Below are 72,089 nucleotides of genomic sequence, written 5' to 3' on the forward strand. Positions count from 1 at the left end.
GACTGCACACGAAATATGTGGACTACAGCTGCCTACATAATAATAATGCTCTTTAGATATTTAACTGCACATCCTGTGTTCCCAGCATCGCTTCTCACACTACATTACAACTATGCAGCATTATACATTTATGGTGCTGGATATTCCTACACATGAAAAATTCAGCTAACATGGCACACAGTGTTAATGCAGGACACTGTTATGTATAACAAAACCTGAGCAAAAGCATCTGGTAATCTAAGGCAGTGAAATATTCTATAGTGAGAAATGAAAACATGGGCAGAATAGGCAAATACATGCAAAAGATAAAAAAGCAGAGGTGACATTTTCTGAAGTAGGTTGCTCCTCAGATGCATTTATTGAAAATACTATTGATGAACATGATCTGTGCTATCTGCTGCACACGTTTAAACAGGCCTCGATCAGTGTTTTAATGCACTTTAAGACAAATCCCACTGAACCACTTCTTCAAGTTATTAGAAGAAGCCTTGTAGTTTTCTGGACGGACAAAGTACCACAGACTAAAGGTTAAGTTACTAGACGAGCATGCTGCTGACACTTTAGAACCACGAGGCTGTGGACTCAAATGAGGGGGAGAACAAGGACTCAGTTGCAGAAATGTATATGTAAAGGAAATTGATCTTACAGACAGGTGTAATTTCTCCTGCATAAAGCCGGCCTCTGGTTTCCATGACATCATCGGCCTGCATGAATTCAAAGGTTCACACAGTCGTGGTGTGTAGATGTTAATCTAGGGTTTGGAGAGAGGGGGAGGAGTGGGGTGAACATCAACGCCTCTCCTCACCTTTCCCTTTCCTCCAGCAGCACAGCACCTCCTTCTCCCCCCAGCACAGCACAATTTCATGCCAAGTAGCTTGGAAAGTTAACTATTAACTCTGAGGCTACAATTAAAGCATTTCATCAGATAGTGTTTCCTTTACCAGATGAAGTGCAGGCGTATACCACTGCAGACTGTGGCAGCTGGAAACAGCTTTCGGTCGGGTGTTTATTGTGCCAGAGCACACAAAGACCTGCTTCATGTATGGAACCTATGGTACAATCAGGGTTTATGGACCGGCCATAGAGTTCTGAAATATGTGCCAAGTCTTCAATGGAAAGAAGCTGCATCTATTGCCATATCAAGCCAAAATGTACAGCTCATCTTTAAATGTCAGTCGCACAAAACAATCCAAAAAGTAATTTACTGGTATTTTTATAATAAATGTGTAAGAATTTCATGCTACTTTTCATATGTTGCAGATCTTTAGGATAGGATGCATCATATTATAGAGGGAAACTCAGATAATACATACAAAGGCCTAACTGTCTCATTTCATTATTTTTTTCATCAAGATTAAAGTTAAATCCTGGATCTGCCCCTTAATCTGGATCCACAGCAAAGTTTAATGGGTTCTTCCTTGAGCCATAACACATCTTTTCAACATGTTTCCTGGTGATCCCTACAATTGTTTTTTGCGTAATCCAGACAATCACAGACAAACCACCTCTCCTCCTATGGGGAGGTTTTGGTTTTATACTGTGTACATATATATATATATATACTGATTAATAGCGAGCCAGCAAGCACGTCTTCTTAATATATACTTCATGCGTGTGGTTTGGAAATGGTCTAAATGTACTGTCTCTACATGTATGTTTATGAACTGTTAAATGTATTCATTGGCAGTGAGAGAAAAATGTTATACTAAGTTCCAAGTTCCTAAAAGCCTGAAACATTCCTGCTCTGGAACATCCCAGCATTTCCCAGCACTGACAACACAGACTGGCTACAAGTCCAGGTACAGAAAATCTGGTCAGAATGGACGCTCACAGATATGTATAAACTAGTACATATAAACAAGTAAAAAAAATCAAAAAGTCTCTCTCTGTTAATGTGATCATTCCTGATGTGTCCGTATTTCCAGCCTATTGAGGACGGTCAGGTTTGAGTTAACTGTCCTATGCAATATAGTCTTTGTAAATCATTAAAGTAAATATTTAACACAAATGAGTTGCTTTGGTTTTTACTGGTACATCACTGTAGTAAAATGGAAACACAATATACTCAACACTGCATGAAATGGGCACTGTTGACTATTTGTCAGTCTGATGTACTTTGCCTCCCTCAAGTGGTCAAAAGGGTGAACAAGCATCATTGATCACTGCAGTGAGTGGATCTGATGACAAACAGAACACATGGACCTTCTTTTTTTTTTTTTTTTTTACAGCAGACACACTGTTAAGACACAGCAGGAAAACAGAAGTGTAACTGAATACTTTAATTATGGCTGCATTCCATTCAGGTGAGACAGGCCATGCTGGTTCAATGAGGGGGCCCTTAGATCCTGTGGAGCCATCATCACTGTTATTAAATACATATGTGCTTTTCCAACATTGGTTTGAAATGTCTGCTGCAAAAAGGTTACTTAGTGCCTGCAAGTAAATTAGTGTGGAGGGGTCATTTAAAAAAAAAAAAAGCCACAGATGCCAAATTCAAACAGCAGAGTTTACTTTATTTAGGGAATATGTGGTATTTGGTTTCATCAAAAATAAAAATAAAAGACAAGCCTTTGTTTAAATTATAAATCTGATATTGGCAAAAGATGTATACAGAAATGTAAATTTAGCGATAAAAAACCCTGCTTTTAGTTTTTAAATCCTGTTGAGAAATTGGGGAAAGTACTTTCTAACTCAGCTAACTAAAAAGGCTGTCAAAACATTTAATCTCTTTATGTTTTGAATATTTGTACTTAATGTAGCATACCCCCTGGCCTTTTCCATTTCCTTTACTGCTGTATTTGTATTCTTCCTTCTGTATACTTATACTGTTGGACAGATCTGGTTACACTCCCATCACTAGGACAACTTTTGAGACGCCATTTCTCGCCAACTGTGAGTTCACAAGTCTCTTGAACATAAATTGGTCATCAGGTCTTTATGTTCCATTGCTAATAAAGTTATGACATGACAAAGATCAGCACCTGTCCAAAAAGGTGACGTTTGCGATAAGGATTTTGCGAAAACTGAAAACTTAGAGGTGTTGATGGTGGGTTAGATGTGTCTCTAAAAAGAAACTCTAAACTTCTCCAACTGCACTAAAAACAAGTTTGCAGTCTACAATGTTGTATAACTGGTATGAGTGTTGTTGTCTTTAATGTGACAGTATTATGTGAATAAGACAATCTGATGATCCAATTTATCAGTGGAACCAGTTGTAGCCCGTTGAGGACCACTGGTTTACGAGATCAAAATATCATTTAGCAATTTTGTATATTAATCATATATTTGAAGTACTAAGCTGACTAAACCAGTGTCAAGGTTAAAGGTACTTCACTGTAACTTAGATTTTATTGGTTAGGCAAGCATAGCCTGTTCTGCTTTACAGGATTAAATTTCACCACAGAGACACTGGGAGAGGCCTAACAATCAACACATATTAGGTAACACTTGTGACAAAGGAAAGGGTGGAGTGTGAGAAAAACAGCAGCAATGACTTAGACAACAAACTGTGAGTGCATTTATTGAGTGCACAAATTCTAACCGACTCTTAGCACTACAGACATCTAAGTTTCCCAAAGAGAGATTCAACCAAATGTGAATGCTGGTAAAGTCCAAAAAGCTGCAAGTCAACACATTAAAGAGGAACAGCCATGAAAACAGAAATTAAAACAAAACCGTCTGGTGTGTTTTAGGCTGACCGAGTATGTATCAAGTATATGTGACAATATGAATGAAGACCTTTCACCTTATAAATGAGGGGTTTATAATAATGAACAGCAGTAATGTTGACTGGGTCTCATGCAAGAACAAGTTCTTCTACATTTGTTTGTAAGGAGATTTTGTACAAACATGAGAAGTCAGATTCAACAAACGCCTCTAAATGTAAATGGTTTACATATAGAAGATGAATGTACCTGTGCATAGATGAGGACAGCAAATAAGCATGACTAACACCCCCCCAAAGTAGTAACATACGAGGCTACACTTCCTGTCCCATATGTCCGAAGTGTTCGTTCACGAAAATGACATCAAAGAGTAAAGAGAAGAACTTGATGATTTGGGGAATTTGAAGATTCAGAGATCTAATAAATGAAGTCTTGACTTTTTAGCAGCCTCAGCAGTGGAATGAAGAGACTGACTAAAACAGAGGTGTTGATGATGAGTCCCCTGTGAGTTGCACTGTCACTGAAATGAAGAACAAATGTTTCTCTATGAATATTGCTTTAAAAAGATGACTGCAGCAGGAGGACGTCAAGTCTCCATCACTGATACAGATGAAAAAACAGCCTAGTATTCATTAATAGGTGATACTGCACTGACTTATTTTCTGCTGACACATGATTTGAAAGGCTGTCTCTGAGTCACCAGCTGTTTTCAGGTTCACCCACCTGACCATAACAGCAACAGTGCACTACAATTGATCCACCCGTGGCCACTCACACTTCTACTATTAATATTTCACTAAAAACATGTTCACAGTTTCTAGTTCATGTGCAAGGTTGAAATCAAAACCCGGAACCTTCAGTCTGACCACAGGGTTGGTCCTCTTTCCTGAAATGATGCTGCCCAGACACTGCATTAAATCTTTGTCCAGTTTTTCAGGATGTTCTCTGCTGCGTCCAGAGTGCTGTCTTGCTGTTGATAGAAAGACAGGTGAAAGTTATGATGCTTTTTCACTCCAGAAAAGAAGAAAGTGCACTTCATCCAACATCTCTACTAGATGATCCTTTTGGTTTTCAACCATCACACAGTTTTTGGATTTACCTTAATGAAGCAAAGGCGAATATATTTCTCAAACTGCTTCTTTGACTCATCCCCAACAAACGCTGTGACTGGAATGGCTGCCAGTTTCTATAAATTAAATATTTTTTTAAGGACAGCAATAAAAGAATAAAACATAATGTGAGTGATGTATATTATAGGGAGCAAAGTGAAATTACCTTTTCTTTTATCATCCACTTCACAAACTTGTAGTCATAGGCGTCATCATCACCCATATGTGACAGGTCCTGATCTACAACGAACACAGAACAGACAGTAAGGTTGGAGTCCACAGTCGCTCTGCTGATATGGTGAAATACCAGGATGATGTTTCAAAATGTATCAACATTTTCTTCTCCTTCTATAAAAATACATTTCCAATAGTCACTTATTTACTTTCCAATTTTGCACAATACACTATAAGCTGTTCAGACACAAGCATGTTTGACAAAAATAGATTTTCTTGTGTTTGTCCAGGAGTAAGACCTCAGGCAAAAGTTTTGAAGCAGAATGAAGATCCGTCAAGGAGTTACACTGTTAAATAATCACTTATTAATTTGCCATGACAGCATAGGTGGTATTGTTTTCAGCTTGTGGGTCTATATGTGTGTATCGTCATGTCAAAACGTGGTCCTGGAGACACAGAAATCTAACAACTGCTTAGCTCAGAGCAAAATCTAGGCAGAGATTGAATATGGGTGTGGTTCATCCCGTGATAAGTAAGTACTCACGTAGTGAGGACTTAAAAGTACTCATGTAATCATCTAATGGTAACATGTTGATGGGCGTCTGGCAGGTGTGATGCTTGTGCAAGATGGTCTCTAGATAAAAGTTTTTGGTAATTCAACAATTGTGTCACTGCACTGAAACTTCAAACCTTAAATTGATGCAAGTTCAGATGCAAATAAACTTTTGGATTCATAACTGCACACCATCTTTTTTTGCATAAACTGATCTATGTTGTTGGACAGATCTGGTTACACTCCCATCACTAGGACAACTTTGAGACGCCATTTCTCGCCCACTGTGAGTTCACAAGTCTCTTGAACATAAATTGGTTATCAGGTCTTTAATTCACTTCTGTGAAGCACATTACTTTAACTTGAAAAGGGAAAACTAGAGTCAATTACATTTGGAATGAGCCACCAAGTGGTAAAGGTTGACACTATTTTCAAAGTGGTGTAAAAGTGTTGTTTAAATGTAGAGAAACTCACTGAGAGATGTGACATCCACTAGCATGAAGTATCCTCCCTCTGGAATGACAGGAGTCATGCCGACCTCCAGCAGGATAGAAGCCAGGCGGTCCCTCTTGCCTTCAAGTTCTTCTGCCAGTGAGGAGAAGTAGCACTCAGGCTGACCCATCAGCTCACAGTTCAGGAGCAAACCTTGTGCCACAGCCTCCTGCAGAGTAACAGACAGGCTTCAAAATAACAGTGGATTTTGTTATTCTTTGCCTTTCCTTGAAGGAACATTGTGGACTTGCCTGTAAAGGTGTCGGACAGGTGTAGAGAGTATTCTGCATGATGGTCTGAAGGTGCTTTATCAGGTGCTCGGGTCCTATAGACCAACCAAGCTGGAAGACACAAAGTTCAACTGTATTCCATCATGTGCAAGAACTGATGGTTGACTAACGCAGTGTTTAAAATCCAGATTTCTCACCTTCCAGCCAGTGACACTAAATGTTTTCCCTGCACTGCTGACAGTAATTGTTCTATCCCACATTCCAGGCAGAGTCGCTAAAGAGTAAGACGACAACATGTAGGAAATTTTATTTTATGGCAAACATTTTTTAAGTAGAACAACATTTTTATGACAAGCATTTTCTCAGTTTCCTTATCAATTTTAATCCATGTCCATGGATTTGGATTAGACTTGCAGAATGGTTGCAGATTGCTCGAATAATAGCTTGTCTTCTGTAAACAGTTGTATCATTGTAAAATGTGGAATTTAACTGCACAATAGTTGGTAGCAAATATTACAAGATGAGCATTGTAATTGATTATCAATGTTGTGTTCTACAGTGGTAGCTGAGGCTCATCTGGTTGTTTTCTTCCTTGTGATAAAAGTCTACAACATCATTTCCAAATTTCTCAGTTTCTGCCATTCCCATCTAAAACATGACCCCTGCATTACTAGGGTAGCGCTTTTTTAGATTAAGACTTAAAAATGTAAATGTAACCTCAGCTGAGTGTAAAACTCAGACACACCATAACTAGCTCAGTCATCAAACAGTGTCTTAGAGGACACAACTCCCTGTAGCTGAGCGTGAAAAATGGATGTGCTTCTATTGCCAAAATTGGCTCTCATATAGTTTTTGGTTTTAAAAGTATGATGAGCTGAAAACGTACCGATTTTAATGTGTTGGTGGCCCCTGTAGACGAGCCACTCATAAACCTCATCGCTGAAGCACAGAGTGTCATGTTTGATACAAAGGTCAGCGATCATCTGCAGCTCATCTCTGGTGAAAACCTACAGGAAAGAACAAACTATTGAAACCCCTGAGTTCCCTGTCATGTCAAGACATCAAGAGTTCACATTTCTCAAACATTAGGGGTGACTGATGTGTACTTACCTTCCCTATAGGATTGTTGGGATTATTGATGATGATGGCCTTTGTCTTAGGGTTGAATTTACTGGAAAGCTCATGTGGGTCAAGAACCCAGTCCGCACTTGTGATGTCCTTCTTCTCACCAGACTTCTAAAAAATTGGCAGGAGATATTGTGTCACGACCCTCAAAGAGTGCTAGGGAAAGTAAATACGGTAAATATGAAACATTTATACTAAACAGAAGTGGTTTAACTTACAAGGCGTAACGGTATCATCACAGGCTTTGCCCCGGCCATTCGTACCATAGGTACATAGCAGTCGAAAAAAGGTTCTATTATGATGACCTAAAAAATGAAGCGTTACACAAAATATACAGCAAATACAGGGAGCATGATTATGAACATTTGAATACAAACACCACTGTTTGAGGGAGAGGAAAGTCTTTACCTCGTCTCCCTCTTCCACCAGTGCTTGCATGGTGCTGAATAAGGAACCATAACCTCCGACTGTGACCAGGATTTCTTTGAATGGGTCAATCTGACGTCCATAGACCTTTCCATAAACTTGAGAAAGGGCCTTCACCAGAGATGGGTGACCCTTTAAATTAAACAGATGATGTATATCAGTAAAAAAACAAAAAAAAAACACAATATGCAGTAAACTTTTATATGGCTGCTGCTATTTTAACACTGAAGACTGCAGATGGTCATACAGCACAACACACTCACCGTAACCGTCAAACCGTATTAAATAACTGACACATTACTGTTTAACAGTACATTTTACCACATCATCCTGGTTCAATTGTGGATGCATTATAGAGCATCTCAACTCATGAACGCACCTGCAGACTGCGCAATAACAAGGTTTATTTCTGCTGTCTTTACATAGGACAAGAGACCGTCACTGTCCAAATACGTCAAACAATACATCCACTAGAGGGCAGCCCAGCGTGGTGAGCCTCTGACAACAACAAATACAGAGCAAGAGGAGGAGGTTGTGATAATGTTCTTCTTGCGAAAACAGACAAAAGCAGCTGCATTGTAAACAATGGTGGTTTAACTCACAAAGTCTCTCCTTGAAAAGTTCAACCACTGCTGAAATGTTTTAGTTTTTAGCAACTTTAAACTAATGGCTACACGGCCCACTTCAATTTGTCCGTAAGCTTTCAGAGGCAAAAATATGAATGAAATGAGTCCTGGCAGAAGGCTCCGTCCATTTCCGTATACATATCTGTACGATATTAATTAAATTTGGTATCGAAAGGGAATTTTCTTTTGTAGTCATCTGCTATGGCATCACAGTCAATGATCTTACAAAGCCTCTGGTGTACTGGTTCATCTTGTCCACGGATGCAGCCTGAGCTAGAGCCTCCTTGACATAAGAAGGTGGAGGGATGTCTGGGTAGCCTTGGCCGAGGTTAACAATAGATGGGTCTGCTGCCACTGAGGTAAATGCCACCCTGAAATTACAAAGAAATAAACCAAGCATTTTCAGAGCTGATTCACAAAGACTCAGATCGGACTGTCGTAACTAATACAACACAACAACAGGGCACTGACTTGACCTGTGGTTTTATTTCTAGTCACTCTTGTGTTCACATAAGCTGTTCTGTTAAGTGTCAATGCCTCTAACTTGATTATAGTGTTTTACTTTTGACTTTTACTTAATTTACATATGTGTTTGTGTCTCCTAATCTGTTTCTCACATTTGGTTTTACATATTATATGTGTTTAATTATGATGCACTGTAAGTTGTCCTTGGATGTTTAGAAAGAAAAAAGATATCTATATATTTATATATTATTGTTATTATTATGAAAACACCATCATACTTTCCTCTCTCACCCTAACCGGTTACCATGGCGTGATATCAACTTCCACCAACAGCTATTTTTGCTGTATCACTTTATTACTCTGTATTATTCTTTGTAGTGTGTTTTCTGTTTTAACATTTGTAAGGTGTAACATTATCAAGCACTTTGTGACCCGTCTGTGAAAAGTGCAATACAAATAAACCCTATGGTTCAAAATACTTCCAACTATTCAAACTAAAACAAGCTGGGTCAGTCACCATTTTATTCATCCATCTAAGTCATCTTGTATAAAGACTAAAGACAAACGCCGTTATTGGGTCCCTTCAACCTTTCCTGCAGTCTGTCTGACAGCTGAGCTTATATTTAACCATGACTAGAAGCCTGCTTAGACTCTCAAGGATTATAACTGAAAGGTGATGAGGTATGCATCACAACTCCTCATCTACAGTATCATGAACTTTTCATTCTGTCACTTACCAGACATTTTTGTCCAGTCCCTCAATTCTTTTTGCATGAGTGTGCCGTGATGATGTCATGATACACTGCAAGACAAACCCAAAACACATTACATCAAACTGAACATCTTATCAAATGATCAGTTACATTTGGTTGAACTAAATACGTGGATATCCTTAACAACTGCCAAGAGCGAAGTGTGAGTGAAACACAGGATACACTGATCCAGCAAGAGGTTTGGTAGTTAAATAGTCATCAACCATTCAAGGTTTTTGATGTACATCAACATTCCATAGCAAATGTGGTTGCAAAGTAATTCTTCAACACTGCTGACACTGCACTGGTGTTGGTAGAGGTTTTAAAGTTTGTCTTGTTAAACCTAAGCACATACAACCTTTTCAACAGCGATTTATTAATAGGAAAAACCCTTAATTCAAAACCAAAAATCATTGAGCAGAGAACTGAAGTGAACTTGCCTGTGAAGTACAAAACCGTCTGATGTTTGCAGAATGACGTGCAAACCTGGAGCAGTTGAGGGCTTGTCGTGCAACGTTCATGCTGCACACGAAGAGAACGATGAAAAATGCTGTTAAATGTTAACCTCAGGCTCTTCTGTTAACTTCTGTCTCACTCTTTGAACATATACACACAGTGACACTGCGGTTGCGCTCTTCAGGACACAAATCTCTCCGAAAGATCTCCCCGCTTCGAACGTGTTTTTTAGAAAAGCACAGCATATATATCATGAAAAACAGGAATTGCACAAATGTGGATGGAAGCATTTGGTCAGGTTGAACAATATAGACAATAATAGACATGGCGTCAACTATAGTAGTTAGTAAATCTGGCAATGTAATGCTGACGATGAAAAGGAGAGAGCTTAAAAACTGTCAGACAGAAATTAAATAAATGTGAAACCAATAATCCAGACTATTAAAAATACTGCTAAAAAATGCATTAACCTTTCATATTTGTTATGGTTTGGACAAATCCCATTGCTTCATGCTTGATTACTTTAATAGAAAATAGAAAATTAAACCAACAAATCACTTTAGTTATTTATAAAAGCATAAATGCCACATGTGTACACTTATATACAGCTTTTCTGTATAGATCTCTACATGGTGTGTGATCTGTGGGCTGTGTACTGTTTTCTCTCCTGATCTCTACTGTAACAATCATTAACTCAACAGTATTTCTCTTGAGGGTCAGGGGAGAGAACAGACACTACCCTACAGGACAGAAGGTGGCGCTCGTGTGCATGAGCAGAGTCGTGGACCAGCTATAAGTTCATGATCTTGAGGAGCCCGTGTCAATAATATTATGGAGCGCTGGTTGATGGAGAACCAGGGGACACGGTCAGGGAACGCCATGACAAATGCGTGTTGTCAGTAAGCAGAGCGCTAATGTGAGTGTTAGCTACAGACCACAGACTGCGTATAAAGAGCTACAGACCCACACACACACTGGTGGGAACACGTTAGCTACCGCTAGCTCGCATCCTCCGCCTAGCCTCAGCTAACAGTGGCAACACGTACCCGGCTGCGCCGTTAGCTTGAATGCTAAGAGGTACAGAGAGGTGTCCTCTGACAGAAACACGTACCATGTGGTTAGAGAGGAGTCACACCGTCAGCAGCTCATTCAGCTCTACTTACTTATCTCCACAGTGAGCCTCCTCTTTATATACACAGTCTACGGCCTCCTCTCAGAGTAAAGTGCGGTGAGGAGGAGCAGGAGGAGGTGCTGCTGCCTTCACTGTCGTCGGGAATGGGCCATGTTTGCATGTAGGTCATGTGAACTGGACACAATAACAGAAAGAGGGAGGCGACGCAGTTTGTTTTTTGTGATTCCCAGACTCAGTTTATTTACTAAAACGATTTGACAACTTTTTTTACAACAATTTAATTTCCAAATGTACAAGGAACTTATAAGAAACAGTTTCCCTCCTTTTGCCTTTTATTTTCTCTCCTTAATATTTATGTTAGATAGGATATATGGACTAAATTGCATATTTATGTCTTCTTATTATATACATTTCTAATTAATATCTGTTCATCTACATGACTGTTTTTAACGATACTTTCACACTTAGGTTGGATATCGTAAGTTAGGACTATAACTATGGATCTATGAGACATGACCATATGAACAATGACCATCACCACGGAATTTACCTTGAATGATGCCCTCCTCTCCCCATCCTCGAGACCATACATCAACAAAGTCATGTGACTGACCATAAAAGCAGAGGTCCTCTTCTTATAAATATAGATATAGGTATTTGTGTGTGTATTGAATTATTATTAATTATTAATAAATACATTTGTTATTAACAATTAGTTGTTAAACTAGTCGCTGGTCTCAGCTCATATAATTTGCATTGAAATTAATGCATATGAAAGTCTTTAAGGCTATTGTTGTGTACAAGCCTTCCTCATATTTGAGCCTCCACACAGAGAGCTCTGCAGGCACATCGAGTCATGGTAGGTCACCTTATTTATACATGTGTTCCTCCCATAGACTGTATATGGTTCCTCCTGGCTGACATCATCCATCATCCAAAATGTTTCTTGATCTTCTCAAAAAAGATGATCAATAGAAATTGGAGGTACCTGAGCTAAACTTTGAATTTCATGACAAAGTGTCTGTATACTTGTGTCAATATTCTCTTTTTCATTTTAATACAATTACAAAACAAATCCTAAAGTTCTGTTCAATCATTGTGTAGTATTGAGTGTAGATTGAGGGAAATATGGAGTCGGAATATTTCTGAAAGGCATACGGAGTCAGAAAGTATATTGGCTTCCAAAAATCCATTTACACAATAACAACCCAGAGTATTTCTATCTTTTCTGGGAAAGTATTCTCTAACATGTGGTAGGTTAAACTGCATCAGGAGTACATGCTTTGTGTTACATTACTTTCTTGAATGAGAGCTCTCTGAGTGAAGACTAGCAATTCTTGTATATAGCTCAAAGTAAATACCATGAAGCTGAGCTGTCACACACCTACTTCCACTATCTATGCTTGCCCTGTGGATTCAAGTGTGAGTAATGTGTAAAAATTCACTTCATTAATGAGATAAACACAGAGAAACACTCCACAATACAACGCACTAACAGTGAACAGCTGCAACACCACAATTACGTTGTATCAACATCTCTGTGAACTAATATCAACATGTATGAATTATATTGCAGAAGTGTTGTATTAGAGTCCATCAGTCTCAGCAAAGTGTATCTAATAAACCGACAACTGGGTGGCCGAATACACGAAAGAATACACATATACTTTTGATATTTTACAGGTGTATGCTTAGGATCTGGATTTTGTTGCTCAGCATCTGTTCTCAACTCGACAGATTCTGTTTTTGAGAGGTGATGTGGTGAGTTTTTACAAATGGAAACATTTTATTTAAAAAAAGTCGAGTAAACCCAGTCTTTGTAACAGCTGTTTTTGTTATTGTCAGCACCAAACAGCTGTGAAAAAAAAAGAAGACATTGCTCAAAACAGATTTAAAGCCTGCCTGCAGAGGGCGACAAAAGTGGAGGAGTCAGTAATTCCCAAATTATTATCAATATTATTTAGGGGATGGAAATATTAGACTTTATTCCAAACAATTAATAAATAAACAGTGATTCACAACCTATTTAGTTATAGTTTATTCAACAGTGGTTACTATACTTTTCTGATAAATAAAAAACCTACGGAGGTTATGAAATATAAAATAGAATGTTTTGCTCAAGGTCATACACGCAACAGTATATGGGATTAAACACATTCAATGTCAACCAATTGCATATAAAATCCTGCCTCACTGAATAATGATAATAAAGTAATAGTATCTGGAACATAATAATATTACATATCAAACACTATTATCTTCCAAACTTTAATCAGGATGCATTTTAATGTACTAGTACTGTATGTTTACCTATGTAGCACTTTGGATGCAAGACTACTTTTTTATTTATTGAATTAAAATGGAGTCTACACACTCTGGTGTATTGCATTTGTGTAAAGGATCTGAGTACTTCTTCCAATACTGCCAGTGGTGGAAGAAGTACTTTAATCTGTTTTTATGTTTATGCAAGTCTTCAAAAATCTAATTCAGTAAAATGAAAATCTCCTTCAAATGCTAAATGTACACCTAAATCAAAAACCATACCATTTACTGATGACCACAGCCTATGTGTGCACATTGCAGCTGGTGTAGTATCCTCACAATGATCAAATCCAATTTTTGTCTTAGCAAACACAACCAGCTAATTACTACACCATAATTTAATTGGATAATACTTTGTATTTCAAAAACGAATTTACTGAAATTGTTAAATAAATGTTGTGGTGTAAAATGTACGAGTAGTAGCTCAACATCTGACAGTAGAGTACTTCAGTAATCACTAACATTCCATCACTGATGGAAATCTACTCATGTTATGTTCAGTCATTTGTGAAAGGGGGATTTTAATTTTGACAGCCAAGTTTGAACACGACACTTAGAGGAGTTTTTCCTTTTGCATTCTCGAATTGTTGTTCGAGTACTTTTACTGATATGAAGGATGTGAGTACTCCAGCCCCGGGCTGAGTGTGTGCGGATGTTTTCCTCAGCAGTCCACGCCCCTGGAGCTGACAGCAGCTCCATGCCCGCTCCGTGTGGCCGCGGCCGGGGATACAGGAAGGCAGGCGGACAGAGAAGGAGGGGGCCGGCGCACATCATGATCCCAAAGATCCCCGCTTGAGAGACAACCGCTCGGATCCTGAAGTCTGGATCTCACCGAAGAGAAGGTAAATCACTTATATAACCATCCGCTTCCTCCACAGAGAGCGCGGTACGCTGTGGAGGAGCGACTCACCAACTAGTTCCCACTCAGATCACCGTTAGTTTACCTGCTGTGTGTGTGTGTGTGTGTGTGTGCGCGTGCCTGTGCGTGCGTGTGTGGATACCCCTTCGTTTGCGCACATGAGCACAGTGCGTCATTTCATTTCTCCTCAGTGTTTAAGGTCGAACGACTTATTGATGGTTTCACGGCAGATGTGACTGTGTTCGCACTTTTCATTCTGGAGCGTCTCCTCTGTAAAGTCTCCTAAAGTCTGTCTCATCAAAATCACACCACATGTTTTTTTTTCTGTCTGCAATGCGGGTACTCTTTTCTCCTCCACGTCCCTGAGGAGACAGGACTTTTTGTTTTGCTCAGGGACTGGGTGTGTTCCATGCATGTCTGTTTATGAATATCTGTGATTCAGACACATTTCCTGTCAGGAAGGGACGAGGATATGGCCTGGTCAGCCCAAGTCAATGGCTGACTCATCCAGTGGAAGACAGGATTTTTCCTTAGCACCTAGTACAAAAGTGTGGGCCTCAGATACTATCCCCTTTGCTCTATGACATTTACTTAATTTTCTTATGAATACACTCTTTATGATTCAACATTTCAAAGGGCTTGTGATCAAATTTCAAAGATTTCGATGCTGCCATGTAAATGGATTAATCTTTTTCAGTTGCTGAGATTTCTACTTTAACCTTTAAAGGGTCAGTGTGTAGAATGTAGTGGTATCTAGTGTTGAAATTGCATGTTGCAGCTGAACACCCCTCACCTCACCCTCTCCTTCCAAACATGAACAAGAAACTGTGGTAGCTTCAGTTGTCATAAAAACTCAAAAGGTGTTTAGTTTTTCTAGTCTAGACTAATGTAAAAAACATGGCCGCCTCCGTAGAGAGGGTCCCCTCAATGTAAATATAAAGTATTTAAATATAAAGGGCCTTTTCTGGGATAAAGAAAACAACAATTCATACCCCCATGATTTGAAAGAAGAGGACACTTGGTGGCAGGAAAGAATCTGGTTTTACGATGATATCATTGAGTTTTTAGATGGGAAAAGCAGGATCCAGTTGTAAAGACAGAACGTTCTACTGATGTTCTACTATTTGTCGCGTGAGTTCCCTTCATTATTTGAGTGCTAAAGGTTTTGTGGCCCACAGCACTGATCAGTGGAATCTGATAAAAATACTTTTCATTATCAGAATCAATGAAGTTTTCAGATAGCAATAGCACAGTTCAAGAATACTCAAGTGAAAGTAAAAGTCCTACATCAAAATATACTTCAAGTATCAAAAGTAAAAGTCCTACATCAGAATATACTTCAAATATCAAAAGTGAAAGTACACATTAGGCACAATAGTTTATTTTAGAGTGTTACAGTACAGTGTGTTGTACTGAAAGAAGATTATTTCTAAAAACACATAAATGGCATTTTATTGTGGTAGCCTATTGAGGCCAGTTTTACATGGTTCATGTTGAATTGCTTCATCTACTGATCATTTTTGTAAGAAGTTCCAATCCCCTTACCCACAGAGCAACACCAGTTGTTTGACATTTTCCTAAAGAAAAGTCTATTTAAAGGTCTATTTTAGCTATTTTTTGGTAATGACACTGATATTGGCACAGTCTTTGCTGCAAAATATGGCCCAAACAAAAACACAGATTTTGAACCATTCATCAGTCGGTACCTCTGAGTATTCAGCAGGACATATATATATATATATATATTTATATATATATATATCTTTGTGAGGACACAGACAGCGACGGAGGGATCTGGAAATATTTGTTAGAAAAATGGTCCACAGTGCAACACCTTTGGGAACTCAAAGATACGGAGTGATCCTTCAAAGTAATTAGAGACTTTAGCTGTCAAATACATTTAATAGACTAAAATCCCTTTTATACTTGAAGTATGAAGTAGAACATGAAATACTCAGAAATACTCATTTACAGTTCAAATGCCTCAAAATTCTTTCTTTATTACTTTATTTGTCAGGGACAGTGCATATTAATGACATTTCTGAAATTATGCGTAATGAGTTATCCACAGATGCTAATTTTCATCTTTAGTCCCAGGGTAGGCATGAGAATAAAAGCATTTAAAATACAACCAATATAAAAGTAATGAAAACTATAGAGACACAAATAGAGCCTGCATTCCATAATACGTAAGAGCAACGGCTCTTAAAACAATATGACAACAATAAACAAATAGCAAGACATCACAATATATATACTAAAATGGTATATATATTGGACCTGGTGAGTTGTGAACTCTTTGCACAGATACATTGACTAGAGAGCACCTGTTCACAGCTTTTTGTATAATAAACCAGGCTCTATGTGGAGCAGAAGGACTGCTAGGTAGTACAGTTTTGTATGTGTTGCCGTAAGTTGTTCCAGTCCTCTGAGGCTCTGACAGAGAAAGCAGATTGGCTAAAACTACTTTGTCTTCTATGTGTAGGACAATCACCTCTAGTTGTTGCTTTAGTAGTTCGGCTTGTTTTTAACATTATATAGGTATGATTGAAGGAGGAGCAATATTTTACATGCAGTAGCAACTGTACAGGATCAAATGTAGTTTGTATCACTGTAATACATACTGAGTTTTTCAAAGCAACTATTTCTTCGGTTGAAAACTGTTCACAGTGAAGTCTGAGAAGGATACAGCATAACACGGATATTGTTTTTGGATACTGCTCTGTATTTCAAACAAAATCCCAAGAGATGGATAATCTACAAGGCTATTTACAAATAGAGCTGAGAGGGAAAAATGTCCTTTTTTTTAAAGTTTGGCTGAACTGTCATTTTAAAGTCAACCATTAGTGGACAGTTGAGCGTAAACATCCTCTGAATGTTTTCTCTCCGCCCTTCCTGAAGTGATGACACTGAGCTGTGAGAACCAATAAAAACATCCCTATGTGAAAAACTTAATTGAACTATCAAAACGTTGACTTGTGCAATAGCCCCACTGCTTCTAGCAACAGATTCAATGATGTTGTGTGGATACATTCAGCTATTGGCAGCATGTGTCTCTCTGGCACTGTGGAGCTGCTGATGATAAAAGACTGTTCATTTGGGATGTAGCTCAGTGTAGATTACTCATTATACCTGCTCAGACCTTCACACACATGGACTGTATGTTTCTGTACAACCCTCACAAGTGCTCAGAGAAAATCTTCACCAGCAAGCTCTGTTCATTCTGAATGACACTGCAGTCAACCTACTGCCAGACGGATACTGGAAACCAGATCTCTACAGCTGGAGTATGCATTTTACTGAAGGTGACCACAGACAGTGTGAGCATGAAGCAGCATCAGGAACACTTTACTGCTGCTGCTGTAAACAAACACAGGGTTTTAATAGTTGAATTGATTCAATTTCCAGGTGTGAAGCCACTTTACAAACATGTAGGAAGCTTCATGGAGTATGAACAATGAAAGTCCAAATGGTCCAAACACCTCTGTGATAAATACACTGGTAATGTGGATTTGTATAATGTTAACATTCCACTAGAAAGGGACTCATCGGGTTCAGGAAACTTTTGGTTTCTCCATTTTCCTCTGAGCTAATACCACAGAGGATGATGGAAATTAGTCATTAGTTTTTCCACATCCACACCCTAACCCTATATTCTCTCATCTTTTCATTTTGAGTCTTCCAAATTAATTGTCCATATAGATTGTTTGTCTCTATCCTTGGATATTGTCATGGTAACAACAATCCTGCCTGTAGAAGCATACCAGTGACAGACATAACAGATGTCATTGTCCTGGTAACAATAATGAACACTCAGTTAGGGTTATGGAACAGTCATGGTTTGAATCTGTTGTGGTACAGAATATAGAAAAAGATCATGAGGTAAAATAAGCACTTCATAAAGGTAAGAGGACCATTAGTCATCATAATAATAGTAATAACGCACTTAAGGTTATGGAATGGTCATGGAAAAAAGACCATGTTTCACCTGGGAGATGATGAGTTGAGCAAGTGGGCATGTTGATGACGTTTCCAACATGTGACGGTCACAAAAATAGAAAAAAAAACTAAATACAAATATCTCAGGATGAAAAATAGGTGCCATACATGTAGAAGACGCAGATGAGGATGTCAAGAGAGCTTTTGGTGATAAGGGACGATGCCGGTGTTGATTCGCAGTAAACTTGATCCCCACAGTGGAATGAAAACGTTACATAGATTTCTGAGGTTTCTGTGTTGTTGTGAAGGCAGGTGAGCGGAGAATCTCCTGCTGCCTTGATCATGTGTGAAAGGAAAACCTCAGAAAAAAGTCTGGGCCCAATTGTGAGGACACTCTCCAGAGTTCATGTGTGAAAAAGGCTTAAATGAAAGGTGTGAAACATACAGTGGACATCACAATATAGTGGAAATTTTGCTCTGGAAAAGTTTTGGTTTTGAGTCACTGTTAATTCACTGTTACACAATGAAAGACAACCCATGCTGCACTGCCCAAGTAGTGAAGCTCCACCTTTTTCTTCAACTCATGCAGAAAAGTGATGTTTGAAGCTTTCTTGATTCTACAGCTCTCTGCTAATGTTGATTGGATGTTCACAAACATGCTGATGCTGAGAAGCTTTGTCTGCTATTTTCCCTGTCTTGATTTAGCATAGATTGGTAACATTTTCTTGTTAGTCCAAAGTAGAACTTAGCTTGATTTGAGTTTGTGAAGGTATTACATAAAGTGAAGTAAATTAAGTACTGAACAAACTCAAGTGTGACCTGATGATGACACTGGAAAAAAAAAAAAGAAGGGTTTGCCAATTTGAGCAATTTTTCCTCAGGGGGACTGAATGCTAAAAATATACCCACCATTGTACTGAATGAAGGTCATGTGGTCTAATTTTATCTTCTTTTGTAACAGGCATCATGATTCCTATGATGGAATTCCGACAGTTCTCTGAACAGCAGCCAGCGTTCAGAGTCCTGAAGCCATGGTGGGATGTGTTCACTGACTACCTGTCTGTTATCATGCTCATGATTGGTGTGTTTGGATGCACCCTTCAGGTCAGTAACCCTCACCATTATGTTTCTATTGCAGCGAATAGGCTCAAATTAGGGTCAGAATCACTCTGAGCTTGTAAAGTGATACTCACAAATAACACACTTAAGTTTGTGGTTGTAAATCAAGCTTTGAAAACCTGTAAAATAAAAGTGCACGAGACGTTTGGGCATTTTCACATAGGCTTTAGACGTGTAAAAGATTTGAGTGTGTGTAGGAAAGATTTGGATTTGTAAAAAAGATGCAAGAATGTGTGACTAAAGTCTGTAAATAAGTGATAACAGTGGTGAGATTACACAAAAACTCTATTGAAACAAAAATCTGCTCATACTGTGTATGTTGCTGAAGTTACATTTGAAACTGACGTTACAACTCGTCCACGTCGTGGGAAGGTTTTTCAGTTTGAGAGCAGGACTTATTGATTTCATGTTCAGATTTTAGAATGCTTTCCCTCAAAATTCTGCACTCCAGCTTAGGTTCTGCACCTTGTGCTGACGCTGCTTCTCTGCAGGTGAAATGTCTCCTCTCAGATTTCTCCTCTGCTCTCAAATGTATTCTTCTGTACCAAGATTTTATGTGACAAGTCTGTCAAAAGTCCCTGTCCAATAGAATGTCAGTTGTAGTGAAATTGTTGCACTCGTATGCAATTACTTAAATCAGGTGCATTCCCACCCTTCATGACTTCCTGTGCTTAAAGAAAAATGATGACATCTTCATAGAGCAGGTATCCAGCAGATCTCTGGTCAACATGAAGCAGCAAAATCAAGGAACTCTAGTTTTTTACTTAAAAAAAAACAAGATAGATGCTGCTCTGTTTCTTTTCCCCCTGTATTTTATGGGATAAGCACTAACAGCATAAGTCATGTTAAATATCTCAATAATAAGTAAAGTTGGAGAAGTTTGACACAAAAAAGCATCCACAAAAGCACAAAAAATCCCAGAGCAGGAGAATCCGAAAGCAGGCATTTCATGTTTTCAATGAAGCAGTGTGAGCATGAGGAGAAGAGCTGAAGCTAGAGTGCAAGAAATCTAAACAGAAGCAGGGTATATTTGAGTGCAAGCACAGGGTTCTTAATAAAGAAAGGAGCAAATTAAATGTTTACCATTATTTTACATAGTGTCATCAACTATATACCCACCAGAATCACAAAAGAGGAGGTCTTCCATCTGCAAAATCTACACATGACAATGTCTTTGTGTCACATCACCACTAATGTCATTCGTTCACAGATTTTATTCACACTGTCAATACAAAACTCTACACGTGTATACACTTGAATTTCTCATGCTGATGTATTTTACACTTCATGTTATTTATGTAGATCAATTGCAAGTTCAAAACCCTTCTCAAGCTCTTACTCTACCCTCATGTATTGCTTTTATAATGGCTTGTGCTGCTTGTGTCTCCATTTTAGAACTGTAACCTCATTGTAAGTGAAGGAGAAGTGTGCTGCAGCTAATGCGTGCTAATGTAACATGGGTCTGAACTGCAACATGATTATGTGATAAAGGAGTTCCTCTAAAATACATGCATTAATTATTCTGGAGCACTCGAATACACCAGAGAAAACTCCATTATGGAACATTGCTGCGCCACCTTCTGCACTGGCACCAGCTCAAAACCACTAATACATTGCTTTTACAACCTGGACTGTGCAGCAAAGGGAGCATTCAGCCCATCAGGAGTTTACCAGTGGAAACATTCACCCACCCAGCCCCTTTTAGTAAACACAAGATTCCTAACTCATATGGCCATGCACTTGACTTCTCTCTCTGTATGGAATAGGAATGTTTTTTGGCTGTTGTGAGGCTTTTTAGTGTAAATGCTGGAAATACTATCAGCTTATCAGGACAGGAGCTGCCATTGTCTCTCGCTCTGTTTGTTACAATGTTTAGACTCGATCCGGTAGATAGTAAATTGACTGAGCATTTTATTTTGAGGCCAAGTTTACTTTATAAGTGAGAGCATTATCAACATGTCATGTTATAATTACTTCATTGCCTGACACAATAATCCCTGCGTTCAGAGTTAGAGGGAGAAATGATTTGTAGATTCTGCAGATCAGCTCCTCACAGATCTCCACAGACCTGACTGCGCATTTTAATCCTCCATGTGTTGTGCTGGAGCATTTCCCTTATTATAGCTGTTATAATGTTATTTTGCATTCACTCGTCACAAATGTACTGTTTGCATTGACATATCGCGACAGTGTCAGATCATGTTACAGTGTAGCAGGTAGAGCTCAGTATCTGGCAGCCAAACACAGTGCACAAAATGCCTGTCACTTCTGAATTTAGGTGCCAATTTCCTGTTATTAGCTTTGCAGACTCAAACCTGTGTCACCTCAAAAAGTGTTTGTCATTATTTACAGTACATATAAACACCAGAGGCACTTGTTGTTTACTGATGTCAACTTGTGGAATCACGCAGTCTGTAAACCAGGTTACTCACAGTCAGGTTTAAACAGAGACTGGTTTATATGCACTGTAATGAAGTATGGGGTGCAAAAACTATGGAAAGCATGGACACAAGGTGGGAATGTAAAGCCCCTTTTCCACAAGTCAAAAAAACCACTGACATGCAGTAAGATCTGACTTTTGTCTGCAGTGGGAATGGATACAATCAGCATTCATTCCTGGGTCAAATAACTCTGCAATAACTTATGGGTGTTGTTATGTAAATAAAAAATTTTGCATGGAAAATGCAGCCCTAGCAAGAAAAAGATGTGAGAGATCTTCTCAGTGTCCAGTATGTTTGTGACAATGTAAAAGGAGTCAGTCACCTTTTTTTAGCGGGTTAACCTGTGTTTAAGAACTCTGCATATGCTCGTTTCAGAGTAAAAGAGGTAAAAGTAAACGTCCTGGCAATTGGGAGTCTGCTGTGGTTTGATGTGATTGTGGTCTGTGATGCCTCATCTTGTATTAAATAGACTAAGTGGACTATAATTACAGAGCACTTTCCTAGTCTTAAGCACTCAAAGCATTTTACAATAAAAACACATTCACTCTCTCGCACACAGATTCATACAGGGCTTCAATATGCAGCACTACAGCTCTATCATACATACATTCCATACACTCTGTAACATTATGCTGAATCCATGGTTCGGTTCATAACTTTTTTCTCTTTTTTGATACACTGATGGTACATTTGGGAAAATGTGGGGTTTGGTGTCTTGCCTCAGGACACTTTGACATGCAAACTAGAGAAGCTGGGGATAGAATCACCTTATTGCACCATCCCCCACCAGTTGAAAAAGAGTGTGTCCAGGTGTTGATGGGGGAATACTGTCTATCTAATGGTAAATAGCTACTGGAGGCAAGTCTGAGTGGCTGTGCTGTATTCAGCTCTCTTAGTGCATGTGTGACATAAACACTGGTTGTTGCCTCTAAGTGTCTGAATGTTTCTTTTCAGTAATTTTATTTTATTTTTCACATTTTGTTTCAGGTAATGCAAGACAAAATCATATGCCTTCCTCAGAGAATAACGTCGCCATCGGATAACACAAGTGTGGAACTGAAGTCACTGGTACACCTGCAATCCAACATTTCAGCTGTACCCAGAGAAATGAGAGGCCTGAAAACTGATCTGGATCTTCAGCAATACAGTTTCATCAATCAGATGTGTTATGAGAAGGCTCTTCACTGGTATGCCAAGTATTTTCCCTATTTGGTTCTCATACACACTGTTGTGTTCATGGTGTGTAGTAACTTCTGGTTCAAATTCCCTGGCTCGAGCTCAAAAATAGAGCATTTCATCTCCATGCTTGGCAAGTGCTTTGATTCTCCGTGGACCACGCGAGCTTTGTCTGAGGTGTCCGGAGAAAATCCTGAAGAGAAGGACACTAAAAAGACCAGTACTTCTAGGTCCACCATCACTGTGTCTCCTGGAGAAGAAGGTTCGGAAAAGACACAGTCCCTTCGGTCTATCCCAGAAAAGATTGTTGTTGAAAAGCCATCTGCAAGTGTTCTTGATAAAAAAGAGGGTGAACAAGCTAAGGCTCTTTTTGAAAAGGTAAAGAAATTCCGTTTGCACGTGGAAGAGGGAGACATTCTCTATGTTATGTATGTTCGTCAGACAGTGGTCAAGGTGTTCAAATTCCTCTTAATCATTGCCTATAACAGTTCTCTGGTGAATAAAGTGCGGAACAGAGTACGTTGTGAAGTTGAGATCCAGGACATGACAGGCTACAAAGAGTTTGAATGTAATCACACTATGGCTCATCTGTTTTCTAAGCTTTCCTACTGTTACCTGTGTTTAGTGGCTGTCTATGGATTAACAAGCCTTTACACCTCCTACTGGCTGTTTTACCGCTCACTGAAGGAATACTCCTTTGAATATGTGCGACAGGAAACAGGCATCAATGACATCCCGGATGTGAAGAACGACTTTGCTTTCATGCTCCATATGATTGATCAGTATGACCCACTGTACTCTAAAAGATTTGCAGTTTTTTTATCTGAGGTCAGTGAGAACAAATTGAAACAGCTCAACCTCAACCATGAATGGACTGCAGAGAAACTGCGTCAGAGACTCCAGACTAATGCCAACAACAGACTGGAACTTCAGCTGTTCATGCTCCCTGGGTTACCTGACACTGTCTTTGAGTTGACAGAGCTGCAGTCACTCAAGCTTGAGATCATCAACAATGTCACCGTACCTGCCTCGATCTCTCAGCTGGAAGACCTACAGGAGCTGTCTCTTTACCAATGCTCTTTAAAGTTGCACACAACAGCTACCTCCTTCCTCAAAGAAAACCTGAAAGTGCTTCGTGTGAAGTTCGATGATAACAGGGAACTTCCACACTGGATGTATTGCCTGCGCAACTTAGAGGAGCTCTTTCTTACTGGATCACTCAGCCCCGATGCCTCGAAGAATATAGTTCTTGAGTCGCTGCGGGAGATGAAGGGTTTGAAAACTCTTTCCCTTAAAAGTAATTTGACCAAGATTCCTCAGTCCATAGTGGATGTTTCCAGCCATCTGCAGCGACTGTACTTACACAATGATGGCACAAAGCTGGTAATGCTCAACAACCTGAAAAAGATGACCAATCTGATCGAGCTGGAGCTAGTCCGTTGTGATCTGGAACGCATCCCACACGCAGTCTTCAGCCTCACCATTCTGCAAGAGCTCGATCTGAAAGAGAATAACATCCGCTCCATAGAGGAGATTATCAGTTTCCAGCATCTGAGGAAACTCACTTGCCTTAAACTTTGGTACAACGGCATCATGTACATCCCTGAGCATATCAAAAAGCTCGGCAGCCTAGAGCGCCTCTACTTCAGCTACAACAAGATCGAGATATTGCCTTCGCACTTGTTCTTGTGCAACAAGCTGCGGCACCTGGACCTGTCCAACAACGACATCCGATTCATCCCTCCAGAAATTGGAGTCCTTCAGAGTCTACAGTATTTCTCAGTCACATATAACAAAATCGAAAATCTACCAGATGAGCTCTTCTTTTGCAAAAAGCTAAAAACTCTAAAGCTAGGAAAGAACTCGCTGTCTATACTTTCACCCAAAATTTCCTACCTAGCACTACTGACATGTCTGGATCTCAAAGGCAACCACTTTGAGTACCTGCCACAAGAGCTTGGTTACTGTCGTGCTTTGAAGCGCAGTGGCCTAATAGTGGAAGAGGCAGTGTTTGAAACTCTGCCTTCAGATATCAGGGACCAAATGAAGGCTGAGTGAGATGCCTTATTGTAGCCACAGTGCCTGCTGTTGGGTCTGTCAACCAACTCAGAACCCTTCTTTTGTATTAACTCATAACTATACTCAAGTGAACTATACTAAAGTTAAGCTGAGTTGTTTTACAGTGTTCTTAATGGAGGGAAAATAATGAATTGTATGTTGTCACATACAGTTTGGCTCTATAGGGGCACATGTTCTGGTATTAAGTTTGGACACATTATTCAGCCAGAAAGCCTTCTTATACAAATATTTTTACATTTTGGGAAATTAACTCTTTCTCTCTTATACGATTGATATCAATCTCATATCTGTATGTTAAACACTATGCTACAACCAGAAGCTGATTCGCTGTGCTTAAAGCAGGAGGAAGTCCTGCCTGGCTCATTCCAAAGGTTAAAACAATACATAAAACAACAGACTGTTTCTTTAGGTATGAAAACCAAAATGAAAGAAATGTTCACTTTTATTGTCACTTACATTATTACATAATCTTTTGCTGTACATTGAGTTTCTGGAGTCCATTATTCAGTGAATTTTGAGGTGCTGCTAGGGTGATTTTTTTCTGTTTTTCCCAATTTCCAACGCCTTTGTTCGAACATAAATGTCTACTAGTTGTAGCTTCATATTAAGCATACATACTTGAGAGGAAAGGATATTTCCCAAATGTCCGTAAAAAACATTTTTTTGTCATTGCCTTATTAAACCATTGAATTACTGAATGTAAATCAAAACAGAAGACCTCACTTAAGTTTAAGCGAGTAGCCTTATACTGCATTCTGTATATTTTTGATTGCCCTCATAATAACCTTTTTTTTCTTCATGAGACTGTTAGCTGATATGGACAACAGCAGTACAAAAACAAAGGATACATCTTTAATAAGAACAAGTAGCTTCTCTAATTGATGTGTTATAGAGAGATGCCATTTTAAAGTGTATTAAACTTAAAGGACTATGTCATACTAGTGTCTTTCTTCAGTTCTTGAAATGCGCACAAGGAGAATGTTGCCTATTACAAATGTATGTTTATTAAGAGTATTTGATGTTGTTTGTACATAAAATTTGATATACTTGTGGATGTCAGTTCTTAGGTTGGAACTTATGAAATCATATTTTAGCAAGAAATCCTCTATGGAAACATCAGAATAGTTCAACTGCACTTTATCTAACATATTTCCAGTTGTGTTGTGGAATATTACCTCCTTGCTGATTTAAGTAAAGAAGATCAGTTATCAAGATGTGTGCATGAGGCACAGTTGAAAGAAAAAAGTAGGTTTTAAGAGAAAGTGCAGAAAGTTATTTGGTAAAAAAAAAAATATGAAGTTGATTTGGAAACATAATGGATGCATTATTTTCTCCAAGATGTAAAAGATTGTGGCTGCAGTTGAATCATTACTCATTCAATTTTATTTTGATTCTCCAAGAGCAAAGACTTTGTTTTGTTGCAGGTGCACATTTTTTAAATTTGCAAATAAAAGCAATATTATGTGACTATAACAGGTAACTTGTGGCCACCTAATTTGAGACCCACCACTCCCTACCAACGCTAATACTAACTTTGGTGGGTGTAGTAGAACACAAGACTGTATTCAACTAGTGGTCGGCAGCAGTGGGCCCCACCCCTGACATTGACCTTTTCAGATTAGTGAGAGGGACCTCACTGTTCAATGTGTCTGGGTCACAGGAGCCTTTAACGACACCAATCCAATTTTCAGGTCGGTCCAGACCAAGATCCTTTATTCTCTTTTTTTCTTGTTTGGGAGTTTTTGTAACTCAGTGAAGGCGGATGAGGATCGACCAATCACATTAGACTAAATAAACGTAAATCAATACCTATTGGCTGTAAATAAAAGGGTTTGGCGCAGTCTGGGGTGCAGAGACCTGTGTCCAGTGGAAAATCTCCAACAAACGATTACAGAGCAGCCTCTGGTCCCATGGGTGCCAAAAGTATAAGGACCCCCATTCACATTCATTTTGCTGGTGCCCCACACCAGGAAGTATATGTATTTACACAGAAATTAACCAAATACAATTTGAAAAAAAACGTATATTGAATGCTCACATCTTATGGTCTACCAGGAGCATTGTACAAGTTAAATATAACTACATAATTAAATTATGTTTCATATTTTTATAAAGGCTTTATTGTCCCAGGATGTGGAAGGGCACCCTGCACCCAATATTAACCCTCTGCCACTGAAAGAAAATAAAATGCCAAATTGACTATACCCTAAAAACGTGTAGCTGCGTGGTTGAATCAATTACTTCAACATTTTCAACTCGCTTGCCACTATTGAAAAACAGTTCGTATCATGGGATAGGTCGGGGCGTTTGTCCTCCCCATTTTGAGGTGCCTTATAATTGGGACAGTCTAGTCGCGCCGCTGTGACGCAATCGGTCATCAGACGCAGCCTCCGAAGGATGCGGCCTATTGTACTTTTGCGACGGTCCCTAACTCCGGTGGGTCATTGTCCCATCAGTGCAGGGTCTTCTCTGCTGTGCGCTGTGTCCATCAGCTGCTGGGGTCTGAAGGGAACACCACGCTCCTGCACACTGGCATCAGAGCTGCAGCCATGTTGAGGTAGAGGCTGCGTGAAGAGGATCATCTCCAGCAGCCGGCAGAGGACCCGACCATTCGAATCGGAGTGGGGGGTGGTTCCTAAGCTGCTTACAGCCCGGCCAGCAGCAGCAGCAGCAGCAGCAGGCCTCCGGTGGAAGGGATGCGAGGAATGGACGCCGTCACCACCGCAGGGAAACATGGCGTGTGAGAGGAGGCTTTGTTCGGTTCCGCTGTCATCGACATAACTGGACCAGCTCACCTGAAGGTGCGTGTCCGTGCGTGTGAGTGCGGGTTCCTCAAACAGCCTGTAACGCTCTGACTCGCTGGCGGCTACAGCGCAGAGTTCCAAACGATAGGTTTTGGATCACGATCAACAGTGGATGCACTGCTTTACTGTGACCTGAACGCACCATGATTTCATTTCACAGAAGCCAGATTCCAGTGTTGCGTTTACATGCTCCACGGACATCAGGGCCACCTCCTGCTTTGTGTGTGATCAGTGGATCGGTCTCAGCCTGCTGTCTCTGCAGCCGCATTAACAATAGTGACCTTCATGCTGTTAGCTCACGCACGCACACACACACACACATACACACACAATAGTGGCTTAATGTGTGTGCTACAAGCAGTATGTACAGTCAGCATTATGATATAACTATTATGATAGTGTGACTGAGGTGAGAGTAGGTTATATAAAGAGAAAATCATGCTGCACAGAAAAATCACAACAAATGTAAGTGTTCAGAATGTTCCAGGCTCCATTTAGGTGCAGTATGAGTATTTGTGCTGCACATAACATGCACTTTCTGCACAGACTTTCTCTCGTGCTCATGTGTGACCCAGTTCAAGGCCAGCCTCCTCTCTAAATCTGTAACAATTACACAATGCTCTCCTTCCCGAGCCTCCTCCTAATGTACCTGGGACATGTAGCCTTGCCTGAAAATGAATGACACAACCAGTGAATTGTTTCCAGTGCCCACTATCCCAAAATCAAATATGCACTGATTCCATTGTCACCTAGCCAGGAAATATACCTATTCTCTTATATATACAAAATCAACACGGTAAATGTCACCATCCCTCACAGTGTTGCTTAAACATTTCTGGTGTTTACCAGAAATGTCATACTAACTCACATCAGATTCCAATGTGCAGAGCCATTCACTGTTTAAATCATCTTCTTGCATTATCCGTTTATTTCATCTATAAACTGGACTGAAGAATAAGCTGCTATAACCTATATAGCACACTTATTGTTTCCCACAATGCATTGTGTAAAGTGCAGAGACAAGAGGAGCGAGGGCAGCAGGAACAGCCTGAACTGTCATATAAATGTAAATAGAAGCAGAGCATCACAGCACAAAGTGCAGGAAACACATTTTTTTATACATTTAAGATGATCAGTCATGATGTTTTTTTTTTTACCTTTAAGTATTAATACTAAAAAAAAACCATTTAAAATGTACTGTTGGATTTTGTACCAGCCAACGTTGTTGTTGTTGTAAGTCATCATCCTGTTAAAATGATGTCATTACTCTGCCGCCAGTAGTAGAAAGTGTTTTTTTTCTGAGCTCACAATATTGCACTATATAGTGAAGTAGTGAAGGCACCGAGGTGTGATATCGAACATGATGCAAGAGGGAAAAATACTTCTGGCAATGGCAAAGGACTCAATCCCATCTTTTAGCTAGCTCTTACATGCCAATTTTGTTGTAGAAGAAGTATGACATACACAAACACTCTGTTCCAGGGTCCAACGTCAACACGAAATATAATGTGGAAATTAATTTAATAGGTTGATGAATTAAAGAAAAATCTTTAAGTTGATTCCTCTTTTCTTTGCAGGAATGTTCACCCTCACAGAAGTAGCCTCCCTGAACGACATCCAGCCAACTTATCGAATCCTGAAACCATGGTGGGATGTCTTCATGGATTATCTCGGTATTGTCATGCTGATGTTGGCCATATTTTCAGGAACCATGCAGTTAACCAAAGACCAAGTGGTCTGTCTTCCCATCCTGGATCAAACTCCAGAGGAGGCTGGGGGCTTCTTGGGGCCCCAACCACCAGAGACAGCTGATGGTTTCTGGAACAAAGAAAGTGCCATTGGGGAGCAAGCTGCTCCCCTAATGGCTAAAAGGCCTCCTGATAGCATCACACCTACAATTCACTTCACACAGCCATCTACTTTTGGGCAACCCCAACCAACAGGTGTCAGAACCAAGCTGGATTTTCAGCAGTATGTTTTCGTCAACCAGATGTGTTACCATGTTGCTCTTCCTTGGTATTCCAAATATTTCCCCTACCTCGCTCTAATCCACACTATTGTTTTAATGGTCAGCAGCAACTTCTGGTTCAAGTATCCCAAGACAAGCTCCAAAATAGAACATTTTGTGTCCATCCTTGGAAAATGTTTTGAATCACCTTGGACTACTAAAGCACTGTCCGAGACCGCTTGTGAGGACTCGGAGGAGAACAAGCAAAGACTGGCTGGTGCATCCTCCCTCCTGAAACATCTGTCCACAAGCAGCGAGGAGGGTAGTCCAAACCAGTCTGCCCCAGTGCTGACTAAATCTGGGGTCACATTCTCGGCTGAGAAGCTTGTGAGTGAAGTTCCCTCTATGACCATACTGGACAAGAAAGATGGGGAGCAAGCAAAAGCCTTGTTTGAAAAAGTTAGGAAATTCCGTGCCCATGTGGAAGACAGTGACTTGATTTACAGGCTGTATGCCATTCAGACAGTCATCAAAACAGTCAAATTCATTTTGATCCTTTGCTACACAATGACTTTTGTTGCGTCTATAGATTTTGACCATGTGTGCGAGCCTGAGATAAAGCATTTGACTGGATATGCTAAATTCCATTGTACACATAACATGGCTTTCATGTTGAAGAAGCTCCTTGTCAGTTATATTGCTCTCATATGTGTTTATGGCGTTATTTGCATATACACACTGTTCTGGCTTTTTCGGCGGCCACTGAAGGAGTATTCCTTTGAAAAAGTCAGAGAGGAGAGCAGCTTCAGTGACATTCCTGATGTTAAAAATGACTTTGCTTTCCTCCTCCACATGGTTGATCAGTATGACCAGCTGTACTCAAAGCGTTTTGGGGTTTTTCTCTCAGAAGTGAGTGAAAACAAACTTCGAGAGATCAGCCTGAACCACGAGTGGACCTATGAGAAGTTGCGACAGCATGTAACACGCAATCCTCAAGAAAAGCTGGAACTTCATCTTTTTATGCTATCCGGAGTTCCGGATGCTGTATTTGATCTCACCGATTTGGAAATTCTTAAACTAGAATTAATACCAGAGGCCAGGATAACTGCTAAGATCTCACAAATGATAAACCTCCAAGAGCTGCACTTCTATCACTGTCCAGCCAAAGTTGAGCAGACTGCTTTTATTTTTCTTCGCGATCACCTACGGTGCCTTCATGTGAAATTCACAGATGTCGCTGAGATTCCTAGCTGGGTATACTTATTGAAAAGCTTAAGGGAACTATACTTAGTTGGTAACCTGAACTCTGAAAACAATAAAATGATTGGACTGGAGTCTCTCCGAGACCTCAGGCACTTAAAGATTCTGCATCTCAAAAGCAACCTCACAAAGGTTCCCACAAACATAACCGATCTGTCCCCACATCTGATCAAGTTGGTCATTCATAATGACGGTACAAAGCTTTTAGTACTGAATAGTTTGAAGAAAATGATGAATCTGGCAGAGTTGGAGCTTCATAATTGTGAGCTGGAGCGAATCCCCCATGCTATCTTCAGTTTAAACAACCTTCAGGAGCTTGATCTGAAATCCAACAACATTCGTACCATCGAGGAGGTCATCAGCTTTCAGCACCTCAAGAGACTGACGTGCCTCAAACTTTGGCACAATAAGATCATCAACATTCCTCTGTCAATCAGCCACGTCAAAAACCTTGAGTCACTCTATCTCTCACACAACAAGCTTGAGTCTCTACCCTCTCCATTATTCACCCTCCTCAAGTTGAGGTACCTTGATATTAGCCATAACTCCATAGTGGTGATACCACTGGAGGTTGGCTTTCTGCAGAACCTCCAACATTTTGCCATTAACAACAACAGAGTCGAGGTCGTCCCTAAGCAACTGTTCAAGTGTAACAAACTGAGGACCTTATGTCTCAGCCACAACTGCATCTCGTCCATTCCTGAGAAAATTGGCCAACTCTCACAGCTGGCGCATCTGGAAATGAAGGGAAACTGCCTGGATCGTCTGCCCATCCAGCTCGGCCAGTGCTGCCTCCTCCGCAGGAGCTGCCTGATTGTGGAGGATCATCTCTTTGACTCACTCCCCATGGAGGTCAAAGAGAGCATCAATCAGGAATCCAGTGTTTCTTTTACAAATGGGTGCAAGTGTCTAAGTGATGGGCGGTAGTCACATCCTACCTGGGATCATATGCTGAAGCATTTCATCTTACTCTTTCGGGTCATGCAGTGAAAAACTGTAGTTCAAGGTACAGTGTTATAGACAATACTTGCTTTGCCTATGCTTTATGATGTTTTAGGAGCATACACATGAACACACCACAGCAATACAAAGTCAGTACCACTGGGGATATTTGTGACTTGTGTTACAAACTCGTGTCAAGTCTTTGTTTATTTTAATTTTGTTCTCAGTCAATGTCGTACAACAGTAGTTAAATCACTCAGCTTATATTTTTTTAAACCTTTGTATGCAATATGTCTACAGTGAATCTACAGAGATGTAAATAGTTTCCCCTTTTGAAGTAGAATTTTATTAGGTTTTCCTCAAACTAACTTGGTTGTTTGACGTGGTTGACCTCAGCTTAAAGGGTTGGTTCATTTAAATTAAAGAAAGTAGCAATGCAGCTGATTTGCTGCCAAGATTTTGTCCATTTAGATTTTATTGGCCCAAATTTGGTTTACCAAGCTTTCCGCCTCAGGGCTCACAACAATAAAATATTACATTTGACAAAGATAAACAGCAGCATTTCTTTTCAGAAACACATCTCCCTTTACTTGGATAAAACCTCATTGCATTTTTTATGACAGCTGCCTTACATGCAGAAATATTAATAACAGTGTGGTCTGAGGCCAGAGCTCCCTAGATACTGTTTCAAGATTTTAAAATTTGCAATGTTGTGAGCACCTCAAACATAATTGTATTCACCTTCATTCACCTGGAGTAGAGACAGAGATCTTAGAGACTGATATCTCACATAGTAGACAAACATACAAAACTACCTACATGAGAATATTTTTTTTCATTTGGATGAACAGACCATTTAGAGAGCACTCAACCATTACTGTGGACCACAAAAAAAATTAGTCCAGTAGTTTCCATCTGATCTAGCTTCAGGGTCCAAGACAGACATCCGGCCTGACCAACCTGACACCCATTCTGTAAACAGTATTTCCATCCATCCACTCTGCCTCTTCTTGTTGTGAAGGAACATAGCTGACTACACTGCCACCCTTTAATGTTATATCACAAAAAATAAACTAAAATATTTTAAGTGCAGCTGCATAAAGATCAAACATATAAGTAAAAATAAAAAGAGGCTTTGCATTAACACTAAAACCATTTCAGTAGCAGTTACAAGCATCTAGTGCTTATTACGCTTATTGAAACTATGCAGCATAACATAAACAGTCCTGACTTAAAGGTCCAGTGTGTGAGATTAAGGTGAAAGGGATTTTTAGCAGAAATTGAATATAAAATAATCCTAGTGATGTTTACATTAGTGTGTAATCATCTAAATTGTATGAATAGTTGTTTTCTCTACCATATAATGGGCTCTTTATATTTAAAAACTTTATATTTACATGGAGGGGGGTCCTCTCTGTGGAGGCCACCATCTTTTTTTTTTACCATTGTCCAAAATGGACAAACTAAAACCTTTTGAGTTTTTATGACAACTGAAGTTCACCACAGGTTCTCTTTCATGTTTGGAAGGGGAGGGTGAAATGAGGAGTATTCAGCTGCAACATGCAACTTCACCTCTAGATGTCACTAAATTCTACACACTGAACCTTTAAAGAAAAGACTGATACAACAGCTGCAGGGTCTGAAAGTTTTAACCCAACAGCTTCTACAGTTACACTAGTATTATTACAACCATATGCATTCTAGTTTGAATACACTTCTAATTAGTCATTATTTTTATACAGTACATAAGAGTAAATTGGATTATTTTTTTCTTGTGCACAGGCCAACTCACAATGATTGTATTTCTTTTAGTTTTGTGCTCATATTTTACTATGTTTGATTCTTGTAAACAATATTTATGTATTTTGTGTGTTGTTTGTATGTAATCATGATTTCATTGTCTTGTAACTGTCTCTGCACAGTAGTTTGTAAACCTGGATTTAAAATGTGCTCCACAAATACTGTGTAATTATAGTACCATTACTATTGAAAGTTCGAAATTAAGCTAAAATTGCACTATAATTGTTTTTCTACCATAAAAACTTCATTATGAAATATTCAGCATAGTTATAAAGTTGAACCTTGATGCCTGGAACACCTGGCAGATTTATTTATTATCAGAGTGCGAGCAAAAATGTTTTCTTCACTTAACTTGAAAACACTGCAATCAAGCAAACATGCTGCCAAACATCCCAAACTCTTTAGGGACCACATCACAACTTTTGATTCCTAAGTCATTTAACTGAGGTTTCACCAATACTATCTATGCACTACACTCACTGAAGTGTTTTTTTTTTCAATTAGTGGAGAATTATGTGGAGAACAGTAATAACCGGATGTATTGCCCTTTTCTAGGCTTTGTTACTCAATAAGTCTAAATTAGAAATAATCGACTGCAGAACAACAATAATGTATTTACAATAGAGTATTTTTCAAGTTAGCATTAAAATGCTCTCAGTCAGGTGCAGTTTTGCCGACACTCTTGTCCCCCTACCCCACAGCTATTTGTTTAAGAAGCTTCACAAGTGAAAAATGACCTGATGAAGTTTCTCACCAAGTCAACCAATGTACCTGTTTTCAGGACTTGGATATACCATGATCTGGATGACTGAGAATCTCCACTGACATACAATATGACATGAAGCAGTATAACACACAGTGCTACTATACCTCACTTTCACCCGTTCATCCAGTTCATACTTATGAACTCATAATTTCAGGAGAAATACTGTAAGTGTAGGATGACTACACCATCACAACTGTGTTGTACTTTACTAAATAAACTATCACGCCAATCTCTTGTAGATCCTGTGCGAGAGAGAGAGAGAGGAAGAGCTGTGATCATAAAAGCATTGTGGGAAATCAAAACATTTCACTGGAATAAATATGAATAAATGCCTTTTCTGTAATCTTGATTTGAATTTCTTGTGACGGCTGCCACAACAAATATTCAGTGTATTTAATTAATTGTAAATGACCTAACCCTAACTATAACCTCTAGTTTTGGAAACTCATGCCATTCTTGTCTTGTCTTTTCTTTCAAAGTCTACGAACAAGATCCAAAACATGTCACATGTACAACATGAGACTGGAGAATGTCCACTTTGTTGATAGAGTGACAGTAAGCTAACATTTCCAAAACATCCTAAATGTTCTTCAATAACTTTTTGTCCAATAATCTCTACTATAGTTGGGTTTAATATTGAAGAAGAATCCTCCTCTCAGTGGATGCAGAAATTATTCTATTGCTCATATTATCATGAATTCTCATAGTAACAAACTGAATTTCGACTGAAAGGACGTCATTGTACTCTCTTCCTCCAGACCTCTCATTTGTCTGTATGGGAGGTAGACGGTGATATTAACATTTACCATGTCACAGCATTAATACAGTATGAGTTAATAGTGAGGTTTATATACCAGCAGCTGATTGAAGTACTGAAAACAGCTATGATAAATTACTCTCCACCAAAACCCACAAATGTTATCAAATATACTGCAAACATTTGTTGTATAATGTTGCCCTCTGCTGGAATTAATAGTGACTACACATTGTAACCAACTGAGTATTATCTTTACTGCTGCATGCTGAACAACACGAAATTAAATCTATTGTTTCGGATGCGAGCTACCATATGTTTATAAGACACGTATTCTTATCAACCCACTAATTCAACGTGTAAACTAAAGTGTTGAATTTAAAATGTTAGTGCTTAATTATTTTAGCAGATATTAATAGTATCCAACATCAGAATACATGCATGTGTTGAGACGCAGAGAAATGTAGGTTTATTATTCAGTTACACGCAAACACATTCACTGTCCATCAATAAATGTCAATTCTCCAGTTCACCTGAGCTGCAAGTTTGTCACCAACTCTAATATCATACATGTTGTTGAAATTGATAATGAAAGTTGATTTGAAAATATCTGAGATAAGAATTATTCCTGAGAAAAATAACATTCTGGAGATGGATGGATACATTTATGTAACATTACAAATTAGACTCTAATGCTTAGTTTGCAATACAAAGCTTTCTTTTCAGCTATATAGGCTTCTGTCATTATCATTTATTAATTGTTAATTATGTAACAGGTAAAATAGAGAGGCTCAAAGGTCCAAGAATATTTTTTTCAGGATGAACTACTGAAAAAGTCAGTAATACTTAGATGATATATATTTACAGAATGAATAAGCAGGTTATCGATTAAAATATATTTATAGCAAATTAATTCCCAAGCAAACAATGATAAACAATGAACGGAATGTGTTTATTAATGTATAACTTATATACAACATAACTTACATCATTGTAATTATACTGGATACAGGTGTACGGTATCATACGTTTGGAACACTCAGTTGTGAATGGTTTATACATGTGATTCAACAGTTGATAAATGCTTCATAACATAATGTGTGTAAATCATACAGTGTTATTGAGCATTTTAAATTTAAATCATAAAAGTAGTGTGGAGTTTTAATGGTTGAAAACGTGTGAAATAATACCTAAAATGTATGTAAAATAATAAATATATATTATTTAAATGTTTTTTATATTATTATTATTATTTATGTTAAATTTGCTTACAATGATATTTTAACACTTTGGTTTATATACTTTTTCTAAATGTTCATAATTAGTCCATAATTATTCTAGAGGTAAATTACAGCCTTTCTTTATTAATCTATTTAATGATATTTACCTTTTTAAGCCTTATCATACTGATCTTTTTGTGTAAAGTCATTTTAGCAAATTATATTAACTTAAAGAGTTATAGTTTTGTCAGTTGTGCATGTATTTCACCACCAGTGGGCGCTCTACTCTGCTATTCTTTTTGCTTGTTTGTCCTACTCATTATTCACACAAACATATAGTTTCTCTGCTGAATTGTTTTCTGAATAACTCGCATCACTCAACAAGACTAGTTTGTGACCCTTATGCCATTTGGTTCCACAGCGCTGCAGTGGGAGGGGTGAACACATGATGTGATAACTCTGGAGGAGCAGTGGAGGGAGGACGCCTGACCTTAAGCCGGACTGACACTGCGCTTGTTAGAAGTCTGCCATCAGGTGGACGAAGAAAACACACCGCCTACAGTCCAGCCTTCATTACTTCCTTGGGATCAAGCAATGGCCTTAGCACTCGTCACAAACACTTAGCGTGCACTTTTCCCCTCACCGGACCGCCCTGCCAGCCATGTTTGTACGAAGTGGTCATCACAGAAGCAATGGCCATCAACCCTTACTGCAACCTGAGGACAGAGCTAACATGATGTCAATTTAAGAGGTTGACTGGCTCCTCAGTCTGTGTGTCTCAGTTTTGCAGAGCATACAGTTTGACACATCAGCCAAGGAGACACGTTATTGCTTTAACGACCTGCTGTACAATCTGTGCCTTCTCTGCTACCTGGTCTGTCTTTGGCAGACAACATATTCTTCAACAAATGCAGGTGTTTATCGAGGAGGATAAGCACCCACGCAGTAAGTACCCATTTAGCGCCCATGAGAAATTCATTTGAATTTGGACTGTTGAGGCCAATTTAGTCCTTTGTGGTGTTTCTGGTAACACGACATAAGTATTTATTTGGTGTAAATGTGGCTGCGTGGGGAATTTTGTATCTGTATGTGGCATGCTGCTCCGCCGATGCCCCGAGGAAAGCAGCAGCTCTTCAGCGACAGCACTTTGTGAGCACTTGCACAGCTGATGAGCTGTAATTATGTTTTAATTATTTCTGTAGGGCATCGTTCTCTCCTGACGTGAACACCCACCCACACACACACAGACCAAATTAAGACATTCCGCTTTTTGAAAACATTTGGTGATGAAACTCTCCTCAGTGAAGTCCACTAATTACTGCACAACCTCGTGTCAGAGCCCACAGAAGGCCGCTTTGATGTCTCCTGCCCAGCGTGATAATCAAGGGCACAGATCGCATGTGATTGGCTGTAATTGGGACAAGTTGTTTAAAAAAAGGGCACCACATGACTTTGACGGCTGCTTTGCACAGCCACTGCTCCGAGACACTGTCCCCCACCCCCCACACACCCCCGCCACCCTCCCCCATCCTGTGCCCACGGGTGAGGAAGCCTTGTCACTTATTAAGGGGGCTGTTGCCATGAAGTGACAGATGTCCTGATGTGATCTGTCTGCATCTTTGGCCTCCATCTGTCTTGTTAGTACACATAGTTAAGGATGGTGTGAGGACAGAGTTGTTCTCCCTTCATATATGTTAAATGTATTGGAAACTGTATCTGGGAGCTGAAACTGGCTCCCCTGGCATCCTTCGACAACAATCTCTCAGCTCGTCTCCCCCACCTCTTGTTTTTTTCAAGGTTTCGTCTGCCTCCACTTTCTGCGGGCCCTGATGTTCAGGGTTCAGTGCCACTGAACCATCTCTAAATCTCCATTTTTGCTCTGCTTTGCTCCCTGCTTGGCAGAGAAAGATTAGGGGCTCGGGTCCTGGGGTGCGTATCCCACCCTCTCTCTCTCGTCCTCACACCCTCCCTTTCCTCAGCCATCCTGGGAGATTCAGATCCTTTTAGCTTCTTCCTCAGGTAAAATTGCCAAGGACCTTGTGAGCCCTAGGTTCCCCTGGAGGTAAAATCTATAATGGAGTTTTGATTTGAGCTAGAGCAGCCTTGAAAATGGACTTCTTTAACTAGGTATCTGCCTCGCAGAAGGTCAACAGTGCTCCAGGTGGACACAACATGCCACGACTGTGTTAGGAAAAGGCAGAACAAAGGTACAGTTTTACTCCAAAGAAAGTGACCTGTAGACAATTTTTTAAATAAAAAGAAAATGTCTTGCTCTCCAGCTCTTTTCAGGCTGAATTATTCAGCCATCACAATCTCATCATCAGCTTCTACATCAGAATAATTTCGTTGGCAGAATTAACTCCTGTTTACTTTCACGTCAGTGACAGATTTCTGACCATATGTCATAAAAATTATTATATTAAACTGCAAATGAAACTTACTATTATTATTATAATTATTATTATTATTTAGCTTCTTTGACTTAAAGGTAGAGGGCACCAAAGCCTCAGTTTTGAACATACTCTTGTTGACATCAACATAGAGGATTTGAAGTGATTTTAGTTTTTTATATTATTATACACTAGTGCCAGGGCTTAGGTCAGGGGTAGAAATAGGGTTATGAAATATGATGAAGGATGCAGTGAATAAAATGCATTATTATTATTAGTAGTAGTAGTAGCAGTAGTATAACTTGAGTTAGGGTTAGTGGTGAGGGTAATAATAGTAATAATAATAATTATATCAATTATTATTAACATAACAATTATTAACGTTTAATACAAGCAGCAGTTAACAGTAAAAATATTAATGGTGTGTTCAGTTTTATCATGTTTATATTTTTTAATTCTCAGTAGCTGATTTTGAAAAGGTGCCATTTATTAAGAACCACAGAAACATACAGTGAGCTTCATCATAACAGCAGATGTTGCAGACTGCTGGAAGAGTGGCAGAGTTTGAGAATTAGAGATTTCACACAGATATGCTTCATTACCACTTTATTGATGTACCCTCTGCTGACTCTCAATTATTCATCAGCCACTCAAAAAAAACTGTTTGCTCTTCCTCAATTTATGCTCCGTATCAAAACAGAAATCACATCCCTGCCGCAGCTATAATCTTAGTTAATCAGCATCATTTAATGCACTTAGCAGCAGTGTTTCAAATTCAATTGAACCACTTGTGTAAAAGCAATCGGCGTCTGCCCTAGTTCTCATCGATGGTGGGTTTGTCAAAATGATGCAATTGGTCATTACCTCACATCAGACGCCTCAGAGACATAATTCTGCCTGACAGTTGGATTCTAGCTTTGACAGCCTCAAACTTGTTGAGTTTTCTCTAAATACTTGCCACTGCAAAGAGTTAAACATCCCCCGGAGGCACCGCAGAGTTTTCCTTTTGAACAAACACCCGAGGGACACCAAGCTGGGACTGCACGAGGAACTGGAGGTCTTATGGAGAGGGCTGTTTGGGTTTATCTAATGGTACAATGGGTAATTTCTTCTGCCACTGCAGAGGGAGGGGAAAAAAGAGGGATGAAAAGATAGAAGGGAGTATGTTTAAGAGAGAATCTTTATCTGGGCTTAATTTCCCATGCTCTAGCAGAGTGGAGGATTTTTTTGCTGTACAGATCTCTTTTGTCAGATCCTACCTACCCATGGAAGACCCAGGGGCACTCTAAGAACATACGCATCACCTAGATTTGCCTTCCAGCCCACTTCTCTCCAGCGATTGCACCCTCTCCCCGCTGGCTTCTTTGTGTAGAAGAGACGAGCGAGCATTTTGGAAATCAAATCTCAGTTTGTCAGAAGAAAAGTGGAGCAGACTTCAATTTGAATAGATTTATTTCTACATAATTGTTCTGAGCACATACATGCATGTGTTCTGTGCTTTGTTGCGTTGTGATGCAAAATGGAGCTGAATGGGAGCCACAGTGAGAGATACTGTGACTCTCCCTGGCTGTCCCATTGAGAATCCCTACATATAATATATATATATATATATATATATATATAATTATGCGTATGTAGTAAATGGTCTGTATTTATGTCACACTAATTTAGTCTTGAAGACCACTGAAAGCACTTTACAGTACACCTTTTGCAATTCACATATTCACACACACACATTCATACAGTACATCTTGTGCAGCACATTTTCTATCACACACTCACTCACTGCCAGCACAGGGGCAATTTGGGGTACAGTATCTTACTCAAGGACACGTCAACATGCGGAATGGGGAGGACTAGGATCGAACTGCCGGCATTCTGGTTAGTGGTCGACATTCTCTACCTCCTGAGCCATATATATATATACATATATATATATATATATATATATATATCAATAAAATCTCCCCCTGTCGAAAATATTAAAGTTCATCTTCATGCTGTAATCGCTCAAGTCTCCCAACACCTTGAGAGAGCCGAGCCCTGGAACAGAGCGTGGCTGGTCTCTGAAGGCCGAGCCACTTTGCAAGGGAGACTGCAGGCAGGTACAGGAGTCATCGTTGTCAAAAAGGAGTGCACAACACTGCTGGGACAAAGGAAGGTGCTGGTGAAAACACGAGGTGAGTGAAACAGGCTGAGGTGGAGATAGGAGGGGAGGGGGTGGGGGGGTTGGGAGGTTGAGAAGAGTCCCAAAGCTCCCTGCCAGTGATGACCAGAGTGTCCATCAGCGAGGTCTCACGGGTGCCCACTGAAACAGCAGCGCTGGCAGAACTAAAAAACACCCACCCTGGGAAAGTGCTTTTTCTCCCGCCAGACGGCGAGTGATGGATTGGGCCGGCCAGTGCACACAATGCATTTGTGAGGAGGGAGAGAAAGAGAAGCGGGGGGGGGGGACAACCTCTGTCAGAAAAACAATTCCACTTTACTCCTAGAATGCACTAAAATATTTAAGGGTTCGATATTTATTTCATTATTGCACACATCGGATGTGAGAATGGACATAGACACAAATGGAAGCATACAACAAAAGGTTTAAAGTCAGGTCCTGTAGACTGCACTGAAGTGGTTCAGGTAAAGACAAAGAAATACCTGGATGAATATTTCATGAGGGGTGCTTTATTTTTAAGGCAAAAATTGTAAATTAACTACTATTAAACGCTTGAAATGACAACAGAGGGCATTTGAAAGTTGGGATTAGGTTTCCAGCTTGGCCACATTGAGCTTTTTCTCTCTGAATGATGGAAACGCTTCTGCTGAGCGGTGCGCACAAACCACACCTGCCAACCTCAAGAGTCAACAGTATTGATTAAACCGCCGCATCCTCTCAAATCCATCTCCATTTCCTTTGAAGACGAAAATCATCCTTGATATCTGCCAACAGCTTACTTACTTAGGGATTTCTTCCTTTCCATCTAGGTTGTATTAATTAATGCATGCTTTTCTTAAATTAGCCCTCTGAGGAGCTATAACTCAAATTCCTGTATTTATGGAAGTAATAGGTTGGAAAAAAAATGCTAAACTGAAATAATTATGCAGTCCAACACTTTGCTTTGAGAATAAACTGCAAGAAACCTGATGAAATATGAATGTGCATTGGGTGCAAAGATAGTTAAATATTTACAGTCCTGTGTTGGTCCACAACCCCAGTAAAGATGCTAGTCAACTGCAATAATTGCCTTACTGCAAAACTTTGCACTTGATTCATGGATTCACAGGGTGTTATACAAGAAGTTCAAGAACTTTTCTTTTTTTTAGATAAATATACACTGATTTAACAGATTACATTTTTGAATCTGCTGGTACAAACTGTACAATCCTGTAAACATTCCATTTTTCCTACTTAATATAATCAGGCAGGTAGTTGCATCTGAAGCAGCAGCCCATACTGCAGTTAGGAGAGGGCACACTGCAGTAAGAGGGCGAGGGAGCCCCCTGAGGGACTGATCTTATATCAGGAGACTGTATATGTCTACGCTAAAGAGGCTATTCAAACCCACCAATGCTTGAATTATTTAAGACACTGTATATTTTTCAAAGCCTTGATTTAGCTTTTTTTAAGGGGCGGGATGCGTGCTGTGTTCGTAGTGGTGTGGCCAGGGGTTGGGGATTGTAGGGGGCAAAGTGAGGAGAGTGCCGGGGGGGGGGGGGTCGGATTGTTTCTGCCTCCCATCGTCGGGAGCGCCTCCTCTGCTAAAATGGCCTTTTACTTTCTAAGCATGCTTTTACTGCCTTTGAAAGGTTATTTCTGTTGATGAAAAGGATACGCCACCTCTGTTAAAGCGAACGCCGGCTATTCACAAGGTTGTTTAATACTTTCCCCTCAGTTTGGCTTATAAATTTATCATCAGTAAAGTATACCAGTGGTCTCATGCTGTCGTAGTACAGCCCTCAAGCTAAGTGGCTGAGGTTGAGTGAGTGAACGAGAGACATAAGACAGATAGACGGGAAAACGCAGAGAGGGGAAGAGAGAAAACGGTTTAACAGTGGTTGATCTCGTTCCAGAGTGGAGGAGTGTGTACTCAAGGTTTTAAGACATTAAAAGTCTTAAACTGGCTTTATCGATGGCTCTCTTGATTCCTAGATACAGTACAGAGGCCTCACTTGTTAACAACTTGTATGTTAATGACTTGTATTAGAACTGATCAATCTACTTTGGATGCAAGCATTTCCCATCGCTTTGAAGTGAACACATTGATTAGTGAGAATATAACAGAATTAAACAATCGGTCCTCCACGGTGCTGAGTGGAGCTGTCTGTTATAGTAAGCCTCTTTTCTCTTCTATTAATAGATCACAAAACAACCTTGCTAGTCGAGCACAGATTACAATATTGACATTACATAAATACTCGTATAAGAAAAGCATTGGTAGAGCCTAACATTACACTGAATCTGAAACCACATGGGCATACATGTGTTGCTACAGCCTCCACTCCTCTGGTCTCAGGCTTTCTGCTGGATGCTGGACCCGAGCTGCTGAGACTTTCTCTACAACAGCTTTAGGGATGTCCAACACTGATGCTGGACGATAACGCCTGGCTCTCAGTCGGCATTCCCAGTCATCCCAAAGGTATTGGATTAGATTAAGGTCAAGGAGTTGTGCAGATCAGTCAAGTTCTTCCCAACCCCAATGTGGGTATTGGACAATTCTTTAAAACCCTGGATTATAACCAGTGACAAAGTGAAAAAATAATAAAATAAAGCTTTTTAGAGTTTGTCAAATAAAACACTTAAGGTTACGTGTTGGTAGAATTGACAGAGACCATTGGCACTGGGTGTAAAGTATGAGCTGTGATATTGTCCAATTTGGATGTAATTCCGAGCTACAGGATATTGGTTCTTAAACTGGAAAACCTCTTCTTTCAGGACCTTTTTTCTTCCCCAAACTGCTGCAGATTATATGAAAAAGCATTCTTATTCTCTGCACATTAAAGCTACATTAATACATTGCTATCAGTGATGGGTCAGATGAGTATGTGAAAAAGGGGTCACTCATGGTTATCAACCCACAGAGGACTAGCACTCTACAAAGGGATTGTATCCCCTAGTCCTAAAATGGAACCCAAATGTGCCAGTTCCCTCATCTCTACACAGTGTTTTAGCATCTTTTAGCCAAATGTTTTGATATGTTGATATGATATAACTCCTTTGGTTCAGTTTCACTGTTGGTCCTGAATGGAACAGTCCTAAAAATGTACTGTTGACTACCTGCTCAGCCCAAAACAACAAGCAGACACTTTTGGTAAAGCTTGTAAACACATTAATGCTTTTAGCAGCTAAAGAAAAGGAATTATCCAATTTAAAAGATTTATTCCTCAAGTTGCATTAATACATGAATTGTAATGTTGCTCTATGTGCTCTTGATTTTGATATAGGTCTAAGATACCATTTGCTAACACAGCTTGTTTCTGTTGCCACATCATGGTATAAAAATAAATAATACAAGTAATGCTAATGTTCTACATGAATAGGTGCATGTTACACCTGATTGTCCTCACTGCTTTCATAAACAGATGTTCATTATTGGAGTAGAACCTAGAAAAAGTGGTGTTAAAATCATCATATCCTGTACACACACACATATATAACATCAAACAGCACCATCTCTGTTCTGTGTGTTTCAGTATGGGGTGAAGTATGGATGCTATTCCAGGTGGAATATTGCTGGTGTATTGCCCAAGAAACAGATGTCTCTCCTGAATTAGTTACCTCAGGATCCTCTCTGAATACCAAATCTGTGGACACATTCAAGTTGTGCACAATTCTGATTTATTCATCCAGTCTCTTCCTCCTGCTTAAACTATAGCATGCAAATCAATGGCATTTATCACCATGTCATGGTATATGGCATATGTAGCAGTTTGATGTTTTATTGATTTGCCTTCTATGGGGATATCATAGATAAATAAATGATACAGCCTTGAATTGAAGGAAGTGCTGCCACACCTGACACTTCTGTTCTGTCGGGATTTAGATGACCGCATGTCAGTCTCTGGGTTACAAACAAATCACAGGTTGCATTTGCAGTGGGATGGCGAGGTGGTCTGGACTTCGATCACGTTTACATTTTTTTCCTCTGTTAAAGTGGGAGGGCACGAAAACAAATGGAACTCATGATATCATCCCCATCTCCTCCTCCCTCCGAAAGACCACACGGCCCAGCCTTTCCTTTTTGATAGTGGAGTGCTTGACAAAGCAGGGTAATTAAAGCAATAGTGCTGGTTGGGTTTCATTGATAAAGATTGGAGCCGATGCACCTCTCTGTGGTGTGTCAGCAGCAGAGAGCTCCCGTCCCCTGGATTCCTCATTCCCCTTTCATCTCCCCCACTCAGCCATGAAAAATTCATCCAAGACCTCCAGAAATATTTATTGTAAAATCTTAGGGAGAAGTGGTAGCACTGAAAAATTCATGGCCTTATTCGCCTCCAACAGCTGTGGACCCCTTAATTAATTTGATTGCTCACATTACACAATAAATTCATTTATACAATATTTATCTGTCCTTTTCCTCAACTTGGGCTAATCAAACAGACACACATATAAAGATATGCTTCTTTTCCTCCAACATATATATCCCTATATATCCCTTAGTATGTATTCAATATGATATAATTTAGTATATCTCCTTCGGTTAACCTGACAATATTCTTGTTTCACTCAATTCCACTTTATACAAGAACGTATATATGTGATATATCAAATAAATGATGAATAAATTAGCAAAATATGTTACCTGACATTATATCTTAGTAAAATAAAATAATAGAAATAAAATAAAAAGTTAAAAAATACAACTAAAGATGTGTTGCCGTACCACAATCTGAATAATACCAACAAGCATAAATGTGTGATTTGGGGTTTTGCAATTTTAATGGGTATGGTGATAAAAGTTCAAAGTCTATCATGCTACTGGCTCTGTGAGGCTGCACATGGTGCTTTGAGCAAAAATGCTAATGTCAACAATTCCATCTTGCTCGCAATTTATTCTGCATAGCATTCAAGCAGGTAAAATGCGAAACTTAGCATGTTGGCAGGCTAACATTAACTAATTTGTGCTCAACAGAAAGTACAAATGATGCTTTGGTCTAAGGACGGTATGAGATTAAACAGTCAAGGTTACCAAAGCCATCAGGGTTCATCATCTGGAGAGCCTGAGGGTCTGTACAAGTTTTAGTGGCAATGCTTACAGTAGCTGCTGAGATATTTTAGTCTGGACTAAAGCAGTGAAAACATGGACTGAGTGATGGGACAATAGAGCTTCATGGCTAAAGAAGTCCTTTCATGAGGTAGCTGTAACATCACAATAATAGTTTATGGTTTAAAAGTAATATTTAATATTTTTGACAGACCGTTGATGAATTGTGATAATGGCCATCAGTGCTACATACCTCTTTTTACAGGCATGTCCATTATTTTGCGATGTTTGATGTGTATTTTTCTGCTTTCACATGTAAAGCTTGACACACATCTGCAGGCCTGCTATTCATAATGGTGAGTGATGACAGTCATGTTGCTTTGTTAGTGTTCACGTGTCACCACAACTAATTTGATGCTGATATATACTGCAGGACCCCTTTTATTCAGCATTTGAGAATCCTGTGTCTTATCTCCTGCACCCAGCAGTAACATTACAGCTTCCCCCAAAAAACCTGAATAAAAATGAATCTCCATGTAGCTCCAAATACCTCAGCAGTGATTCTAACTCACTTTCCAGACTTGGTAATTATTCTGCCTCCTTACGATGTAGCGTTTTGTTTCTGAAAATGGGATTTAGGCGTATGCAAAAATAAAATGATACACTCCAAGATTAGGCTTGTCATTTCTTTCCCTATGCAATCGTATGAGCTGCAACCAATCTGTAGTCGCTTTGACAGCTCGTAACAGCTAGTAACAGCTCCATGTGACAGGTGTCTTCCTCCGGTATGTAATCACAGTGTGAGGACCCATGCTGTGCAAAAGAGACAACAACAGTTTTTATAATGATGGAATATGTACAATGTGCAGACTTGAAGCGAGGACTCTTGAGATGCTTGTGATGCACATTTGAATTGCATTTTTAAGTCAATGGCAGCAGTATGAGAAGCACAACCTGGTAATAACGCCGTGTTTCCTAAAGGTTGCATTTACACCCAATGAAGTGGAGAAGATGAGAGATAATAGGGCCTATCAGGCAATTCATTACCGGTGGACCCAGGTAGTCAGTCTTGCTGCCCACTGAGATTTGGTACCGGTCCAGTCCTGCACCAGATGTAAGCCTGAGGGGAGTACTGGGTCAGGGTTAATGGCTATAGCATGGTATCATGTTCTGCTCTGTTGAAGTCCACCCTCTCACCCTGCCAAGAGAGCTCAGAGGTCAGCAGGGACATTAGTCTCAGCCCTATTCTTCATTAGCCTTGCTAATTACAGGGCTCCTCTACAGGGATGGCAGCTCATGCCTGGGACGAGCCCCGTGCTCCTCTGCCTCCTGTCTTTACTTTACACCACCATGGGCCCTTCCATATGCCAAGCTTCAGTTGGTGCCAAGAAAAGACACTTATTTGAGACTAAGCGCTTATTCAGCCAGTTTGGACATATGTCAAGTCGACTAATATCCACACCGAAGATCACTTTTCCACATTTCCACCAAAGTGAACCAAGTGCGAGTGCCGGTCAGGAGCTGGTTCAACTTGTGAACCTTTTAAGAGCCAGTTTGCTCATCCATGGGCTAGAGCTGCTTTAGAGCCATATCATTATGTCACCATATATGCCACTGTCTACGTCTCTAATTCCCCAGCAACACTTGTGCCAATTAAGCTAGGGTGACTGTACAAATATATCATCTATCAGTGATTGGTTGAGTTCATTGTCAGTTGTGCTTTTTGGAAATTTGCCATTTTATTTTGTTAATACAATGGTCTGCCTTGTCGAGAATGTATTCAAATATGAATGAACCTATGAACTGGCACTTGATCTTTACATTAAATTATATAAATTCAATAAATTCAATCATTCATTCAGGCCATCCTGACTCCCAGCTGACGTCTCTGACCCGCTGAAGTTTTCATGTTGATTTGTTTGTTACCACTGTCACATTATTCACACTAATCACCACATAATGAAATGTTTCTTAGAGTAAAGTCTTTCCTTATGTGTATTCTGTGTGTATTCAGTTTTTTATTCAGCCCCTCCTGACTCCACTCGCTCTCTTCCTTTCTCTCTCTATGACTCTTGCGATAACACACAGACACAAACCGACATACAAACACAGTGTCATTGGAAACATCTGTGAACGCAGACTGGGTTAATACAACATAAATTGGTCTTCACCAACACTAATCCATGTTTATTTGTATAACAGATCCTAAGAGGTCACAGCTTCAGGGCCACATATGTGTTTAGGGCATGAAGGACGACAACTCAAAGGTCCTTCAGAAGACATGAAAACACATTAAACATCCTCTGGTCTGTTTTCTGAACTTCTGCTCCCTCAACAAAGCAAGACAGCATTGTGAGGGGCAGATGGGAAGAGCTACGGAAGCCCAGAAGGTACAGAGGGAGCAATGCGCAATAACATATTTTCCAATGGAAAAATTGGTAAAAAAATAATGGTAAATAAAAATAACTAATTGAGATAAAAGTCAGAAATACTTAACTAAAGTGAATGATAAATCAAATCCACAAATACAAATTGGAAAAAATAATCAATTAAGTATATAATAAAGTCCCCTTTGCACACAGAGCGGTGCAGAAAGGGGTATTACTGTACTACCCTCCCTGACCTGAAGCCAGGGAATTTTGGGAACTGACAGGGCCTTTTTATGGTGTGAGGGAGCGCTCTTACAGAGCCTTTTTCACTGTTATCGGGTGGCCTGTGACATTGCTGTTGGCCTCTATCGACTGTTGTTGCTATGTTGTAGACAGTTTCTACCTGAAGCACTGAGGAAGATCCTCAGAGCACCGCTGGGCAAGGTGTCGGATCATTATTGCTTTCTGACCTTGGTCAGCTCTCCATTACATCTTTAATGAAACCTGCACTTTCCCTACAGATGCTTCTAAATGGTAAAAGGTGCCTCGCTGTATATCGCCTTTGATATCAAGTTGTCGCTGGCATTTGATCCTTAACACATTTCTTCCTCTGGTGACCATGCACCTTTGGGACCTGTCATCGAGGCACAGGAGTTGGGTGCCTTCATTCATTCATCCGTGGCCTTGTCTCCAGCCCTTTGATTAGGCTCAGTGAACGAGTATAGGAATATTTTTAGATAACCGCATCTCTGAACTTAAAGCAACTCTGTGACCTTAATGTGCAGAACTAACCTCACTATGCACTATATAGTTCCACTAATCTCTCACTTTAAATAGAATGTAAAAATATTCCTTGTCACATTGGCTGAAGGATTTAATGAAACTGTTCTGACCGATATTCCTATTACTTCTAAATTTAAATTATTAAATCTAATCTAAATCTAATTCTGGGTCTGTATGAGGGTATACAAATTTTGATTTTGATCTGTCATTGGAGAAAAATGACTTTACAAGTAAAATTTGATAATTATCCACAAATAGAACCATTTGGTGTTGAGTAAGATAAATATTAATTCAGCGATATTGACATAATTCAGTAACTACTAAATAATTATATATGTATTATATTGACTAGTTTAGTGTGATTAATGCGTATTTGACAAAAACTCACCAGAGTTTGCTAATGTTCCTACAATGTTTTAATATTGATTTCTAAGATCCTATTGACAACTCTGCTTTTTAGCAGCATAAACTGTCTACGTTCATGAAACATTCTTATTTTAAACAGCTACTAAAGGTCTACCTGAAATGAGGATCAAATGAAAGATTCATTATGCTTCTCTTGCACAACCAGCCTCCTAGTTCACAGAGTTAACAATATGAGCTAGCAACACACTTGTGTTGATTCATTAATTAATTAGATATTGACCTTTTTTTTCTAAAACTCTACAGCTAGTAAGGGCATTGTTAATGTATTAATTTAATTACATTTTGTCAAATTGCGATATTGACTTTAATAGAATGAACAATTTAACCATATTTTCACCCTCGACCAAGCTCTTTGTTGTTCTTAATAAGTAGTTCTTTATCAAAACACTGGGCTGCAGGTCAGTTTTGTATACTCTCTCTCTCTCTCTTTATATATATATATATATATATATATATATATATATATGTATGTGTGTGTTGTCATCTTGTGCTTGTGGAGACTGAAAGAAAAGAGAAGAGTGATTATTAACAAGTGAGAAAGTGGAGAGGGAGCTTTTGAGCAGCACAGAGGTACCATCCCATAGTTTCTCTGCTCATAGGCCTGTCTGGAAAGTCCCATTGATCAGCTTCGAGTCTCTTGTTCAGCGCTAACCGCTATCCCTCATCCCAAACTGTCACAAAGCCATCAAGATCAAATCCTGCTTCTACATGGCAGGCCTGAGAGTGCGTTCCCTCTGATACCATACAACCCCTATAGACAGGGGAGCAATAGAAGGAGCCCAGTAGAAAACTAGAACTCCTGCCACATCTTTGGCAACCATTACTGCCTTTTTTGTGACACAGTTTTTGATATGTCACCTTCTGATCTGATGCGGGTTTCTGCTGGTCTTGCCTCAAGGGGTCGGGGGGTAGGCTGCGCTTGCAGAAAAGTCGGCGAGAAAACGAGCACTTTGCATTCAATTGCTCCCCGTTTGGTACTTCTTTCCCCACCACATCTGAGGAGGAGAGCAGACAAACAGATATCCAGAGGAGCTTTCTCTCCTTTTTCATCCCCAGTGTCAAGTTAATTTACAGCGGAATCTTCCTGGATGCAGGAGGCCATGTTAGTTATTGATTATTTTCCTCCCACTCTCAGAGCCATCATCCTGAGCCTTGATGGAACAATGAGGGAGGGTTGGGCCCCAGAGGAGTGGTATGTACAACTCTGTACACGCCACTTTACACTTGTAGTCACTGTCGGGAACATACAGCAGAATTCAATTTACACCGCTTTTAGACAAATGTAAACATACTGCAAGCAACTCGCAAGTGCAAATCTCAGTAGTCTGGGAGTCACCTGACGCCGGCAGACAGGGTTGTGATTTGACTTCCACTAAAGGATGTGTAAATTAGAAAAGAAAAAAAAATCATAGGTCACATGAAGTAAATTCTCAAAACAATAGCTGAGAAAACACGTTACTGTGTTTTTACTGATAGAAGAAAGACAAAAGAAAAATGACTGCAGTAAAACTAGTATTATTATACTATCAACACACTGATGCATGCTACAGGAGCAAAGCAGATTTTCCTTTTCATTGTTACTTATTTAAAGATAATACAATCAAAACGTGATCCCCAGAGAATTTACAGATTGTGAGAGTATCTGAGGAAGGAGTGAAGCCAGATTTCAGGAGGAAAGTGAGGGGGAGTGACCCAGTGGAACACTGTCAGAATGTCAAAAAGCCTCCCTGAGTCAACTAATCCCCTCGCCTATGAAGTACTCCCTCTGTGATTAACTGTCTAACGAACATGCACAAAGACAGCAGTGAAATAGGTCAGAATAATGCTTCTCAGGCAGTTTGATTAGACTTTTGTCCTCTGACATTGTGCAGATTAAAAATTCTCTGGTGAGAACCAAACATTTAACCAAAAGATTAGGGCAAATAAAACACTTTGCCTCCAATCATTAAGTAGTTTGATCTGCATGTTGTTGTCCATTAAGTTTGATATTTACCTGAAAACACTGAAGAATTTTTTATCATGCATTAGAAATTAAAATGTTTTTCCTTTAATTTATTTGCCCATTTGTATAGCTGATACAGTATGTATATATGTATATATATATATATACATATATATATATATATATATATATATATATATATATATATATATATATATAAATATAAATATAAATACAGCCCTTCACAGTCTGTGGTTTACATCAGTGTTTGTGAACAGTTGGCTCAATCGGTTTTATTCTGTGTCATCAAAAGAAAATCAAACAGAGGGATTGTTACTTTTGATGTGAACAGATTAAACCATCAAAGATTTTAATTGTTTCTAAAACACTTTCAGATCTTTAGTATTCCCTTTGCAGAGACTGTCTTCCATCTGTCTCCCAAATGCTGTACCATGAAGGGGGATGTGGTACGCGTACACACAAACACACCAACACACACACACACAGACATTGGCATACACATAAACACACAGCACAAGTGTAAGCCTCACATAATTGTGCACTTTCATTCATCAGAGGGTGAAAGTTCTGTTAATCTCATTTGCTTTTGAACTCAGATGATTGATTCACTATTAATGTGTATGGTAAAGATGAAAGGATGAACTTTACATTACTAAACGTGCATTAAACAGCACAGTTTATGGAGGTTTCTGTAACCCAGAGATACATTAAATCTATGGAACTAAATATAGATACAGATACCTATAAATTCAATGACAGTAAAGTCAGAGGAACCTGGAAACTTGAATGTGAGTGTGTGTGACACCCCAAACTGTTTTTATTTCTGTTCATTTGTGGAAATAAGACAAATTAAATAAACAGTTTAAATAAAACAGTGCTGGTCTATTACAACAAGAATGTTCAAATCCTGGCTTAGCTGGGAACTTTCTTTTTGAGTTTGTCTGTTCTCCCCGTGTCTGCGTGGGTATTCTCTGGTTACTCTGGCTTCCTCTAATATTCCAAAAACATGCAGACTCAAAATAACCTGAAGGTGTTAAGGCTTGTTTGTTTCTGTATGTTGGCCCTGTCATATACTGGTGACCTGTGCGGACTGTGCCACCCAGCAGAACAGATATATGATGGATAAAACAGTGGTGGAATACAGTGCAGAGCCAGGACAGCTGTTTGCCCTTGTTGCTGGTCTTTATAACACATGCTCATTCCAGCTCCAGCTTAATTAAAAATGTACTCAGCCATTAATTCTGTTGGTAGATCCCGATGAGGTGACATTGCTATAGGTCTAATGGAACAGTCACACAACCATAGATGATGTAACCTATCCAGCAGTTTTAGGACCACAGCATTGGTAAAAATCAAAAGTGAGAACACTGGTGCATGGTCAGAGTTCAACCAGGACCACTTGTCTCCCAGTTTCGTATACTAACTTTTTAAACATTATTTAAGAATGAGCATGTTTTACCATGTCATGATAAATGTTAAATGTTTCTATTCTTTTCCCAGCGTTTACTAATATCTTTATGGAGCTGTATAATTCACCACAGCTTTGAGCTCCCTAATTTCATCTGTGCATTACCTTGTGGGACAACAGTGTGCATCAACTAGACTCTATTTCTTTATTTTCATTTTTAGAATGGAAACTGACATACTCACTTAGAACTCATAGGTGTGTATGAGATTGGGACAAAGCTAACAGTGTTTACAAAGGACAGTCTGGGTTATAAATTTGACGGTGACCTTATGACCTGAGGGTTTGTTTACAACCTGTATGACATGTGTTTCCTGTCCCAATTGAATCTATTCAAAATCTAAATTTACCAATAATTTTTAGACTTGTCCCAAGATTTCTGAAATTACTTTGGTAAGCACAATGTTACAGATCTTGATATTGACCTTTTAAATCTCAGCTAAAAACATACTTTTCTCTGAAGGCAGGCTATTACTTTTATCTCTATTATTGTTATTAACATTATTATTTATTTACAAGTCCCCTATGAATAAAGTAATTTCTATAAAAAACTTGCTCATCTCATTACAACATAATATTGAACTATGAATGGAAAATAATCTCCCTATGACTGTGGTGTCTGCTACTAGCCTCTCTCACCTCTGTAAATAACAGCAAAAATGGGGCAATTAGGCAACGTAAAAGTTGCTGGAGTGGTAGAAGTGCCGAAACTTTGCGCAGACACTAATCTCAGCTTCACAGCGGGTCTCGGCCCTGGCTTCAACCTCTGTCTTTTATCTTCCCTTTGTTGGCGTGGCTGTGTCGAGGCAGAGGTTCAACGAGTCTCCTCCCTTCTCTGGTGTGGCTCCACAAAGATGAGTGCCTTCTAGTAACAAGCCTCTGCCCCGCATCACGGCTACCATCACCAGCGTACCTCACCCCACCTCTCCCCCCATTTCTCCTTCTCTTTCTCCTTTCTCCCTTGTTCCCTAGCTCCGTGCTTAGCAAACATCAAAGGGACCTATCATACCCCAATGGTTTAAATCTTTTAACAGGGAATAACAGCCGGAGTACATCCAGACCCCTCGCGTCCCACAGTCATGTCACCATGTGTTCCCGCAATGATAGCCAGGGGAGAGGCTCTGGCCGGGTGGAGATCTTTTCTGGTGGTGCGTGTTCTCTCTGCAGGACCGTGAGGGGGGCCCCGGCACTGTGATCAGGGGCCAGGCTAAATTCTGTTTGAAATGTGAATGGACTAATTTTCATCAGCCTCCCTCATGCTAGGGGAGGTCCCAGGTGCCACAGCATGCCAAGGGTCATCATTAGAAGACAGCTGCCTTCAAAAAAACAAAATAGATACTGAAAAAAATAAAATAAATATATAGCAGGCCCACCATAGCATCTTGTGGCAATGCTTCTATTTTATTCTTTTATTATTTCTCTGTTAAAGTCATAAACATTAATGAACAAAATTTATACAACCCACATGCTCCTTCTCCAAGGCTCCCACATCTTCACTTTTTCTTCATCTGATTTCTTTCTTTCTTTTCTCCCCTCCTTTTTTTCTTTTTCTCGGCTGGTGTATAAACAAACAAAATAGTGACTGAAAATGTGGAGACGACCTAGCTGAAGATATGGGGGGAGGTTCATATCTGATTTGAAATTCAGACGGATTCCATGATCAAAGGAGGCTCAATATCTCTCAGCTGTTCAAAGGGACTTGTATAAAACAAATGTGATGTGACCAAGTGTAGAGGAGCACTCATTAAGAGCTAAAGCAGATAATGACAGGTAAGATGAGGAGATGGCGCCGCGCTCTAATTCTCTCCCCCACTGAACAGGCATTTGTTTGCTTTTGCGCGTGTTTTTGTGTGTCTTCCTCACGCCTGCGTTTTTGTTGCTTTTGATATTGATTAGGGAGGGAATAGGAGAAGAGGTACAGACACCGCTATCCTGCTCCCTTTTGTCAAAGGCAGCCCTTGAGTTCTCGCTGTTGTTCTTTGCCGTGCGCAAGCATGGGGAGTTTGGGTTGCTTTGCACACAAAGTCACAAGGAGCTAAACGCCTCCCTTTAGGGTCTGTAGGGTATAAACCACCCCATTGTTTTCTCTTTTGTGTAGTGAATGTGAATCTTACACCCACCTCATCAACGCTTTCTATAATAAAGAGCAACTTTATGTATTTACAACTAGAAGGCAAATATATCAATCTAATGAAGCAACTGTATGTGCTCTGAGTAGATGGGAGTCTGGAGTGTTCAAAAATAACACTTGTACTAGTGCTTTAAATCGACGCCATCAGAGAAACAATGCCAAGCAGAACAAAAGAAACAACGTTATTATGAAGTATTAGATATGCATTTGATCTTTTGCCATTTTCTCTTACATGTCTTTTGCCCCCGCCTCTCTGTTTTCAGGTCCTGACCTTCAGCGAGCACATGGCTCCAAATGAGCCAGGTCAGTTTTGTAGTCTTTTTGTGCTTGGAGGAGCCATGAAATATTCAAGCTTAGTGCTTCCTCGATACCAGGCTGGTGGCTGTGGCTTTGTTAGCTCACCTCGCCCTGCACTCCCTGTCCAGTGTCCATGCCGCACCTTGAACCGTCTTGAGGGGCCGAAGTCAGGAGTCCACTCCCTCCAAACATAATGTCCCATTTTCTGCTCGTCTTCACCTGAGGTTTCTCCTGCTCGGCTCAATGAGAATCCGCCACACCACCACATGGTTCCTCCCACCTCATTTCTTGATAGCAGCATATATGCTTGTATGGCTTTTTCCAGCAGGTAAGGGTGTGGGATACAGCTCTATGTGGACTTTGTCAATTCATGACCAATGGCGAGGTCCTGCATTATACACTAAGCTGAGCAGGAGAGCAGGTTTGTTTTATTCACAACCTTGTGGATTCAAACAGATTGCTCAGACTGGGGAATTGAAGCAGATGCTATCATACAGGTCCAAAACATGGAGAGAGAACAGGTAGGAATAAACTATGTATAAAAGCACTGCTAAGCTTCAGCCTCAGGCGAAGCTACATGGGCTACAATGTTACCCTCCTCTAAGCCACAATCAATTCTTGGCTTCACGGTATCCAAATGTTTATTTTTGCTTGGCTGAAATATAATGACAAGTCGTTCAGAGATACAATTGTACAATGGTATTACAAAGTGCCTTGTTTATATTTTCCTTGGTTTGGGTTGAGTTCAGAGCTGATCAAATCTAAACAAGTTCTAAAAACTGACAGCTCGCGTCATGGCTCTCGAGCATTAACTGAGAAATGTGAATGTCTGTGTGGTAGAAATGAGCACATTCACTGGTTTTCAAGATCCCAGCCAATTTCGGCAATTCATATCACTCCAGATCCTAAATCCTGCATGTCAGACCTAACAGCTGTAACATATTACTGCTCTATCCCCCCTCTATAAAATAATGCTCCACCACATCCAGAAATATTATCATCTCATTCAAATTCATAACACTGATGGCTTTCAAGCATCATCTATATAATCCTAGAATAATTTCCCCATGCGTCCGTCCATATCAGGAATCATAAATAACTCTTCCATGAACAAATCCTTTGTAAAAGGGCAGACTGCCTGTGTGTCGGTGTTGCTACGCTGTGTCCGTCCTCTGTGATATATAAACCCCACTATCTACTCTGTCTTGCCTGACATGTGCTTAATCCAGCCTGACGAAGGGATGCGCTCTGTCGGTTAGCGGGGGCTTCACCGAGGCGGTGAGCGGCACCGCAAGCCCAAATCCCACCTCCACCCCAATCTTTCCCTCAACCTCAGACACCCTACATCCATAAGTATTCCATTAACCCCAGTCTGAAGAGCTGAACATGGCTAAATCAATGAGTGTGTGTGTGTCTGTTTGCGTCTTTTTCTATGCCAGTGCGTCACACTTGAACAAACGTGACTGTATCTCTACCTGCAGCCCACCTCGCTCCACTTTTTTGCAATATTGCTGCTGGTTCATTGTCAGCACTGAAATATTAGGCCCTTTGCAGATCGTGGTCCCCTCCTCTAGCTTAGGAGTTTCAGTAAAAAATACATCACAAACTCGACTGTACACACAAATGTGTATCCATGTCAACATGATGGTACACAATGCACCATGTTGGAAATTGCATCGAGTCCCATTCATCCCTTAGAGTACCCTAACATGGCCATAACCCTGACCCTGACCCTGACTAACCTCCATGAACACGGCCCATCTTTTTCTCACCATGTGAGAGTAGATTTGGGAAAACAGTTTGTCCCCAGCTCATCCCCCACTCCACTGATTTAAATCAAAATACTGCTCTCATATTGAACAATTGCGGTTTATCATGCACAAAATGCATCTCCTCATACAGCCGAGCAGGCTGCCATGCAGGGCAAAAGCATTGATATAAAGCTGTAATGCTTCACACTCGCACTAGGGGGCAGTATGGGACTTGAAAACATGCAATGATGAAGCTAGTGCTTTGACGGCCCATGTTCGCGCTCTAAAAATTAAATGAAAATTTAAAGTCAAATTGATTTTATCCTCTATAAAAGCAATCCTCGAAGCACACATCAGCAATATTCCTGTGAAGCATGAAGATTACATGAATTCAACAGCTTCTAAATAATCACATGTTCTGCAAGTGGGGCTACATACATTGAGCTCTTCTAAAATAAGGAAGAGCGCATAGCAGGGTTAGCAGGATTAGTGGCGGCAGCACTTTGTTTTTACACAATAGTTCTTTTACAGATAGACACCGTTGCATTGCGAGATCTGTATCTTAGAAAGTTTGTGGTCTTTGGGAATGTGCAGTGCAGCTGGGAATAGAAAGTATGCAGTTTTGTAATCAAGTATTTAGAGACAGATATATGTGTATTTTTATAATTGTACTTACTATTATTTGATGACTTAAAACTAGCCAGATATCTGGATGTTTTACACTATATTTGTCAGATTCAATTTGACACTGGTTCTACATACATTTTTGAGGCCCACCTGATGTAGCCTTTTCTAATGTGAAAACAATTTAATGTATGCATCTTTATTTTGTGTGTGGGTAAATATGTATGTAATCCAACATGTGGAGATGCAAGTTCAGTCATGCACAATTTAGTATGCTTAAAAAAAAAAAGAAGAAGCATGCACCCAAACATTCGTTTAGGTTTCCACTTAAAATGCAGGTGGGCATGACCACGGCGCTGACACATGAACAGAGTCAATTAGAAGTGGCTGCAGATTATTTGTTAATTAAATAGGGGCTACCTTAACCACAAAGGTACAGCAGCTCACACCTCACAGTGCAACACTAACAGCTGCCAGGCCTTGTTCTGTGTGTGTGTGAGTGTGTATGTGAGAGAGAGGGGGGGGGGGGGGGGGTGTTCATTAAGCAGCGCCATCTCTCCTGGGCTTGTCCACCTGCCTTGATCACGTTTGCATTAATAATGCATCGCCGAGCGCAGTAATACAACCATTACATTCGCTGCTCCTCTCAGCCTCTCGCTGGCAGCTCTGCCACCACAACATGGGGGGAGAAAAAAAACTGTAATCTTTTTCTCCTTTATCCAGGCCTCCTCTTATATTGCCACCCCAAAAGAACACAATTCTGCTGTATACACACACACACACACAAACACACCAAAATGGGTTTACCCTCTCTCTTCGAGGTTCACTACACTTTGAAAACAATACAGAAGACACGGCTTCCGCCAGATGAAAGTTGACCATTTGTAGTCGCAGTCTGAAGAATGTGCATTCCACCGTCTGCTATGATGTGTACTGTCGCAACTACAGAACAACTGTGTTCGTTTCTCAGAGCGGAGGAGAAGTGCCGACTGACACAAGACTTTCTGCCGTTCAAGGTGACCATGAACTCTCAAGGCAGCGGGAATAGTTTGGACAAAAGGTGCAGGGGTCACATTTGATTATTGCTCCCTCCTGATAGGAATACATGGGGTGAGATTTGCATAGATTTCCAAACACCTGTAATTAAATCTAAATGTGCTCGAGGCCTTTGTGGAACAGCAGGTTTTTCATGGTAGAGGAGAAAAAGGCAGAGTTTCCAGGGATCACACCGTGCTCTAAATTCACACAGTAATTGTCTTTGTGTAGGGGAACAGTATATCCAAACAGTCAATAGGAGAAACTGAAGCAGTGGCGGAGCGACCGTGGCTGCTCGCTGGCTGGGTAAATATTACTTATTATTTTCTAATGTAACACTCCTAAGCCGGAGCTCAGATTTCCATTTGGAAGCAAACATTAAGGAGATCCAGGAGTCATCCAAATGGCCAAGTAATTAATGTTACCGCGCACGCCCAAGATATTAGAATGTTAACAGTGTTGGAGCCATGTGATTCCGAATACAGAGTGAGGGCTTTATTACTGCGGCCCAGACAGGGGGTGACATCCCTCCTAATTGGGGACATCAGAGTTCCTGCTGCTGCGTCTTATCCTCAGTTCAGATCGCTCCTCTTTTTTTTTTTAATTTATTCACTTTCCCTTCTCCCCCTTCTTTCTCCTCTTCCCTCTCGCTCCTTATCACTGGGATCTGCTCTCATTAGCAGTCGGCTGCGACGTCCCCCCCACCCCACTCGTTTGCATTTCAAGTGGCGGCGCTGTGCAAGGAGCAGCCCCACGTTACCGTCAGGCAGGGAGAGAGAGGGTGAGAGAGTAAGGGGGGGGTGTCGTACACAGTCGATGCTTCATCACGCCACCGCATCCCGACATCTGGGGCTGTCTTTTTTCCCATGAGCACCAGTGTGTCATTAACAGGATTAATCTGGGCCCTAATTTCCTAATGATTGCTGTTTTAATGTATGTGAACGAGTGCAGTCTCTTGACTCATTACCGCCAATTTGCCTGAGACACACATAATCAGACTCTCTAACAACCCACCAACATTTATTTTTGCTAATATGATCTTTTTTCTCTTCCTCCCACTGTGGATATAGCAAACACAGTTTAGTTCTGGCTGAGTGGATTCCTAATCATTGCTTACTGTACGCTTTACTGACACTGAATGACATGCAAATCAGAAAAATCTCATTTACCTCAACATGTGTGGCCTGATTTTACTTTTTACATCCAATGGAGGCTGCTTAGTGTGGATGTGTTACCATCCTGATGCATCAGCCCTCAGCCAAAGGTAGCACTAAAGATGGAACATGACATTGTCTGATTTAGTTTTAACAAACTGTGTTAAAGCTCCTCAAAGGCTACCTCAGAATTATTCCTTGTCATTCGTGAGTCCTCCTCTAAAAGTTCTTCATTATATTGTCCCTGTTTATGTTTTGTGCAGAGCCGTTCATAAACAGTCTATGGTGCAGAGTTATGCTAGAAAACTTTGTGTTTGTGTTCACCCTACCTGGTTTATCTACAATGAAAATTTCAACCATGACAATTTCATAGTTAGTGTTTTTTCTAACTGAATTGGCTTCATTACCGTTCATGTGTGTAGTTTATACGTTTTATGTTACTTTTTACTTTGAAGACAAATGGCCAAACAGGAAGTGATTCTATGAATGTTGTTGCTGTGACGGATACAGCACACTCTACACCAGTGAAGGTCAGTGCCTCTGTGCAACATGGTGGGATTAAAATAATCCGATTATCAAGATGATCTGGCATCGATTTTGACCAGTTTGACCCAGTTGCCGACCACTGCTGTAATATATCTGAGGATAGAAGACATTGTTCTCGCTTCGCAGACTCAGGGCACACTGCTCTACTACAGAGTGCTGGTCGCCTGTTTATTCAAAAATGTTAACATAGTCGTTAAGATGAACGGTCCGTGAGATATGAGTTCCACATACAGAAAGACAGACAGATGTTGTTAAAACAGTAAACGTCAACAAAACTCAGTGTCATGATGCAAGTACATCACCACCAGAGGCCTGCGTTTGAACACATGCTATACAATGTGGCGGAAACCCAGTAAGCCTACTTAAACATTAACATCAAGTGTACCATTGACTGGGGAAATGGTTGAGGTTTTGTGGCTATAGTGGTACCACACCATCCCATAAAACACACAGATGTATTCAAGCCCGGGGGCAGCTGCAGGGCAGACCTGTGAAACCTGGCCACGGTGCCTTGGTTTCAGGGAAAAGTCTCAAGGAGCTTCACCCAGGAGGATTGTCCCTGGATTCTGTGACAGTTGACCTTTAACCCCCTCCCCACTCCCAGTCAGCTTAAAAAAAAAAGAGGTTCAGGTTGTATCTCTGCAGGTCAGCGGCCCTTGTGTGATTTCATAAAGATGAACCTGAACAGAGAGTGATGATGACACAATGTTTCAAATGAATGTTTGACATTAATAACCCTGTTCCTGAAGGCTTGTTTTGCGTGTTTAATTATATACAGGTATAGCTAACAGTAAATAACATATAGAGCCACAGACTACCTTTGCATTCATAATATTAATTTTAAATATTTAATGTATAAAATAACTATCCGTTGATGTTTACTAAAAACCTAAAATATAAACCCATTGTCCGATGAACAACAGGGAGAATGCAGAGCCATATGTCAAACTGAATTTATTTGAAAATCAAAGATGTCTGCAGTGTGCACAATCACATTCAGGCTCATTACCATTAGTTATACCAACAGGTTTAATGGTCTCCCTGAAGAGGAGAGGTGTTGCTTACCTTGAGATTTAGATGAAACTGAAAAGAAACCCTGTGATTTGTTTTATTATTATTTTTTAAATGATCAGTTACCTCCCTGTCTGACAAATGGTGGAGGAAGTTTCAGATATTTTATTTAGAGAGGTGCTGTATTGTAATGTGCTAAAAAAAATTCAGAAATGAAGAATAAATATTTCATAAATTATTTTAAATAACTAAAAACAATTCATAAACAATGTTTTCCAATGTCATCATGAACTATCTGCTACTCCTACACACCAGGCCAATGTAAACAACAATCAATAGTCATTTGGGTCACTCAATATGCATTGTCTATGGATGGATGACAATAGATGCCATGTGCAATTCTTAAAGTGGTATTACATCTGATAAAAAACACAGCTAGACCCCCTGGAGAATGACATTTTTATTATTTAACAGGACGTCAGAGTCACCAATCATGATAATGAAATAAATAAATTAACCAATATCAATGCACTGTGACAACAACTAGCCTGCAAGAGAGACGGTGGTCAGAACATCGCTGTAGAAGATACACCATTAAATACATTGCAGACTCCCATGTCACATCAGCATACCTGGAGAGGGATTTCTGCTCCTCCCACGCTTTGAAGATCATACAATGTAACAAGTTTGTTACCGTGCCGCACAGCGCACGCAGCACGTGTGTGAGGTGTCTAGAATGGAAGCTGAATCTCAGTCGCCAACCTGCTGATTCTGCAACACTCAGGACCCCAATATTTGAAAACCGGTGTGATAGGCATTTAAACATAGCTGAAATCTGAGTTCATCAGTGACGAAATATTAATTAAAGCCCTTTAAATGCCAGCTTGCTAATTGGTTTGCACCTGCATACGAGGAGCAGATTTCATGATTAATATTACCCCCGACTCACCCCTCTATGCCCGGTAACTCCTGGTACAAGTGGAGAAGTGCAGGGTAAATATTGAATCTGGGACTAAACTCCTGCCGTATATGGCAGAACGGGGAGAAGATGTGTGAGAGTTGAGAAGCTGTCCTAATTAAGAAGCTGTAATCAGGCTAGGAGCTAGAGGGTAACTCCCTGGGTGTCATTTGTGATATTAAACCATGCTGTCCTCCTCCTTCTGTTTGTTGTGCCTCACTGGCTGGAGCTAATCCCTTTTAATATAGCTGCAAATATGCAAATGGGCATTTCAATATACCAAACCTTCGATAGCTATCCCCTTCTAATTCAACAAAAGTCAAGAGCAGGACCTTGTCAGTCAAACTCCCTCTCTCCTCATAACAATACTAATGTTTTCCCTTTATGCACAGTCCAACTAATTAAGGGGACGTTTGTGGGGAGGAGGATTTGTGGCTCCCGGGAGGATGCCGGACACAGCTTCTCTCAGGACTGGCCTCAGGCGGATCTCCAAGTTGTTTGCTTACACTCGTCACATCTTCATAAAATCATGCAAATGTGGAAATGCACATAACAAACATCTTCGGTCCAGTGTAGCCCAGCTCCCCTGGCGGAGGCAATACTCTCCACACGAGCAGCCATGGAATGAAAAGCTCAGCATCGCCGTCTGTGAATGGATGATGCAGGTTGTGTGCGGGGTTCGAAAGGCCAAGTACCCCACAATGAGATAACAGCATTTATATCCTTGCTACACAATTCATAAATAATGGATGAATCTGTAGATCTCTAGCATCCTGTGCATCTACATGTCACAAGTGACTCAATGATGATGCCATAAAGCAGAGCTAAAGTGGTTTAAGGTCTATTCTGTGGAAGTCTCAGGATAAAGAGGGCTAAGAGAACCGAGGGACATACTTTCTCCAGCATTCCCCCGCCGCCCATGGGGAATACGAGGGGAAGAAAAACTCTGCTCTCAACTGCTTAACCTCCCGACTAAAAACAACCTAAGAACACTGTTACTGCCAGCTGATGGTGGGAGTTTCAACAGCACAGCACAGGGCCCTGTACACTTCTTCATTTCTCACACTAACTTCTGAAACAATTCAGTTCTGAGCTGCAGACAGAAGATCATTTCTGAAGACGCTCGGATAGCTTGGGAGAGCGATTAGACAAAACACAATTAAACACAAAGAAAGCATCTTCATCAACTTGGCAACACGTGCACAGAATTTTGAAAAACAAATGCTCCATAGAAATTAAATAAGGCCAAATTGGGAAATGCATTTGTATGACATAAATACATGTACTGCAAACAGATGATAGTTTGACTCAGATATTATTGCAGACTTTATGCACATGTTCATAGCAAATATAGTGCACTGGCTAATTTAGAATAAATAGCGTTCTGGCTAACATAGCTTATATTACGACAAGTAATGGGGTAAAGAGCTATGATAGCTGTCTTACCTGGGAATGTTCTACAGTTTTTGTAAATGAACCATGGAATATTTTCGCACAGTTGGATCTGGAATATTTCCAGGGTTTGCTTTATGAAACCTTTAACATCACAAGCTAGAGGCCCAGCAGGCAAATTCTGCTGTAGCACATCGACACCGGCGTTGGCCCTTATCACCAAAAGCTCTCTTGACATCGGGGTGTCCTACGTGTCTACCACCGCCTTTTCATCCTGAGACCTTTGTATTCTTTTTAGTTTTATCTGTTTTGTGTCTGTCACATGTTCGAAGCGTCATCAACACGCACAATCACTCGCGGTGAATGCTCTGGATAATCTGCTGTATTCTCACATGTGCCAATTCAGACATTATCTTTACTGGGGGCCTGGCAGGAAAAATTTGGTAAAAAGTCCACAGCAACTGACTCGTTCATTTGCGTTGTCACATAGGCTACAACCCATTGCGCATGTCTGACAGCATATTTGGAATTATTACTTAGTTCTGTGTTTTTTGTGCAACACAGTTTTATTTTCTTGCCCGTGTTTGATTTCTTTGTCTTGGCTCACGTGGGATGAATTTGTAGCACATTTATGCATTTGACTGTGTTTTCTGTATTTGGTTATGTTGCCTGTGTTTATTTATGTGTTCTGTATTTGCCGCATATTTGTGTTGTCTGTATTTGCTGTGAATTTGAATGTGTTGCCAGTATGCGTTGTCAAATTGTTGTCCATTGCCTTGTGCTCAGCTCTCAGGTCCAGTATGCTCATGCTTCAGGGTTTGCACTGTGCACTCACTTTGAAGTAACCTTAACGCAGCCTCAACCTCGATATATGATTGAATCTGATTATGTTTGAATACTTTGTTTAATCATTTGTAAAAAGCATTACAGAGCTATGGAGCCTGACTGAATTCATTGTGAGCTTCAATCACACAGAGACGTTAATAGGCCTCATGCCTGTCAGTTTCTTGAAGGTGTTACCTCTTGTAGACTGCAGTGCTGGGCTATGACCTGTTGGTAAGCGTAGTCAGATGCATCCCTATAGGTGCAAATGAGGTGAAAATGAGGATCGGATAGAAACGGCTGAGACCAAGTATTCAGTGTGGTTTTTTTAGTATGTCATGTGCTGCTCAAAACAGATGATTTAGTGGGTTAGGAGCTCAATACAGATGCCAAAAAGCAAGAAAAAACCCTCCCAGCCTGCAGAATAAAAAAAAAGCAAGATACACTTGCCTCTGCATCAGTCTGGCAAAGCTTTCCGACGTACATTTTAACTTGCTGGGTAAACTCAGCCACCCTCCTGCCCCTTCAAATAGCTGTGGAAAAAGCTCCTTCAGTAGCTGTTCAATTATTGATTGACAGTAAAAAGCTTGTGGGTTCATTAAGATCATAGATGTGCTGGGGGTAATGCTCCAAAACTGGGGTAACTGCACAGCACTTAGTCACAGATGGCCCGGTAACAGTGCTCAATAGCTAGGAGGAAGGAGCGCAGACAGGAGCCTCATATCACACTGAACCTGGTATTGGTGTACCATTAAACACTGAGCCAGACTGTTTCTGCTAAGGATCTGTGTATCTGCTCCAGGGGAGCTCAAAGCAACAGCCACAGACAACCTCCTCAAGGACGCCACATAAACGTCACCTCTTACTCTTGTTGGAGGGAACCCTCGATCACGCTATGCTGCATGTGAATTAAGCCTGTCGTTTTTGCTAAAGCACATGAATATCCATATGGGCGATGGAATCAAAGCACAGCTGATTTTCTCTCTGAGAATCACAGAATGGAAATGTGCCATAGCCAACACACGTCTACCCACATCTGCTCTGAGCAGCAACGGCACCGGATGACATTATCTGACAATCCTGCATGATGGGCGCAGACACCGCATCTCCGGAGTCAATTTATTGGGGGAGTTTACTTTTCAGGGAGTCAGGGTGAGGGGCTGGCTGTGGCACAGTGAAGCCAGGTAATGGGTCTCCCAACGGAAGCAAGTGGAATATGCAACAAGATATGGTTTCATTAAAAAAAAAACTGCTATCTAGGTCACTGGAACTAACTGCATAAAGATCACTGAATTATTAACTATAATTGGTGCACCTAGTTGAAAAAGACTGACTCAAACGAAGGGGTCTTTAATTGTAAGTTTTGAAAAAGGGATTCTGTTTACAAAACTAGCACCAATTACAACAGTGGAAAACAAGTATGGTTATATTAAGCCACAGAACGCCCTCTCTGCTTAACTTATTCATGTTAAATTGGCAACAATATACAGCAGATCATGATTATAAATAACACAATGATTGTTGTCTCCTGACTGCCGTGCAAAAATCAGAATGCTAAGATGAAAAGATTTCTCTTGACTCGCAGCACTGTATGTTCATAATTAAGTCAGACAGAGGACTTTTCCATTCCCCCTGAGGTGGACCAGGTTAAATTGAGTTGAAAATGAGATTTTAGCATCTCCTGCAATAATAGCGGGGAGCTGAACTTGGGTATGATCTCTGTTAATAGAGTGAGAGCACAGGAGAATTTGGTGTTACTCTGTGAATAGAGGCAGAGCAGGTGGAAACTAGGATCCTTTTCATGAACAGACATGAAGTCAATTAGACAGGAGAGAGGGAGTGTGAAGATTGGAGGAAGGAGCGTGTGCTCATAGAATCTGGAGCCGTGGTTAGCGATGTTTTGGTAGACGTCACGTGACGGGGAGGAGGCAGATTTGGCACAGAACCAGGATTGTTAAAGAAAACTAATTCGGCTCCAACAAATATAAGAGGAAGTGTTCATTATTCATTCCTGATAGTACTTTGAGTAAGAAAGGAGTCACATGAAAGTCTTTTTTCCCCCCATAGTCTTCCCAATTAGGCTTTTCATTTTCATTGAAAACAGGTGCCTATATACTGTAAATCCATACGGTATTAAACATGGTTGTTGTGGGTTAATACATTCACATTCTACATTGCATATCCAGCCTACTGATCTAAGGCTTATACATTCTTCTAATACCAAGTAAAACACTGAATGCAGATGTTTTCTGCCTGTTGGTTTTCTAGAATCTCTTTTTCAAATTTAAGCTAGAAGCTCAAAAAAGGAGTTTAAAGTCATGGCAGGGTAGAATTATTATAGTTTAAAGGATAACACTGTTCATAATCAATGATTTTTTTACAGTCAACATTATTAGGAACAAAACCATCCCCAGTCAGTCTACAGCTATGAAGAGATACATCTTTTTAAAAGAGTGGTATCAAATATGACATTTATGTCGTTTCATTTTTAAAAGCCTAGATATTTTTGCTAAAAAGCTGTACTGTATTTTTAACAAGACAGCAACTTTGCTATAATGTTTGACAGTGGGTGTGCCTGATGTTTGATGCTGCCGCGATCGTCATAACGACAAAAACCAATCACAGTTGTCCACTCGGGACACACACAACAGCTGGCTTTCACGGTAATGTGACATTCTAGCTGTCCATGCAGTGCTAAAGGGAAGCGCAAGGGAAAGTGACATGAAGTCCACAACCAGAGGAACATGTTTCCCCAGATGTCTCTGCCTCCTCTCTCCAGGACCATTTTAATATTCAGGTAAAAATAGAAAATATTGAAGAATAATTAAAACTTGTTATAGAGGTAAAATCAGAATGCATGCGTACATACAATTATGTGAATCTGGTTTTTCCGTTGCTCTCAACGTACAGAAATAGACAAATAAACAAAAAAAAACAAGGACAACAAAGCAGAACAAGTAAGCAAACATTTAACTGCTTACTACAAGTAAATCTTTAATATATCAAATTATATAAACAGCCTTAAAAATATTATATCCTTTTGCAACACAATATTGTGACAATTCACTATTTTACAAACTAATTGAGTCATTCAGTATTTAATGAAATAATGATCTAACCCTCATCCTCTTTGACAGATTGTGTGCACATGAATGTTTACTACACCGTTGCACACCGGGGGTCGGAGAGCGTCTTTCAATTAAACTTGATGTCTTTAACATTCCAAATATGCAATTAAGCTAATTGGTAAGATGACTCTTTGTGATCCATTGTGGAGGATGATAAGGGGCAGGCCTCATCAGTCGCCTCTCGGCCCAGTTCATTGGCCTCTCGCTGTAATCTGCTTCACTAGGCGCACTCTTGCCCTCCCCATTAGGACTATCCCCAGTGGAGAGCCTTTTCCTGCATTACACTGTAACAGGCTTTGTTAATAATACATTAATGAAGAGCTGCTCCTCCAGATTAGGTGGTGGCCCCTGTGATAATGGGGAGCTGGAAGAGGGCCAGGCAATCACCTCACTGTTGTAATCTAACCTTGGGTTAAATAAGCTTTTGTTAGTGAGAGACAGAGAGAGAGAGAGGGTGAGAGAGGAGGGGGTGACATAGAGCACTTGCCCAAGGAAATGTAAATGAGTCTTTTGTCTCAGACATGGGTGAAAATATGAAACGGTGAGGAGGCAGAATTAAAGCCGGCTGCTTTTGGTGGCCTCGCTGTACGTAACGGTGGAAACACAATTACCAGAGAGTGTCAGATCTGACAGGTGACGGCTGCTCTGCCTGTGAAACCCTGCAGACAGGCTCAAATGCAGCAATGTCAGCAAGTGCGTGGCAGGGATCGTTCCTCGTGTGTCAAATTTCCCCCCTGTTCACCGTGAGTGACGGTCCGCGCTCCCGCACGAGATGTACTGCACCGCTGTTTGGGATCCCTGCGTGTAAATGTATTCTGATGCTCGCAATCAACAAACAATAAACACCAGGAAAAATGCCAAAGAGTTTGGCTTAAATATTTTAAATACCCTCTGCTCTTTTTTGAACGGTATTCACTCTCAGGTTGTATAGACTTGTCTCGGTGGCGTGCTGTTTTGGCAGCCTCTTTCCCGCCCTGTCTGTCTCCTAATAGAAATCTTGATAGAAATATCAGAAGGAGATTTTAATCACAGGGGTGTTGTGCGTGCTTACTTATCTGAACCACAAAGGAAGAAAGAATTTCCAGCCGACGCTGTCACCCCTCTCGTACGGCAGCCTCTGTCAGTGAGAAATGTGCCTTAAGACACATCTCCGATTCAGGCTATGTAACACTTGCCAAACTGCAGCAAACTTAACAGCAGCCGAGAACAAACGGAATGAGGAAGCGATAGGAAAATAAGATCGAATGAAATGTTTCCTAGAGTCAAATACAGTATGTTAAAGGAGAGCCTTGAGAGAAAACATTCAGGGGGAGAAGGTAAACACAACCATTAAGTTTCTAACTGAGACAGAGTGCACAGGGAATTTGAATTGTGCTTTTGTCTCATGATTCCACCCCCCCCACACACACACACCCAACCACCCCCTGCTCCAACACCTACCCACCTACCCACCTACCTCCTCCTCCCAACCCAGTCTTTGTTTTGTTTTGCACCTTAGGGTGTTTTGATGGGAGCAAATTTTTTTTAAATCCACCACTCAAGTGTTTAATTTGAACATCTGAAGATGAATCACCAGTTTGAAAGGGGTGAAATCCGTGTCGACGCGTACGAATCACCACGCAGCATTGTGCTGAAAGCGGCGTGGATCCGTAGTCCTAACACCCCCCATCTGTAAAGTTACCACCGAGAAATCACGACTAAATCCGAGACTTGTCTTTTACTTTTGTCTGTAATAAATAAATAACAGCACAAATAAAACTTTGGGGAGTGGATTAAAAATAAAGAGCGGCTGCCAGAGTAAAGTCAGTCGCGTTCAATTAAGCGCTAATAACCAATGTTCTTTCTAAAGTTGGGGTAATTTGAAGCTCCCTGATGTTTTCATACAGGCCTTTTCTACTCATCTCCACATAAAAGGGGCAGTTCAGAAATTGTTGTCCCAAAGTAAGTTCTAAAAGACCTTCAAATCATTAAGTATGAATTTTCAAAGAGCTGCCGATTGAAAGCCAATGGGAAAGTCCTCACACTTTTATCTAGGATGTTAAAGAAAAAGATGAGGATCTTGAGCCTGGGCCTTTCAGATAAGTGAATATATTTAATTTTTGAAAGAATCACAGACTTGGTGTCTTTGGTCCTCATGCCTACTGGGACTGAGGCGTGAAGAAGTCAAAGTTTTTTTTTTTCCTCCCTCTCTCTCCATCTCTCACCATGCTGTACTCATAAAGAGGAATAGGCCCTGAAACCTCACTGGGCCTCTAAGTTGATTTATTTATCAGGTCTACTCTGCTCCCGAGTGATGGCTGTGTGTGATGGATACCCAGGGGTGGGTCTTCTCAGAGCAACCCCCCTCCCCCCTTCCCGCTCGTCCTCCTCCCCTGCGCTCCCTCGCCGTGGCATCACAGCTCACGCCTGACACCGGGCTTTCATCGCGGGGCACGACTCAGGCCTCGACGCCTAATGAATGCGGAGTTGCTGCTGGTAACATTTGCAAGAACGTGACTGACCAGGCCATTAAAAGCAGACAGGTTGGGTTTCACGTTCCCGCAAGCCCCCTCGTCCCCTCTGCTGTGTGGCTCAGACGTGGCGCTGCACTGTAACGTCCTACACATACGCCACAGATGTTTATTCGGCCCTGGGAGAGCTCTTTGTCGCCGAGCCAAAACTGCACTCCAAGACACTCCTGGAAACCACACATGCAACACAACAGAAAAGAAACTCCCTCATTAACCTGATATGGGAAGAAAGAAGGATGAAAAAACTGTAAGTGTGTGAAAAACACTGGCACTCGTTCGCTTGGAATAAACACAACTTTTAGGCCTGCTGCTGTCTATAGTCCCAAAGAGTCTTGTTATTTGTTCCAAAATGGCTGCTGTTGGTAACAGAAAACATTTGTTTGTTGTTGTTTAGTTTTTGTCTCCGCGTTGCAACGTGTTAACGGCGCCGGGACCCGTCGATCGAGAGAACATCTGGCTTTTGTGCATAGCTGAAAGAGTACACATATATTATACATGACGTTCTGTACATCTGCCAAAGAACCAGCCTGTATGTTCCTCAATCAGTGCAAACACACCAAAATACACTATGTCTGTGGTATTTACTACGAGCCGAGAATCACAAATACTCCATCACGTTCAAACATGTCCGTATCAAAATCCCACTTAGTTTGAATGGGAATCTTTTTTGACTGAATTCTTATCTTGGTGGGGTTTGATGCACACACTGTAGGGGGCACAGTTAAATATTGAGTTTTCCAATTAGGGAAATTCTGTGAGAAAGCAGATGGATTGCCAATGGTGTTACAGGCAACACCTGAATTCTGTCAATGATGACACCATGCTCAGGTTTCAGGATAATTTAGCTGAAACCATCAACTCTCTCCACATAATAATCACCTCTCTTACCTGAAGAAAAATCTACCTTAGTGTTACCCTCTCTTGCACTGTGCTGTGTTGCAATCAAGCTTTATCCGGAAAAATAATCTAAAAGTTAATACAAGCAATGGAAAAGCTTTAACATTAACACTGGGATACAAACTTGTCTGATGTTGCAAGCAGCCATCTGAACACTCAACAGGAATTCCTCTGGGTCTGGGTAAGTGAGGTGCGGCTCACCATCTGTTTCATGACTATTATGATAACAGGAACTCTTCCGTCTTCTCAAAACCAGCAGAAGAAAACAAACTAAACCACAGCAGATGCTATTTTCTCGAAGAACTAAGATTAATGCTGAAACGTACCAATTCAAATTTGAGTGATGAAGCAGGAATATATGTAAATGACTGTGTTATTGTAGGCATAAACACAGAGAAAGGGACCCGACAACCAACCTATAACTGTTGTCAGTTTTTTATCACAATATCCATATTGAAACAGATGTGAGTTAAAAGAGATACAGTAAAATAAGCAAACGGCAGGGTTCTTTTGGCTTGTACAGGAAATGAAATAAGTGATTAATAAAAATATTGATATGAAGCAGGTCCATTCATTGATTTAAAACATAGCCCACAATGGCCTAATACAT

At 40.3% G+C, this 72,089-nt stretch overlaps 3 protein-coding genes across 4 annotated transcripts; 2 read left to right on the plus strand and 1 right to left on the minus strand.

Annotated features, from left to right (window-relative positions):
- Positions 1-3,504: 3,504 nt before the first annotated feature.
- LOC109625862 (kynurenine--oxoglutarate transaminase 3) lies at positions 3,505-11,376 on the minus strand. 2 transcript variants are annotated; one of them, XM_069522529.1, is made up of 14 exons: positions 11,237-11,376; positions 10,058-10,139; positions 9,603-9,667; positions 8,627-8,771; positions 7,757-7,906; positions 7,567-7,653; positions 7,334-7,459; positions 7,110-7,230; positions 6,421-6,497; positions 6,245-6,334; positions 5,976-6,162; positions 4,941-5,014; positions 4,765-4,851; positions 3,505-4,635 (listed from the first exon to the last, which is right to left on the minus strand). In XM_069522529.1, the coding sequence occupies exons 2-14, from the start codon at positions 10,136-10,138 to the stop codon at positions 4,579-4,581; spliced, it is 1,347 nt and encodes a 448-aa protein (XP_069378630.1). In that variant the 5' UTR covers position 10,139; positions 11,237-11,376; the 3' UTR covers positions 3,505-4,578. The 2 variants fall into 2 exon arrangements, with proteins under 2 accessions (XP_069378630.1, XP_019936974.2); XM_020081415.2 differs by having other exon boundaries at positions 11,185-11,370.
- Positions 11,377-14,188: 2,812 nt separating this feature from the next.
- On the plus strand, positions 14,189-26,081 carry lrrc8c (leucine rich repeat containing 8 VRAC subunit C). Its single transcript, XM_020081256.2, has 3 exons — positions 14,189-14,369; positions 19,287-19,429; positions 22,873-26,081. The coding sequence occupies exons 2-3, from the start codon at positions 19,292-19,294 to the stop codon at positions 25,117-25,119; spliced, it is 2,385 nt and encodes a 794-aa protein (XP_019936815.1). The 5' UTR covers positions 14,189-14,369; positions 19,287-19,291; the 3' UTR covers positions 25,120-26,081.
- A 1,430-nt stretch (positions 26,082-27,511) lies between these two features.
- lrrc8db (leucine rich repeat containing 8 VRAC subunit Db) lies at positions 27,512-35,946 on the plus strand. Its single transcript, XM_020081255.2, has 2 exons — positions 27,512-27,941; positions 29,522-35,946. Exon 2 carries the CDS (start codon positions 29,524-29,526, stop codon positions 32,077-32,079), a length of 2,556 nt encoding a protein of 851 aa, XP_019936814.1. The 5' UTR covers positions 27,512-27,941; positions 29,522-29,523; the 3' UTR covers positions 32,080-35,946.
- The last annotated feature ends 36,143 nt before the right edge of the window (positions 35,947-72,089 follow it).

The sequence above is a fragment of the Paralichthys olivaceus genome, chromosome 3, assembly GCF_024713975.1.
Source record: "Paralichthys olivaceus isolate ysfri-2021 chromosome 3, ASM2471397v2, whole genome shotgun sequence".
Taxonomy (NCBI): domain Eukaryota; kingdom Metazoa; phylum Chordata; class Actinopteri; order Pleuronectiformes; family Paralichthyidae; genus Paralichthys; species Paralichthys olivaceus.

Excerpts from the sequence above, each read along its gene's own strand:
- lrrc8c (XM_020081256.2), top strand. The coding sequence starts at position 19,292 with ATGATTCCTATGATGGAATTCCGACAGTTCTCTGAACAGCAGCCAGCG. Across the intron at positions 19,430-22,872 it reads TGTTTGGATGCACCCTTCAG|GTAATGCAAGACAAAATCAT; the intron begins GTCAGTAACCCT and ends ATTTTGTTTCAG.
- LOC109625862 (XM_069522529.1), bottom strand. The coding sequence starts at position 10,138 with ATGAACGTTGCACGACAAGCCCTCAACTGCTCCAGGTTTGCACGTCAT. Across the intron at positions 9,668-10,057 it reads GACGGTTTTGTACTTCACAG|TGTATCATGACATCATCACG; the intron begins GCAAGTTCACTT and ends TTTGTCTTGCAG. Across the intron at positions 8,772-9,602 it reads GGACTGGACAAAAATGTCTG|GGTGGCATTTACCTCAGTGG; the intron begins GTAAGTGACAGA and ends TTGTAATTTCAG.
- lrrc8db (XM_020081255.2), top strand. The coding sequence starts at position 29,524 with ATGTTCACCCTCACAGAAGTAGCCTCCCTGAACGACATCCAGCCAACT.